At 26.5% G+C, this 62852-nt stretch overlaps 1 protein-coding gene across 1 annotated transcript; it reads left to right on the top strand.

The window, feature by feature from the left end:
- The first annotated feature begins 20264 nt into the window (after positions 1-20264).
- Positions 20265-44473, top strand: LOC119668384 (chitin deacetylase 1). The gene is made up of 5 exons (XM_038077867.1): positions 20265-20887; positions 31143-31303; positions 33224-33473; positions 42551-42869; positions 43006-44473. Exons 1-5 carry the CDS (start codon positions 20836-20838, stop codon positions 43832-43834), a joined length of 1611 nt encoding a protein of 536 aa, XP_037933795.1. The 5' UTR covers positions 20265-20835; the 3' UTR covers positions 43835-44473.
- Positions 44474-62852: the final 18379 nt, after the last annotated feature.

Below are 62852 nucleotides of genomic sequence, written 5' to 3'. Positions count from 1 at the left end.
TAATTATTTTTTTTTATTTTATTTATTGTTTTTTATTTTATTTATTTTTTTTTATTTTATTTATTTTTTTTTATTTTATTTATTTTTTTTTATTTTATTTATTTTTTTTATTTTATTTATTTTTCTTTATTTTATTTATTTTTTTTTATTTTATTTATTTTTTTTTATTTTATTTATTTTTTTTTATTTTATTTTTTTTTTTTATTTTATTTATTTTTTTTATTTTATTTATTTATATTTTTTTTATTTTATTTTATTTATTTTTTTTTTTATTTTATTTATTTATTTATTTTTTTTATTTTATAATTTTTATTATATTTTTTTTTCTTATTTTATTATTTATTTTTTTTGTTTATTTTTATTTTCTATTTTATTACTTTTTCTTTTTGTTTATTTTTTTAACTAGCACAATTAATTGCTATATTTTGTCTTGAAATGTTATAAGATGATATTCTCTTAATAATATTATGTATATTTTATATGTTTATTTTATTTACTTTAACATATATTAACGATTACAATATAAACGAAGCGATATGCCTTATATCAATGAAATATTTTTTGAATAAATTTATTGAATTAAAAAGAAAGATCACTTAATTAAAAGTTATATAATACAGCACACGATAAATTTACAATTTTTAATAAAAAAAAAGTTTCTTTTGTGTATCAGGATAATTCTCAAATAATTCTCAAAAATCGGCTTAATTATGTATTAGAAAACGTTCAATGAAAAATTATTCTGGGTTAATTGTAGATAATAATTTTGACTTACCATAATTTGGTAGATAAGTAAATATTCGAGCAAATGAGAACTAATAGTAACACATACACCCAACTTATGTTAACGAAGGGACTGTAGAGAGAAATTAGTAATGTAACTAGTAATATTAAAAATGAAAATAACTTGACTAGATGGAATCAAAAACAAATGTTTGAAAAATGTTCCGTAATAATTAATTAATGTAATACTTTCTCTAGGTGTCTTCTTGGAAATTTGCAGTTATAGTAATAATTCCAAAACATGGAAAATATGTTTCTTTGCTTATAAACTGAAGACCTCTAGGATTGCTGCATGCTATAAGTAAAATTGCAGAAAAATTTGTATTTTTCAATAATATATTTAAGAAAATCTTATATTGGAAACGTAAGAAGACACCTGCCAATAAACAGTGTTGCCAAGGCTCAAAATATAAATAATGACCCTAGTATGATATACCAGTTTAAAACAAAATTTTTAGCTTAATTTTTATCAAATATATAGTTCCCGATTACAGTCCAAAATCACTTTTCAATTAAAACGGGTGTTTATACTTCAAGCTCCTCATTGTCTCCTTTATTACAAATTTTCAATCAATAAAAATCCAAATTCTATTGTAAACAATTTACAACTTTATATTTATAAGACGTGGAAATGAAAATCGAAGAAAGATAAGAGTCAAGAATGTGGAAATGGAATGAAAAGATAATATAATATACTTAGGACTAACTATGTACAAAATATACATTGACTAAAGAACTTAAGGGGTAAAAAACTGGTTTATAGTAGATCTTGCTTTAGAACTTGCTTTAGAACTTGCTTTAGAACTTGATTTATAATATGCTCTGAAACCATCAACATAAGGTAAGTTTAGTATGAAAAATAAAATTCTTTTTTATAAACCAGTAATAAGACCTAAAATAACTTAAGATGGTGTTTCTTATGAAAAGGAAAACTTTAAACTTATCAGAACATTGTATTAAAACTTATGCTAAAAGCTTCGTAGTATATTAGGAATGAATATATACACTAAGATCCCCTAGGGATCATCGGTATAACCTAACCTAACCGAAAAGCGGTGCAGACTATCGTTTTTGAGTGTCATTCAAGAGAGAAAATCTAAGAATGGCACTCAAAAATGATAGTCTGCACCTTTGAATAACATGCAGCCAGCATGTTGGCGTGGTTACCAAAATCATTCAGCTTCTTGCCAACATGTTGTAAATGATAGTCTGAAACCCAAAAACCTGCAATCATCATTCAAGAGCATATTTTTGCGTGGTTGCAGTAACAACTTACAGCGTGCGTAAACACCCTCATTCATCAAAATTTTTGCTTGAATAACAACTCTTGAATGTGAGCATGTTTAAGTTCGGTCGCAGAATAAAATTTAAGCAAGAGAGAGCGCAGCTTGAATGACATTCAAAAATGATAGTCTGCACCGTGCTTAAGACTTGAGAGTTGAGAGTGTACTAAAATATATCAAAGACAGTGCGCTGAAATTGTTTGATTCAGTGGATGTTCCCACAATTTCAGTACTACATTTTCTTCATACTACATTATAGTGAAATCTGAATAACTCATTATCATAATTCAATGGAGTACTTATTTGTTACATTGGACCAAAGCAAACTTACATTGGAAATGTGCTTTAAATACTAACTTGCGCTTCATCAAGAAAAAAAGAAGAGAAGCTTTGTTAATATAAAAAGTTTACACTTGACATTAGGTTTACATTATTGTAATTACTTTGAATAAAGTCTCTTAATTGTAAAAGTAAGTATTTTGTGTGTGCCATATCACACATTGTAATATTACAACTATGATTTATAATATATCCACACAAAATTTTACTAATTTTCTTTTATCTATATTATCTGCTTATCTGTGTTTATCTGTTTTAATCATTTTACGTGTGTTGGACACTCCATTAACATAGTAAACTATTCCCGCCTACGTTTTTCCTACTCGTATTCCTTCATATTCAAACGTCGTGTAGTCGTTGTAAGTTGCAAGGAAATCAAATTTGCGGAAGAAAATGAGCTGTGTGTAGGTGTCAGGATCTCTATTTTATTCTTTTTTCTCATTTAAATTTAGATTTGTGGATTACACCTACTGAGAAGTCAGAAGCATTCAAATTATGTTTTAAATTATGTTTACGTTATTTTACTGACACAAATCCGTTTTAACCTTTAAATGCATTTCTTCTTTTAACCGTTTGTGTAGAAATATATGTATTAAACGTATATTAAAGTAAAGACAATTATTTGTGTAAAAAAAGTTAAAATTTTTTTTAAATTTTATTAAAATTTATTGTATATTTTTTTTACTTAAACGAAAGAAAAGAAAGTAAAATACTAGAATTTTATGTCTGACGCTTCATAGTTTCCACTATTAAAAAAGCTGTCAATTCAAATTTTGTACAAATTTCCTAGTTGCGCCACTAATTTATGACTTTCGACCTGGACACGTTAACCGTTGTACTTTATTATCGTCGACGTCGTCGTCGTCGTTTAAGTTGTCGTTACTGTCAACAATATATCCTTCAAATGTTGGCTAGCAAAGAACTTGACTTCATTCGCCTTGAACTAAGATATTGATTAACAATTTAAAGAACACACACAGACAGACACACGAAAGCTATATAAAATCTACAATGAACGAAAGAAAATAAGTATAAGCTTAGGTTAGGACTGTGGTTATGGAAAATGAAAGAAGAAAAACTATTTTATTCGTATTCTGTCGAAATGTGCCTGTGAATTCAAACTGAGAATAGAGCCAACAAGCAATGCTGACGGAGCAAAAACAGAAGCATAGTTTTAGGTGGCGCCTTTCAAACGCAAAATGGAAAGAATAAAACAATAATTGTAATATTATTAAAGATATATAAAAAATTCTTTAATTCTTATTAAATTCTTAAATAAAAATTACTTTTTATGTTGTAGATTATTAATTGTTAATTTATTTTAAACTTTTAATTAATTGTATATATTCTTTTAATATATTTCAATTTAAATTTAAATTTTTATTTTATTTTATTTAAATTTTTATTTTATTTTATTTAAATTTAGTTAGTTTTATTTTTTAATTTAATTTATAATTAATTAATTAAAATTTTATTTAAATTTTTATTTAAATTTATAATTTATTTATGAATTTCAATTATTTTATTTGATTTTTTAATTTATATTATTTAAATTTATTTTAATTCGAAATTTGTTATATTTTAATTATATTAAATTTATTATTTAAATTTTTATTTACCTAATACATATTTTAAATTGTTTTTGAATAATATAAAAGCATCCAGCAAATAATGTCTCTACAAACAAAATAGTATTGAAATTTAACAATTAATAATAAAAAATAATTAATTAATTCAATTATTCTACAGCTGGTTTATGATTTCGTTCTAATACAGCACAGCAAGTAAATTTGTAAGTGAACTTTCACAGCAAATTAACAACTTCAAATTGACAACCCATAGTCAAGTACGGGCTTTAAATTTAGCAGGGCATGAGTTCAGTTCCTGGTACTTGCAGTCTCAAAAAATTATTTACAAATAATTAAATACAAGAAATCATTTCAAGACCACTGATGATAGGTATTTGGTAATACTCCAAAACAGCTGTATGGTTAGCCAAAAATTCACTTAATTTAAATAAAATAAAAAGAATTTTTGTAGTTGTAGTTCACAAACCCCTCTATTTTTATTTCAGTAAATTTTTAACTTATTCCACCTAAATTATTGATTTATTTAATATATATTTTTTATTTAGTTAGTTTAACTTTTTAATGCGTTTTATACAATTTTTTGATATATTTTATTTAAACTTCCAGCTTATTTTATTATTTATATCTTATTTTATTTCAATATTCTATTCAATTTATTTCATTTTTGTTAGTCATTTTATATGTAATTTTAATTTATTTTACTTTATATTAATTTATTTTATTTAAATTTTTTGTTTAGTTACTTTAACTACTTAATTTATTTGACATAATTGTATAATTTATTGTATTTACATTTTTAACTTATATAATCAAAACCGTTATTTTTTTATAAAGTTTTATTTTATTTAATTAAACTTTTTATTAATCTTATTTCTATTTATATTATATTTTATCCGATTTTTCAATTTTTTTTTGTTTTATTTTGTCGTTTTTTTTGTTTATTCTAGTTAAATTTTAATTTTATTATGTTCATATTTTTAATTTGCTTTAATAATATTTTTAAAATGTTATTAAAATTTTTAATTTCTTAAAGAGGTAAATTAGTGAACTACAACAACAAAAATTCATTTTATATTATATTAATTAATTATTGCCAAATACCCATCATCAGTGGTCTTGGAAATAGTTCTTGTATTAAATTATTCGTAAATAATTTCTTGAAAGTGTAAGTACCAGGAATATAACTTGTGCCCTGCCAAATTTAAAGTTCAAAGTCAGCGTTCATTAGCCAACTGACCCAAAATCGTACTTGACTTTTATGTTGGCACATAAAACAAAACGTCTGGAGTTTTGTTAATTTGCTGTGAAAGTTTTATTAACAAATTCACTTGCTGTATTTATATTAAAACGAAATCATAAACGAGCCGTATAATAATTGAATTAATTAAATATAATTTTATTTTTAATTGTTAAATATCAATACTATTCTGTTTGTTGAGGCATTATTTGTTGCATGATTTATATAATCCTTCTTAGGTATAGAACATAATCTAGGAACGTAATACTGAGAAAGTCATGCTAATGTTACTCCACGAGTCGCACGGGCGAGACTAATAACTTATTTTTAATTCCTTTTATATAATTATTTAATTTATTTTATATATTTTATATAAATTATTATATATATTATTATATATTATATATATTATATAAATATTTTTTATGATTTTAATTTATTTTTTTTTTAAATTTGTTGAAGTCTAAGTTATTAAAATTTTAAGTTTATTCTATTTTATTGATTTTTGTATTTGTTTTTTTTTGAAATTTTTAATTTAAATTAAAATTATTGAATTAATTCATATTTTTAATTTATTTATTTTAAATTTTTAATTTAATTAATTCAATTTTTTAACTTTTTTTTATTTATATATATGAATATATTATATATTCTTATTTAAATTTTTATCTTATTTTCTTAAAGGTGGTAATTTTTTGATATTAAAAGTTTTTTTTATTATTAAAACTAAAACTTTTTTAGTGCAGAACTTTTATTTCTCTTAATCATTGGTAAATTATTTAACGTGCAAGGACATTTCACTATTTCAATGACATAAGCGAGCATATGTTGCATGGCTGAACCTAACGCTTAGGTTTAATGTCGACAATAGTCAAACAGTAAAAGCTATGAAAACGCAATGAAGCGCACAAATGGAGGACGCCGCAACCTGTTACAAGGCGATGGACATTTATCACGGTAACAGGTAGTTTGCTTTTGTACTTCTTTTCATGTCTTTTTCTTTTGCTTCTCTTTTTATTCTACCGAACATGTGCAACAGAGGAGCTTTTCTTCACACAGAGGGGAAATAGTGACTAAAGTTTAAACAAATTAAAATTAATTTTTATATATGAAATAAAAAAACAATAAATTATAAATATTTTAATTAAAAAAGGAATGAAGTATAAAAAACGAAAATTACTAAAATTAAAAATAAAAAATTGTTAATATTTTTAAAAATGTATTAAGAATATAAGTTGCTACATTTAAATTATTTAAATGTTTGGAATTTAAAATAATTTTCTTTTTCTCTCTTAAATGCTTTCGCTTTCTCTCTCTCTCTCTCTCTCTCTCTAGCTCTCTTTTTAACGTGGGAGAACGAAAGCGACTAAAAAATTTCCCTGTATTTTTTAACGGTTTACTAACATTTATTTCTTCTTGGTAATTTTTTATTGAACGATTTTATTTTTATAAATAAAAAAATAAATATTAAAAATTAATAAAAATAAATACAAATAACATATATATATAAATAAATTAATGATAACAAAATATATAAAAAAATAACGATTTTTATACTTTCTTTATAAATATAATTTATTTTTCCCTTATATATTTTCTTTTCATTTAATATTAATAAAATAAAATACTAATAAAATTTTTTTATAAAAACTAAGTTAATAATAATTAAATTCGCAAACATTATATTGTGTGATTGGTTAGTAAAACTATACTCAAATAAATCATATATAAGAGATAAATAAAATTAAAAATAAAAATATTTTATATATAGACCATGTGCGAGTTCGTGCAAATTGAAGTAAAGTAAATTAAAATTTCCTAGGGATTTTTTACACTGCACTTATGTAAATATTTATTTATTTATTTATTGCATTTATTTATTATTTCTGGTTAAAAGTTTTGAAATTAATTTATTTATTTTTTTATTTATAAATTTTCACAATGGTAACATCTAATATACCTAATTTTTATCTAATGTAACCTTCTTGAAATTCTGGTACCAACATCGCTGCCATACCGACACAATTTACTATTTTCCTCAATTTACCATCAATTTACTCGAACACACACACTCGAACTTGAATTTTTTGACTATTTACTATAAGTGTTTGAAAATATTCGTCGATTTTAATAGTTCACTTAGTCCGGATTTAATTTAATGTTAGAAACGTAGTTCCAACGCTTACAATGGCGACTTAAGCAAGAGAGTTGTTAAATTACGAATACTAATGAAATGCAGGTGAAGGGTTTAAAGACAATGTATCTATTAACATCATATTTAATATACGTAGTTCAAGTTTGGAATTATTTTTGGATAAACTTTGTTCTGATTTTTTTTTTTCAATAAAAAGTTGTGCTTGCGTGTGTTATAATTAGAACGAACGGATAAATTACAGTTATATCAATACAAAAGACATTTACATGGGTCACCTATTTCTATTAAAAGATGACTTTTTTGTCATGTTTAACTTTAATAAATACAACTGACTATTATTCTATCAATAAACAGCATCTTACGTCTTGGACTCATGTCCGAATAGCGTTTATAAATTATTTAAGTATAGGTACAAAATAAATGTTCGATGAAAAAGTTTAAAGAGTGCTACATCTTTTTTCTTAGTAGGTTTGGTAATAAAAAGAGTTGCATTTAAAGTAAACAAGACTCATAGGCGGTCCATTAGCTATCGTTAAAAATTTGTCACACAGCTTGATTGGGTAGTTGTTGTTGTTCAGAAATGATTAAAATTGAATTTTCGTAATTAGAACAAACCAACGAACAGAATATGTTAATCTAGAAATGAAACGAGATACGCTAACATTAGTTTAGAAAGATATATCATTAAAATTCCTATTCGTTTCGAAACGTAATGTTTTTAAGGAATCAATTAGGCAGTACTGTATAAAACCACGTTTGAGTTAAAATATAGTACCATTTTTATTTGGAATTTACTATATATAAATCTTTTAACAAATAAACTATCCTCAAATTCCAGCGTAGAGGTTCTGCCCCCTGGAAGCAAGGATTAACGGAAGATTTTATTATATATTCGCCTCGATCTTTAACTAATACACTCGTAATATATATGATTTTTGTAAATATAGTATATCTATAGTATATATGCTACAAAATATTTATTTTTAATTAATTAAATAAAGCTATTTCGAATATCGCTACAAATTTATACCTAATGGTCTATAGAAATATTTGTTAGCTTGAAAGTCTATGTATTGTTTATAGAATGTAAGTGCCACGCTTAGGACTTTAAACCTATTAAACTTAAAGCATCGACTCATGGGTTAAGTGCACAAGCCAATGGTGCACTGATTTAATGAATAATGGTGGCAATATTAAAATGAACCCGTAAATTACAGCTATATATAAATACATCTAACTATTATAAGTGTTGTTATCGAATTTCTGTACTTATTTTGTAGAAATATTATTTTCTGAATATTTTTACTTGTGTGTATTGCTCATTTATTAAGAACTGATTGCAAAAAGTAATGTTGATATTTCAATTTTATAAACGTTATTAGATAAGTCGGTAACAGATTAGGATCTTAATTAGAATAATTATTAACTTCTCATCTAGGTCTAGAAAATAATTATATTTAGGTTATCAAACAACAAACCATTACCGTAAGATCATAATATTCGTATCATATAATCACTAGCATGATTTTGCTTTAAGTAACTAAGCATAGTTTTTCTAAAAGACAGTAAACTTAATCTAGCCCAGCTATCTTAGTAGAGAATCGAAAAATAATTATACAAACTGTTAACAATAAAAGAGTGATAATTAAAGATCACTCGATATATGTATATATATCCGTGAAAGTACAATTTTTATTATTTAAAAATACATATATATTTTAAATACAATTACTTATATAGTATATATGAAAGAAAAAATAAGAAACTTAAGTAGTAAGTAATAATAATAAATTCGAATAAATTTAAAGTTTTTTTTCGAAACGTAATCTTCAGCTGACGATATCATTTCCAGTTGGGTGTAGCATCACGAAAATAAAAGTAAATCACTACAAAAACGTATATTTATATTGTATATAAAAAAATTGTGTAACTTTTATAAATCGAAATTCAGATAATTTATTTAAAATTTGCGGTTTTACTTTTGTTTGATTATGTTTTTTCCTTTTAAAATTGACAGACATAAAATTAGAAGAAAAAAATTTACATTTCAATTTACCACAAAATCATATCAGCGAATTACTTTTTCAGTATATTATTTGCATATATAATACATCTATTTTTATATGTGTTTGTCTACACATGTATATACAGATATAAATATTTATTATATTGTTAAAGTATGTATGAAGTTACTGATCTACGTCAGCATATAAACTTTTTAAGCAGATCTTGACATCCAAATTTATGAAGAAATCAATTAAAGATATTTATTTTAAAATGTAACAACGTATTTGTTACATATCCACAGAAGCGGATCTGGAAAGTCCTAATGAAGGGAGGCATTAAGAGATAACTTTAGTGTGAAAGTGAACGAAGTTGACTTTCTTCTTTTATTTATATAAAATAATTTCTCAATTGTGTGACTTTCTTCTGAAAAATATTCTGAAGATAACCACCTTGGATTCGCTTTTATAAAGCTATACATTCACTATTGTAATTATCGAAAACTGATACTAATATCATTTATAATATTTAGGCCTGTTAATCATTTTTATTTTCAGTACAGCAAATATCCATTCAGATATAGGAATAGAATATACATACGAGCAATTAAAAAATTATTATGATGGGATGAACCCGGGTCTCATTTGCGCCATGATCCGCCACTTTATATCTACATATTAAAACATATGAAATGAAACTATTTATTATTCTGGTTATGTTAACGAATTTTTCAATTTTTATTCTGATTCATATAGAAATAACACAATGATTACGAACTTTTAAATAATAAACATTCATTCACATATAACAGTTAAATATATATAAGATATATAATATAAATTTGATGCAGAACCCATAAAAAATGTAATTAAAAACCAATGCAGTTTCTGGGTCCCACATTTTTCATAGACAATCGTCCGGAAACATAAACTATAGCAATTGCGAGTTTTGCTGGTGCCCAAGTTTAATTGTAAATCACTCAAATTCAGCAAGAGCCACATTTTAAAGATGAAATAATCAAAGTTAGTTAAAAATTGGCTTAAGGCTTAAAAAAGATAAGTAGATGATATGTAAAGCTTAAAGTTAGGTGAAACCAAGAAAATAAAAATGGCAGAATACATTTGAAAGAGTAATCGGATCAAAATGTAGATAGAGGCTGGGCAAAGCAAATGGACAAAAGTAATTCTTATATGAAAGCAAAGGATAAGATTTATAAGAAAACTCAATAAATTTAGGTCAGCATAGAGCACAACAGAATAATTAAGTGGAGGTCTATATTCAGCAGTAGATATAATTGTAAAAGCCAACTGCACTGCTAAAACCAAAGTAACTACACTGAGATGACAGCGCTAAATATTTTTGGCATATTAATGTGTGTATAATTATTCTGTAAAAAAACGTATCGTTATCAAAAAAAAAAAAATTAAGGTGATCTCCAGATTACAAAAATCGCTGTCTTATAGGCATATATTCCAAACTCTGACTATACAACAAAATCTTTGTATATAAATCAATATTGACACGTTTCCCGTATATACCCATTTCAGAATAGATTTAAGTGTCAACTATGAATTGAATATCGATTTCCACTATGAGATACATCAATATAGCTTATTTTAAGTAGACAGTATTTTTCTACTTTTTTGCATACAGTATTTTTACATAGTATTGTAGTTTCATCTAAACTGTCGAAGCTTTCTGCAAATCTCAAAACTTTTGATACGACTATGTGAAGTTATTTGATCAAACATCTTCATATTGTAGTAAACGGACGTAGTACAACACTGGTAGTAAACGTACGTTGTACAACACGGGACAAGAGAAGAGCAGCTGGCAGAAAAAGGCCCGGAAGATAAGCGTTTGGTGTGTATTTATGTGTAACTAGCGAAGTTACTACACATATGGTGTTGCATATAGTCATGACAAATGTATCTGTGTATCTACCCTTACAATGTTATACAAAATATCAAAAAATGTTGATATTGATACCTAACTATAAAGGGGGTCTTTTCCTAATTGTAATCAACATAAAATTTGCACATAGTAATTATCGCTAAATAGTTCAAAGTTTACAGCTTAAGATGTCTATATCTCGAGAAATATGCTATACTGTTTGGAGTATCACTGGTACTAAGTGAATTTCACTTGCAACACCCGACCAGTGGTGTGAATCTTTTACCACGGGTGTGAGAATCCACAGCATTGGCTGTTCTGACCAATAAAGATTGGTTCCATAAAAGTGCAGGTATAATGACTGTTTTCATTTACTGTCATTTGATGTGGAGTTGCATTTTAAAAACAAGTTGCTATGACCCAAAGCACAATAAAGGTGTTAGGTAGGTCTAATTTCACATCAAGGAAAAAGTTATATCTAAATATATAACTTCAGTTGATATCGGCATTATTTGGGATTTATAGGCTCATTACCTTAGTACAGGTATGAGAACTCCGTAGTGTTGAGCGTTCACGGTAAGTAACCATATAAAACAATTTTGGATTTCTATATTCACTACGCTATATGCCAGTGGAACAAAGTGCTCAAAACATTGAAATTTATTAAAATTTGTTCTGAAAACAAGGTTTACCATAAGACATTTTGATTTTAACTCACCTTATTAGCAGTGGACCAATCAATCGTTCACCTGAACTTATCTTAAGTGGCCTTTAGACATCAACGCGCGTTGACAAACACACGAAGTCTTCTCTCTCCATTACACATTAAATTTACCAACAATTTTTTAAACACGCCTCCAGCAAACAATGCAAAATTTGTGCACTCATCAGTATTAAAGCAATCGCTGAAGTGTCGACAGCGGCTGCTATGCGTAATTTCCTTACGAAAAATGATGACATTTAATTTATAATTTTAATTTATATATTTATATTTATTTTTATGATTTCAATTTATATATTTATTTTTATATATATTATATTTTATATAATTTAATTTTTTTTTTTGGTATTTTTTAATAACAAATTTTTCGTAGGTGTACAATGCAATTAATATTTAAAACAAAATTTTTATTGTAATTTAATGTTTGGTTATTTTTTTTTAGCCCAAGGTTATTAATATTTTAATTCTTCTTAATAAAATGTTTTGGAAATTAAAAAATTTTACCTAGGTAGAAAATACAAATATTTAAAATTAAATTCATTCATATTTGCAAAGCATCGCATGCTAACGACAAATCATTGCGTGCATTTAAACGATGTTACGCTTCCATTTCTCAAAATAAATAAATTTTGCATGCCGACCAATCCGACTGTATATGCAAAAACACGAGCATGTTTGAAGAAATATCAAAATTTTTTGATTTTCGTCAACACATTTCTTAAAATTTCAAATGTTACTATTACACAAACAAATTTCGCATTTCACAAAGTAGGAGAAAAGTAGGAGAAAAAAATTCTCATGTGAGAGCGATTTTTTAGTATATTTGTTGTTTTATCTGAGGCGTGTTTAAAAAATTTTTAAAAAATTGTTTGTGTAATGGCAAGCGCGCGTTGACAACGAAAGTTGCTGTCTAATGGGCCCTTTAATATTAACAAAACTACAAATGTGGCATTTTGCTCCTCATAGGATCTATGGGAACTAATATTTATTAACACAAAAGAAGTGGAAGAATTTACTATATCATCTGCAACCTTTAATGCATTTAGTGGAAATTTTAATCTTAGATCAGATTTCAATCAAAGAATTTTACGGCTTTTATATATGTTAATCTTATTCTAATAAAATTGAATACAGCAAAAGACAACTAAGCTGTCTAATTTCCTCACAATGACCATGGTTATTTAGTATTGCCTAATATCCTATTATCCTAAATGCAAAAAAACTATTGAAATTAAAAAAATCTGTGTCCGTTTTTCATAAATTCTAGGAGACAGTTTTGACTGAACTACAATTTCATATTTGTTTCATTGATGACATCATTGATGTCCTTTCATTACACGCGAAACCTTTTTAAGCCTTTGCTGTGCATTGAATGACGTCAGCGGTTGCAGTATTTTGATATTATATACTATTATTCAATGGTTCTATAGATATATAAATATATTACATATTTATATATTTGCTTTGATTTTGCTTATAATTATTCTGCACCAAGTGTAGCCTTATTTTTTAGCCTCATTTTGATTGTCGAAGTCCTTCGCTCGTTTAATTATGTCCAAAAGCTTTAGCGATTTCACATGCAAAGTAAAAATAATAGTCCTGTTTTATGTGAACGTGTTCTTCCTTTGTCGTATTTATTTAATTTTACAGTTTCGTACTATTTTTAGCCGGGCACGTTTTTAAGTACATTTTTGCACGCGAATTATCATAAATTTCCATGAAAACTCGTAAAAATTATGAAATAAAAAAGTACAAGCAAATGGAGTGGAACATTTTCGCGTGTCAATAATAATGATGCCGATTAAATGTTGTTTTAGTGTCAATATTTGTGCTGGCAAGGATTTCTCAACTCCTCGTAAATCAATAGACCCGCAGTTTCCTACGCCTGGTTTGCAAGTGCACATTTGAATGCAATTAAAAATGGTATGACAATGCAAAAATATGCTGCGTAATTGACATGTGATAACTTCTGTAATTATATATTTTTAATATTAAACTAGACAAATTATACTCCTACACTTCAACAATTTTACTTTTTAAATATACACAATATAAATAAATCATATAATGTTATATACTACAGATAAGTAGGTGGCAACAATGTGGATTTCGTGGGCAAGACGGCTATTTATAAACCTTGGTTTTCTTGTGATACAAGATGAAAGTTATCTAATTATTATTGGGTTGTTAGAAAAGTAATTTCTGGTTCCAGGATCATAAACTTTTTTACTTTTCTGGGTAAAACCTCATTCACCCTTGATGACCTTATTCGAAGTAAAAATTCAAAAAATGTCATTAAAAGATTTTATGGAAACTGGAATGAATCCGTAAGAGCCCGATCTGAAGAATATTGTAGGTATGGTAATATATTCCATTCAAACTGTAGAAGCTTTTTGCCAACTACCAAACAACACCTTCCTTATTCCTTCCTTGACCTTATTGATCAATTCGAGTAAATAGCATCACATCTTAGAGTTGAGCAACTAAAAATTTATTCTATTGGACCCTCAGGAAAAAAACAATTCTCTTAAAATCCCTCCATTTAGGCGGTATCGTTTATTTTTTAGTATACAGCGGCTTTCTCAGCACTTTAAATCGCTACTATCATTTTAAGTCCATATCTCTCGCATTAAACATTGTTGTGGCCAACCCAATTTTTGTTTCTAGAAATGTTTCGTCTTAAAAATTCACTATCTTTCTGACTTTTAAAAAGAAGGCTACATACACTAATAAAATTTTTAATTTGAATATATGGATTGAATATGTCGAGTATGAAAATGTGTTGTGATTATTTGTATATGAGCTCTCGCACTATCCACTTGGAACAGAATACGTTTTTCATAATCGATTTCTCGTTTATTGTTTGACTGAATAAATTAATTTTTCAAGATAATGACATTTCAATATAAAGTTAAGCTACCAAACGAGAGATCTTCAATAAAAAAAAACGATTATGTTAAAATCTCTTCAATCAGGCAGTATCGCTTATTTTTTTGTATATATCGCCTTTCGAATTAATTTTAACCACTCCATCCTTTCACTCCATTATCGCTTGCATCCAACACTGACAATAAACAATGGCAATATTATAAAAAAAATTTGAAATCTTATATGAATCACAATATAACCCATTTCATTATAGACCTACTATCAAATATAAATTTAGAAAATTAATAATTTGATTTAGGACTACATAACGGTTATCGTACCTCGTATGGTATTAAACCGTATAACGTACCGTACTGCATCTATTTGGGTGTATTTTTATTCTCCCCTAGAGAGAATAGAAGATATTCTCTACACTCTGATCTTCTCGGTCAATGGTTGAAATTTTCATTATTTATTTTTAAAATCAATTTTAATGTATAAAATCATATTGTTGCTGAGTGGTAATGTAGATGGATTATACATTATCTGTTTATAAGAATTAGCTTGTCTGTAAAAAATTATATTCAATGTGAAACACTAGTTTACTGATATTCAGATAGATAGATAAACAGATTCTACAAATTCTATTCATATTTTCCTGCTGAGTGGTAATGTAGATGAATTATACATTATCTGTATTATATGAATTAGCTTGTCTGTAAAAATTATATTCAAACTGAAATAGTAATTCACTGATATTCAGACAGACAGGTAGATAGATAGACAGATTCTACAAATTTCATTAATATTTTCATGCTGAGATGTAATGTAAACGGATTATACATTATCTGTATTATATAAATTAACTTGTCTGTAAAAAATTATATTCAATCTGAAACAACAGTTTACTGATATTCAGACAGACAGGTAGATAGATAGACAGATTTTACGAACTCCATTCGTATCTTCATGCTGAGTGGCAATGCAAATGGATTACCTATTTATTATCTTATGTACCTTTCACTAAACAAACTTCATAACAAACTTAGTATACTAATTCTTTACAATAGTATGAAGGGTACAGAAACAATTAGTTTAATTAATTATGTTTGCAGTGTTGAATTTATGTTTCCTCAATCTGTTTTCAAATGGAATTATTAATTACCCAAAGCTGTTAAGAATCCATTGACAATATTAAAAATCGATTCGAAACAATAATACAATGCAGAAAATATTAATTTTTGAATTTTGTTTGTTTGTGTTTTTTTATTTGATATTCAAAATCATTTAAACTACACAAAATTTGTTGTGTCTTTCAAATAGGCACAATTAAAAAATTATGAAAACAAAACAAATATATGCATATGAAGTTAGCTTAATATAACAGATTGATTTGTCAAGGTTGACAACAAAACTAACTAATTTTTTTTATATTACAAAAATAATAAAAAAAAAAATAAAATTAAAATTTAAAAATCCAAAATCCAAATCCCAATAACCTCAATGAAATTTAAAACTTGCCAAATGTGGCGTCAAAACTAAGAAAAAACTAAGAAATTATCAAAGAAAAAAATCATATCAAAATCAAAAATACTTGAAAATTAATGACAACAAATTTAATCAAATCAAATTTAAATCAAAATAAAATTAAAATCAACCAAAGTGCAACAACAACAACAACGAAGTGTCAAACACTATGGCACACTTAAGTTACCAGCGAATTGGCTTAAATGCAAGATTTATTACCAAGGTTAGTTGGCAAAGTTTTCGAAATGGGCCGAAGTGTCGAAGATGACACTTCAGAGATGGTAGGTGGTAGATGGGGGATGAGAGATGGGAGAACGGAGAAGTAATAAAATCTGCTTTGGTGTTTCAATTTTTGGAATTTAAATTAAATAACAACAAAACCCCGCAATTAAAGCAAATTAAAAAATTTAAGAAAAAAATTTTTTTTATTACTTAAATAAATCTGTGGGCGATTCCAATAAATCATTTTGCATCAAAATTTGACAGCTGGCGCACCTCAAGTGTTAAAACTAAGGCAATCCGAAAACATATGAATCATGCAGATTTTTGGCAGCTTTTGCTTGCAGATGAGATACCAGTTATGCGATCTATAATGAAATTTTCGACCTTTGCTTATGTAAGAAATTCATATAATATTTGTAATTAAATTAACTTAATTACTAATTTTTATAATTATTATTTTAACACCTTTTTTTTCGAATTTGATTATAGTATCATATTCGGTGAAAATTGTACGAGGTACGCATTACTAATTCGAAATCAAAGAAAAACAATGAATAATAAATAATCTTGCGGTTTTGTTTATAAAAAATTCTTTTGACTACAATAAGGAATTAAAATTGAAAAGAATTCCTTATTAATTAGTAGAAATATAATTAATTAGTATACAAAGCAACAATATAATGATGGGTTATTTGCTGCCTATAATCTATACTCAAAAATTTATTTAGTTTAAAAATACTCGAATACCATAATATAATTGTTTCAAATATAATGAGATATTGAGATACATTGGAGTTTCGGAAAGATGCTTAAATAAGCATTTAGCAATTATAAATGGGGTTTGTATTTAATTTAAATAAAATTTTAACTTTAATTTTAATTTTTTGAAATATAATTATTTCAAAATAATATTTCAAATATTTATTAATATTTTTCCCACCTTTTCCCAAATATGTAGAAATACCAGATTAATTTTTCAATCAAGTCATATAACTACTCATAGCATCATAAATGGTAGTCTTTGATAAATATTAATTGAATTAAATGATCTCTATTGGGGTTTTCGATTGGTAAATATGGACTCAATCTAGATTTACTCTCGATCTGTTAAATATTGTAGCCCAATCGAACATTTTTAGAGTAATTTAACATTTTTGTAGTATTGTTAGTAGGCATTTATATTTTTTATACATATATATATCGATTCAAATCACTCTTAATTTGTCTTCATATAAAACAGCTGTTTATATCAGGTTAATTTTGCTACTTTGGCAAAATATCTAGAGTGTTATAAATAAATGTTGAGTGTTATACATTAATCTCGAGTATTATGAATTAATCTCGAGTGTTATACATTAATCTCGAGTGTTATACAGATTGAAAATTGAAAATTTTGTTTACTAATTGAAAATGAAAATTTCATTAAAAGTGAGTCTCGATTAAAAATATTACACCAGATTTATTAATCGAAAATGACATATAATGAGATAAGAGTATTATAATATTTAGACTGCAAAGTGTTGAACCTGAATTCAAAATTAAGTGCTACACCACAGATCTAACGTCATTTAGAGTCAAATGTGTCGAAGACATATCATTTGTTCACTTCTACTTAAAAATTAATAATTTAATATTTTTTGTATATCATATGAAACAGAATCCATATAAGAATACACATAAAGAAAGAGGCTAAATAAAATGAAAAATAATGTAAATTTGGCAAAGTGACAATGCAATTATAATTTTTCACAAATAAATTAAATAAATTGTTTGTCATATGATACATAAAAAAAATTATTTCATTATGTTGATGATAACAATAAGTCAAAGTTTCAATTTTCAATTTAAAGTGCCCTTAACGTAATTTATAGGTTTAAATAGGTCGGAAAGCAAGTTATACTATACTATGCAAAAATTTTAAGCTGTGATAAATTTATACCTATTTTCAATATTAGTATTGGTCATATACATGTATTTCTCAAAGAATTCGGCTGGTTTTAATATACCCAACCTTTTACTCACAATTACGAAGAGTGTAGAATGAAAACTAAAAATGTGGACCTTCACCACATTTCCACTTCCACTTCACCCACCTACCTACCTTAATACATTCAGGACAAACAGCTCTGTTTAATATATCAACGCATTGATTCTGTTCTCTTAGTGCTCATCGTAATTTGCGAAATGCAATATGTTAAGTGCGTTGGGAAGAGGGACGTGGTGATCATTGTACAAACGATGTGAAGTCTTGAACGTTGTCTCTCTAAATTTACAGATTGGTGCGCATTTTGTATTATGACGTGAAGACTTTTCTCTAATATTCCGCAGAATATAATCAAAATTTGTCTTTAGTATAGAACGTCATTCGAAAACATTAACGAAAATTATCTATCGGAAAAGGAACTATCGCCTGTTATGATTTTTTGTGGCTTTATGAATATCAAAACTTTATTGCGATCTTTTTGTTGTTTATTTACAAGTTGTTGTTTTCAATTGAAAGAGAACTTTTTGTTATTAATAAAGATGATATTCAGCAGTTATTTGTATTTGTATGTGCACTTGAGCAATAAGAACTTTATTCTATTGAACCTTTGCTTTTTTCTGGTTCTCTGTTTTTTTGACAGTATAGTTGTTGTATAGTTGAATCATTGTTTTCGTTATACATATTCAGTAGATCAGTCGTTTGTTTTACATTACGATTCGATTTTTATTTAATTCGATGCTTAAGTTTTTGAACCAATTTTAAAAGTCAAGTCTTAAGGTCGAAAGTTAAAGTTCATTCATCCCATATATGGAGTATGTAATACTCCTCTCACAGAAAACTTTATAAATGTTTCTAAAAACTCTATTTACACTATGTCTCAAGCTAGTCAGCGTTGACTGGTGCATTTACAAAATATAATCAATACAACTAAATTTATTATTTGGTTGTATAGAATTTTCGCGTTAACATTCTAGTAAAATCTAGAGTGTTATTGGAGCGATAGCATTTTCAAGAATTAGTAAATATATTTACCAACCAGAGTTGTTTATTAATTTTACATAAGTAGAAATACAAGTACAATACATATATTATTTGTAATATGTACGTATATATACCCACACCCTATGAATTTATATTTTTAAATTTAATATTAAAAAAAATGAAGCCTAACATTAAAATAAAGAAAAAGCTCTGCAAAAACAGCAACAATGGTTGCCATTTCACTTTTATATTTATGCATCTTTAAACCTTTACCTTTACGACTACTCCATAAACAATTTCTTATTTATTTAACTAATCAATAATTAATTTATTTATTTATTTCCAACCTTTCATTACATACACATAAATTGATATTTGCGTTTTTTTCGCATAGCAACCTTTAAATTGGCTTCAACTTCAACTCTGTCATAAAGGCAATTTGCATAAAAATCCAACTGTGGGTGCAGTTGATGAGCAACTAATTAAAAAGTGTAAGTTAAATTCACCACACCAATTCTCCTCGAAATTACGTTCCAATATGCTTACCCCTACTATTTAAAGTTATTGCTCGAACTCAACATGAAAGCATTTTTTAAGTCGCACTTGCAAAAGCAGTGCAATATAAAAGCGGGTCGCTTTAGGCCACTCTCTCTCTTACGTGCACTGAAGAACCGCGGTGGCATGAATTTTGTAAATACAACGTGCGGTTAGCAAAACGTCAGCAATTTTAGACGGTTTCCTTTTTTTTCTTTGTTATAAAAGTACACTTAAAAAATTATATAAAACAATTTTAAAGAAAATAACAACTAATTCACCACAGTTGCAATACGCGTGCGCAAAAGCATTAATTTCCCCACTCAGTTGCTCGTTGGATTTCAACACTTTTAAGTAACGATCTTGCGTTTACGAGTCTCTCATGCTCGAAAAGCTCTACTACTTTACCACAACTCACCACACGTATAAATACACAACGGTGTGTGCATACATTTTTTGTAATAAAAGAAGAAAATTTTAAAACTTTGTCGAGAAGTTCGAGAAATTTTTGTAGTGCGCAGAAACAGTGTAAATGAAACTTTTAAACTGATCGGAAGGACAATTTTGCTGGGTTGCACTGTTGCCCGATCTCAGACTTTGTTTCATTTAAAAAATAAATAGTTTTATTTCAACAGTTTTGTGTATACATTTTAAAATAGTTACATTTTGTGATTTTTTCTTAAATTAGTAAAAATTTATATAATAAAAAAATAATATGGCAAAACTATTTGTAGTTTTTGCCGTTTTAGCTGTTGCAGTTACAACAGGTAAGCAGTGATATATCTTTTAAAAATATTATAAACATATCTTATAAAAAGTTTAAGTAAAATAACTGAAATTATTTTTATTCTTATATTAGATATTTTAAAAAAATATGACTTTATAAAAATACATATTAAAGTAATTAAAAACATATATTATAAATTATATGTATATATAGAGAGATTATTTACTATTGCTTAAAAGAAAAAATTAAGCTTATGTATATATATATATATAATAATTAAAATAAAGCTTAAATATACATATAGAATTTCATAATTATTAAAATAAAAAATAATCAAGAGATTTAATATATTTATATTTATATTTTTTTATTTTTTATTTCGTCAGCAAAAATTCAATTAATTAAAATAATATAAAAAATAAAATTTTTGTTGTTGTATTTCACTACTGTTCGAAAAAACCTCTTTATGTTTTTTCCATATAAATAAGTTTTTCAAAAATTCATTAAAAAAATAGACGAAAATAACAAAATTATACATTTACTGACTTTGATTTTAAAATAAAAGCAAGGTCATCCATCTAACATTTTTTAATTTAAATATTTAAATGAAAATTGCATTCAAATGAAATAATAATTGCATTAATTACTCCATATCTGGTTATTAATTTACTAATTGTTAATAACGTCAAGTTTGTAGAGTGTATGTTACTACTAATAATTATTAATTTTCAATAGATACGCTCTTTTCTTAAAGGCAACGACTTCAACTTAATTTTTTAAAGTCCTTGAAAACACCTTCTAGTAAATCATTACTTAATTTGAAATCTTTTATTCAAATATGCATTCAATAACCATTAAAGTTATTTAAAATTTATTAACTGCCTACATCAACTTCCATATAAGCTCTATTAGCTTTTACCACCTTTCAACTTAAAAAAATTTAAATTACAAATATAAGTTTTATAGAAAGATAAATAAAAAGTTTAGTAATTTATGTACATAATTCTAAAAATATATTGTTGTATATTATTTTATAAAATTAGTATTAGAAAATTCAAAGGTTTATAAAAAAAAAAATTGCAAAGATAAGTATTTAATTAGTATCTTATAGATACTAATATTTAAGTTTTAATTAATTATTAAATCATTTTAATTTTAATACAATTTTTATATTCATGAAACCAGTATAAAATGAATAATGATATAACAATGAATAATGTATAATAATAATTCTTTTGTTTTATTATATATAATTAATATAAAAAAGACAAAAGTTGCTGAAAAAGGAACGTGATCATATTAATAATACTGTCGAATAATTATTATAATAATAATAAAACTAATAATAAAAAAAAATTAATAATGAAAATAGTAACGTTAAAAATTTAAAAAAAAAATTAAATATATATAATAAAATAGAATAAAAAGAGGAGAACGAAAAAAAGATTGAAAAGAAAAATTTTTAAATCTTGATTATATTGATATTTGTAGGTTTCGTTAAGTTGAGTTCTTTTTTTTAATTTATATATTCGAATAGACTTTAGACTGAACAAGTTTATTAAATTAAAACCCAAATTTTATTTTTAATATTTTTTTTTTTTGAAATAATTCAATTCAAATTTATAAATAAAAAAAAAAAATTTAGGAAACTAATTGTTATTTAATAAAATTTTAAAAATATGGTAAAATAACGATATACAGCTTAATTGTCTATAAATTGCATAAAATTGAAAATATGTGCAGTATTGAAAATTTCAAATTGTAGATAATTAAAATTACAACAAAAATAACTTTCTAAAACGCAAAGTTATAAAAACCTAATAAAATATATTACCTTTTCAATCATTTAATAATAAAAAAAAATATTAACAATAAAAAAAAATAAAATAAGAAATTAATAAAAATATTATTGTACCAAGATTAGTACAGTAATATTAATTTTTAATTACCTTACTTATTTTATTATTTAATTGTTAGTTGTTTATCAAAAAAAAAAAAACTAAACAATTAATGGTATAATGATATAATAAAACTCATATAATATTGTGAATAAAATAATAAGGTATAATATTAATATTAATAATAATAATATAAACCAATAAACCAATATAAAAAAAGAACAATAAAAATATTTTTAATATCTTTATATATAATAGATACATAATAGTATTTTAAGTACTTTGAAAAAATATCAAATTAAAATAAATTTAATTCTTCGATTAAAGTTTATCGAATAAATTTAGTTCCCAATCAATACACATATGTAAAAGAAGTTCCATTTGAAATATCGACGTTTTTAAGATTTTCTTAAAAAGGTCTTAATAGCTAATCTAATCCATAACTTTTTAAATAATTTTACAATACCACCAGATTTATCATATTCGACCGACCCCATGTAACTTTTTCTATTCCCGAAACTAAAATTACCTCTCCGTTGAAAACGCTTTAAATCGATCGAAGCATAAAACCAAATTCGTTGAGGAAAATGTTATGTTATATTTCACATTGTTATAATACATATTTTTATTACAGTTTATTATTAAAAAAAATGAATTTAAAACGTATTATCCATCCAAAAAAATTTTATGTAAGAATAAGAATTTAAATCGCCACTTTGATTCGAGACTATTCGAAAATATGCAAAGGTTTTTAAGACTATGTCACAAAAACAATTTTCACTAAATATACATAGTTATTAACATTTAAGAAAACTCTGCTTTACTTTGATATTAACTTGTTAAAGAATCTACGAGTATATTCTATTCTATATATATATATAAATAGAAACATAACCAAAAACTAAATAAAAAACATGTATAATATAATAAACATATATACATATATAATATAATAAACATATATATATATATATATATATATATTATATATATATATGCTATATATATATATATATATATATATAATATATATATATATATATATATATATATATATATATAACTGTAAGTTATGGTGAACTGTATACAAAAAGTAAATAAACAAATACAAATGATAACATAAATAAATTATAAATTAAAAAAATTAAATAAGTATATGAAAATATACAGCAATAACGCAAAACAAGTAATAATAAGTGATTATAAAATTGTTAATAAATAAAAATTAATTGCAAGAATAAATAAATAAAAAATTGTTAATAATTAATAAAAAATTATTGAACTATATTAAATTCAATTATTTAATTTTAATAAATAAATAACAATAACATTTAAGTGTGGAAGTAAATAAATGCACTCTTTGAGAAAAATATATAAATAAACAAATACAAAATGAAACTAGTGAACAAAATACATGTATAATATAAATAAATTAAGAAAAAAAATTATGTTTACATAAATTCAAAACTAGTATAGTATATAAACAAAAATTAATTAATTAATTTCTTAAATATTAAAATAATACATTGAAATATATAAAACAGTTTATCAATAATAAATTAGTGTATAAATTAATAATAAAACAAAAATTAATATATAGTGAATTTATTAATAAATTTAAATTTTATTTAAATAAAAAAAATAAAAACATAAAATATATATATGAAATATATATATAAATAAAAACATTTTAATAAATGGATTACGATATAAAGGTTAATAAAATCAAAAAAATAAAAAATAGTACAAAAAAATATATATAAAAGATCATAAAATTAAAAGAATCAAAAAAATATTACAAATTTTATCTTTACAAAATAGCTAAATAAAAATTATGAATTTAAAAAAAAAAAGTTTAAATAAATTAATAGCTGATATGTAATTCTTTATAACAAAAAAATTTAATTAAAAAAAAAAAATTAAATTTGCGGTTTATTAAAATTAATAATAACTAAATACATTCATGTAATTAAAAATTTTTATATAGATTACTATAACTTAAAACAAAATATAACATATAAACAAATAAATAAATATGTAATATATAATAATGCATATAATAACAAATACAACATTTACATAAGAAATATATAAATAAATATTTCGTATCAATTAGAAGTTTTAAAAAATATTCTAATAAAATAACAATTAATAAGAAAAATAATTAACAACTTTTGAAGTTTTTACTTTTAAGTGAATAAAAAATCAAGATTCAGATAAATAAAAAATAAATAATAATAATTTTTTAATATGCAAGTTAAAAAAAATAAAATACATATATTTTTATATATATATATATATATATATATATAAATATTCCCTTATATGTTTAAAAATACACTAATATATCAATAAAGCGATGAATTAATAAATTCAAATAATAAATTTCCTGATAAATTAATAAATAATTCCTGGTAAATTAATAAAAAATTTCTGAAGATAACTATCAAATAATTATTATGAAATACCATATAAATACATAAAAGATTATAAATAAAAATATATAAATATATAATTTCAATAAATTAACTAAATTTATGTGTTTATCCTTTCTTTCTTTGCCATTCGAAACCCTCTAAATTTTAAAGAATAGCTTCTTTGTCATTATATGAAAGCGTAGCTTCTTCGGCGAAATTAATTAAACTTTAAATATATATAAATTAATAAATAACTCAAAACGCAGTTTACACTTTAAAATAAAATAATTTTGTTGGTGATTAAAATAAACGAATTACAACCAAAAAAAAAGCTTTAAATTTAACTTAAAATAGGTAACGTTATATATAATTGAAATACAAACAGTGTTGCATTTCCGTAGTATGTTTCCGGAAGTTAGCAAAAAGTGCAGTAAATCGATGTTGGCGAAACTGCAAAAGATACGAAAAAGTACTACACTATCTCAAACCATTCTCTCAGTAAAGTAGCACTATTGCACAGTACTTGAATAGAAAACTTTTTAAGAGTCAAGAGGCATCGTAATTTCGTGTAGTGATTGAGTGAACATTAAAAAATAACACAAAATTAAAATTTTATAAAAATAACAACAAGAATTGTCGATAATAAGTGGAAAAGCTTGTTGTCATTATTTACAGTAATTATTTTATTTTAGTGCACTTTACATTAGTTGTCCGTTCTGCACTGTTTTCAATTTATTTTTCGTGGAATTAATTGCGTCAGTAATGTAGGTTGCCATTGTCTAAAATTACTATTAATAAATTTACACAAAAAATTCAACAAAACAAAAAAAAAAAGGAAAATTATTAGCAACACACAATTTTATTAGTAAAAGATACTTTTCTAGTGAAATCAAACTTCACGAATATAAAAGCCAAACATTCATTTACCATACACTGACAATACAACATTACAACATTACCATATTACATATATTAACAACATGCAACAATTGTAGACCTTGAGAATTTGCACTGGAATTGTGTGGCAAGTTTTTCTTTACCATTTTTTTTTTTGGACAGTGTAAAGAGTAAAATTCATCTACTTTTCGTAAATAAATTTGTTTTTTATGTGAAAATTTGAGGCATTTTGTTCAACTGAAATGCAACTAAAAATCAGACCCATGCCTTTCAACTGTGACTTCGTTTTATTAGTTCCTTTGTAACCTTGATTACAAAAGGATAACAATATCTCAACCAAAGAGCGGCAATTCCAGTAAAACAACTTTCATATCCGCAGCAGGTTTAAAAATTTTATTTATGTAATTTTACGTAAGTAACGTTGTAGCCCTGATTTTGAGCAACAAACCATCCATAATGTACGAATATTACAAATGGGCTTAGTCTTGTGCCAAAAAAAGATACAGAAAAATTTAATGAAATATTTTTTTATCAATATATTGCATATTGTATCCGGGACGATGATTGATGACAAACACTAAAATATTACCACAAAAATTATTCGATTTTTTTCCTTCAACATTTTTTTTTTTCAATATCAAAGAAGTGAGAATTAATTAAGTTTAAGTTCAATTTAAATTTATTTTATAGGTATATATTTATTATTATTAAAATTTACAGTTTATTAAATGGCAATAATGTATTTTAATTTCATTTATATTAAAAATGAAATTTAAATAATAATAATAAAAAATATTACGAAAAAAAAAATCCATGGCTGACGATAAGTGTTAGATTAAGAAAGTTTTCTTCACAACTCTCTCGAAGAAAGAAAACTTGACTGACCATAAGTGTCAGCGTAAGAGAGTTTTTCTTGTTTAGTCCGTTACCTCTCTTGAACAAAGAAAACTTCCCTGACCATAAGTGTCAGGATAAGTGTAAGGATATTTATTTACTTCGAATATGAAAAAGTACGGCAATATTACAAATTCCTAGTAAAACCTGTACTGTGATCGTAGTACAACTTTTAGTCTTACAACGTATCCTAATAGAACAAAATACTTTCAAAACCAACTTCACAGCTGTAACTTAAGTCTCAATACTGATTTAAGTCATGATTGTTATATTCATTATGAGTTATGATGTTGTCATTATTTTTTTATTCGTACATAATCCAGTTTTAAGTTACGATTGTCAAATCAGTCCTCAGTTTTTCGATTGCATGCTAGAAGGTAAGCAGTGATATATCTTTTAAAAATATTATAAACATATCTTATAAAAAGTTTAAGTAAAATAACTGAAATTATTTTTATTCTTATATTAGATATTTTAAAAAAATATGACTTTATAAAAATACATATTAAAGTAATTAAAAACATATATTATAAATTATATGTATATATAGAGAGATTATTTACTATTGCTTAAAAGAAAAAATTAAGCTTATGTATATATATATATATAATAATTAAAATAAAGCTTAAATATACATATAGAATTTCATAATTATTAAAATAAAAAATAATCAAGAGATTTAATATATTTATATTTATATTTTTTTATTTTTTATTTCGTCAGCAAAAATTCAATTAATTAAAATAATATAAAAAATAAAATTTTTGTTGTTGTATTTCACTACTGTTCGAAAAAACCTCTTTATGTTTTTTCCATATAAATAAGTTTTTCAAAAATTCATTAAAAAAATAGACGAAAATAACAAAATTATACATTTACTGACTTTGATTTTAAAATAAAAGCAAGGTCATCCATCTAACATTTTTTAATTTAAATATTTAAATGAAAATTGCATTCAAATGAAATAATAATTGCATTAATTACTCCATATCTGGTTATTAATTTACTAATTGTTAATAACGTCAAGTTTGTAGAGTGTATGTTACTACTAATAATTATTAATTTTCAATAGATACGCTCTTTTCTTAAAGGCAACGACTTCAACTTAATTTTTTAAAGTCCTTGAAAACACCTTCTAGTAAATCATTACTTAATTTGAAATCTTTTATTCAAATATGCATTCAATAACCATTAAAGTTATTTAAAATTTATTAACTGCCTACATCAACTTCCATATAAGCTCTATTAGCTTTTACCACCTTTCAACTTAAAAAAATTTAAATTACAAATATAAGTTTTATAGAAAGATAAATAAAAAGTTTAGTAATTTATGTACATAATTCTAAAAATATATTGTTGTATATTATTTTATAAAATTAGTATTAGAAAATTCAAAGGTTTTTCAGTTTTTTCGATTGCATGCTAGAAGAATGTTCTCGTTGAGAATTTTTCATTCACAACGCACACATAAGCTTTCCATCCAGTCTTCTTATTTTGACCTATATTAAAACCAGAAACTAACAAAAAATGTGAATTTAAATCTCATCCCAGAAGGTTTTATGACGATATTCTATCACTTAGGACAGTTCCATTGAAAGTGTAGTCTCGATTAAGATAAGGAATCAGCTACTCTATTAGTAGCTTAATCTCAATGAAAAGTATCCTTCCTTTAAAGTTGAACATACGAATTATTTAACCTGCCGGTTTGTTGGAGTACCACTATCCGTGATTTTTGATTTGGAACTTACATGTTTTATAATAACATGTTTTATAATAAGGTCCAGCTTTATAGTATTAAATGTTATCGGTTTCAGCTTGATTATGCAGCATATAAGTAGCTGAAACTTTTGGTTTTTATTAATAATTAGGGACTAATTAATTTCATAAAAAATATCTGGTTCACAGAAATATTAATTTAACTATGACTAAGCACCCAATAAGTAACTCTAACTTTTGGTTTTTATTTAAATCATAATCAGGGAGTAACTACTTTAATAAAAAGTATCAGGTTCACACAAATATATGGCTGACCTATTTTATATAGAATTATTGCCATAAATTTTACCATAGCTAAACTCTCCATAAGTAGCCGTAAGTTTTGGCTTTTACTTAGTTAATAATAAGGGACTTTAGACTAACACAAAATCATTGCTATCAAATTTACTATGAATAGTCACAGCAATTTAGTTCCTCATCAGGGAGTACTTATTTTATAATATTTATCTGGTATACATAAATGTACGAATGAAGCATTCGATATTGATGGCCATCGTTTCCCCTTAATTTTCTACGCCACTACGCCATTGTATTATATAATATTATATTTGCAAAAAGAAAAATCCTGTTTATTTTACCTTTATATTGCTTAAGGTAACTTGTAAGGTGACTTGTTAATTTTCTCTTTTCCTCACAAGTTTATCTTTTACTTCAAAGATAAATCTATACAATGGCTGAAGTAATTATTTATGCATATAAACTTATGCTAATTGAAGAAAATATTATAAAATATTTAAATTTAAATGAATTTGCACATATTTTTCTTTTGTCACTTGGCACATTCTCGATACCGTCGTCAGTTTCCGGCCAAGATTGTGTGCATATTTTCATGACATATGCAAATCTGCTTGAAAAATACAAATTACAACACTTGACATTTTGTAACGCCCCCGAGGTGGTGACTACAAGTCACTGAGGCAATGATTAACATTTGCCATTTGCATTTGAAGACATGCAACTTTAGCTCGACTTCCAATACAGGCTGAAAGCCTCGCAACAACAGCTGTCGTCGACTGGTGCCGTGTGGCTTGTTGTTGTGATCTTAATCTCGATCAGCTCACATAATAAAATCAAACAAGTCTTCGGAGGATAGAATGCACGCTTGATGGTGGCCTTAGATTAGTATAATCGAATAAAATATAAAATTCATAAATAAAAAGTGACAAATTGAAATTTCATCAATAAATTAACATTAACATTCAAACACGTTACTCGTTCATTCCGACTTCTTCGACTTAGTCAATATATTGCATATTTACTTAGCAACAACAACAACAACAACTACAATAAAAACAGTTCTTAAATAACTGTTATGCTAATTTGTACACTTTCGTAAATGTCAAAGTAATAAAATATCTTTTCTACAGCAGATATATCAACTATATCTTCACACTGTCATAAATTGTAGACTAAGTAATTCACAATTTTTATGGAGTTTTTCGAAAAAATCCGAAACAAGTTTAAGAATTTCAGCAGAACTGCAAACAAGTTGGGAAGAATTGTTTGCTGATGTGTATGAGCTGATATGTATGTGCATAAATTTGTTTCAGCCAAAGTTGGTCAAAATTAAAATTCAAAAATTTCGTATTATTAAAAATGTTTATAATTAAGTTCAGATAAATAAATAAGATTTTAAACTATGTTAGCAAGCAAGCAGTTCGTGACTTTGCCAAATGACAACATTTTTTTCTTTGTCTTAATTGTTGACAGCAAAGTTGCTCGCTCGGTACAAACTCGTACCAGGTTCTGCCATGAAATGTGGTCCACATTACATATACGAAAAAGTGCATTAAAGTGTGCCTCGAGGTGCGTGCAGTTTTCGCATGTACGAATGTTTAAGCAGGAAGTAATTTTCAGAGCTTTTATAACGCAGAAACCTACTTTTATTTATTTTTACGCTTTGAAAACAGCAGCAAAATAGTAATTAACGTACATAAATTTTAAAATAGTAAACCCAAAATATCTTCCGGTTTTTGTTTAGTAAATAATCCATTTTTTTTTTGTTTAATTATATACGAAACCAGGCAGAATTTAAGAAAAACACTCATTAACTTAAGCATAATATGTGATTATAACCATCATAAGACTTATTTACTTATAAATACTTAGATATACTCTGTAATTTATTACCAGTTAAACGTCTAAATATATATATATATACAATATATATATATATAAATATCACTTATAATTAAAATCTTTATAGTTAAGTTTACATATCATTTTTTATATATTATTTCGCATATAAGCAATTTAATTTTATTTTAATAATTAATTAAAATCTGATAATCTAACTAAGCAATTTTATAAATACTATAACTTTATTAATTAATTTAAGCAGAATAGATTTCAAAAATCACATTGTACCACTGCCTTTTCCTGTATTAATTTTCCATTTCTTAATTTTTTACAGTCGCCGCTACAGATCGTTTTAAACGTCAAGCCACAGAAGAACCAAAACGGGAAGAATCCTTCGAAAAGGAGCTTTGCAAAGATAAAGATGCTGGTGAATGGTTCCGTTTGGTAGCTGGTGAAGGTGACAATTGCCGTGATGTTATTCAATGTACATCATCTGTAAGTACTTTTCTTCTCAGTTTTTTAAGAAACACATTACGGTACATACTTAGTTTTTTACCATAACTTTAACACCATCTGAACTTGTATTAAGTGAGCAATTAGATCATCCAGTTTAAAATCGAATTTAATGTTAGGGCTTCTTCTATATAAATTTGATAAACAATAGACGCAGTTTTATAGACAATTAATATTTGAATTCGTATAACTATGATCGGTTTTTGTTAGATGTTCAGTTATGTACTCATAAAATCCCAAAATGCTCACAGATGCATTAATTGACCTTCTTTTCATCCAAATATTAAATAATTTTGACAATACATTAATAATTGTCCAAATACATTAATGATTGTAAACATTTCTTAACATTGGAACGCAATTGCAGTGATGTTTGAATAATATTTGAATTACTTTGGTAGTGAAGGAGAGATCATTTGAATGATCATTCTTTTAAACGAATACCTACTTTTTAAAAAATCTTGTTTACTCTGTACCTTTTCTTATAGATTGTCCCTACATCCAACTAATCAATTTATTACACAAGTATTTAAAACCCATATATTCGTAGAGAAAAGTTCTGTGTTATCACAGAACAACATACAACTAATTAATATCAATATTGATAATGCAAAATACATCAAAATCATTATTATTAAATCAAACACTCAACTTTTTCATATTACTAAGTAGTCTTACTTTGTTGTTGATATCCCATTCACACAAACAGTTATTAATTATTAGCTAACAAAATTTTATTTTTCAATAATTAACTTGTGGCAATTAGTTTATTATTCACTATCCATTTAAAGAATTTAGAATATAATCGAAGTCTTATACAGCACAAGATAACAACGTTTTTATTGCAAATTTATTGTTTTTTTTTTTTGTATATTAGTCTTGTGCTTTTAGTGCTGGTAGGCGTTATATCCATAGAAAGACTTTCTATCAAATATAAAATACAAAAAAAAACATTTATTTATATAACTGCAATGAGATGAAGGAAGACTCGTTTGTAAGACATCATCTTTTGTCACAAAATCAGACATGATTTTAGCTTCATCTTATAGTCTTGACCAACTGATTAAGAATTCAGTATAAGTAGGTTCTAAATTTTATTATTAATGAAATGTGGTTGGTTGGTTGCAGTGGCAAGCCATTGTATAACTTCCATGTACCTCAATTAACACATTTCTCGCAAGAGTCCATAGTATACAAGAGTGGAAACTAAATCCATCCCATCGAATTTATATAATTTAATAGGTCCCTTGTCTTCACCGATAAACAGTCTGATAGACTATAAAAGAAGTATCTTCCTAAAAACATATTTCTTCTGGATGCCAACGCTGGGCATAGCGAAATATAATATATAATATATGTATCATACTGCATGTATACTTGATATTTAATAAGCTTGAAATTAACTTGTCTATGCAATTTCTATATGTCTATATTTTTAATTAAACGTATTTTATCTTGAATAAAACTTTTTATTGAACTAAAAAAAATTTATTTTAAGTGATTCACAATATATCCGATCGTTTATTTTTTTCATTGTTATAGTACTTTCAAAATAATGTCAGTCATATTGAAATCTGATAACTATATATAGCTTCCTGAATTATTAATTTTATTTAAATTTTAATTAAAAGTTTGCCAACTTTTCATCTGCCTATTTTATTAAATGGGATTTAAATTTTAATTCAAATGCGTTTTATAGATAGATGTTTAAAAGAAAAGATCGCATTTTTAGAACAGGAAGATATTGCAAAAGAAAATCATTTTTCTCCTAGAGAATTCATAAAGGTTATGTATAAAGTATATAAATTAATTAAATTGCTTTGATATGTTTTTTTGTTTTGAATTTTTAAATTTCAATCCCAAGTAATTCAAAATAATTTATTTTTTATTGAAATATTTTAGGGTCTTCAAGCTATTCGTTGCCCAGCTGGTTTATATTTCGATATTGAGAAGCAAACCTGTGATTGGAAAGAATCAGTAAAGAACTGTAAATCAAAGAACAAAGAACGTCGCGTTAAGCCTCTCCTACATACCGATGAGCCACTCTGTCAAGATGGTTTCTTAGCTTGCGGTGATGGTAACTGCATTGAACGTGGACTTTTCTGTAACGGCGAAAAGGATTGTTCTGATGGTTCAGACGAAAATACTTGTGGTAAGTTTCTTTGCCAAATTTTTTTTTAATGTTATTTATAAATTCAGTAACTAAAAATAGCATTAACATAACTAAAAATAAATAATGGAATTTATAAAAAATAAAATATAGTAAATAAAAAACAAAAAGCACCTGTATTTACTTTGAACGAAACTAGCACACCAAATACGAATAATGTCATTTGTTACTGAAAATGCCACTGCAGTTAACATGGATGTGTCACACAAGTAAACACATTTATTTATGTCAAATATATACATAAAGACATGTAATGTAAAAGTATATATATTTTTATGGATATATAAATATATGTCTTCAAAAGTTTTGCTTTTGGATATTGTACGTCATGCACTCAATACGTAAGAAAAACCGGAATTCAATTTCCCAACGTAACTCGAGTCACATTGCCAACCTATTGATTACAAGCACTTAAGTGGCCCAAAATGTAAGCATACATACTCGTGTAGTATATATAAATAAATGGTAAATGTGAAGACATACATAGATATATATGCAATACAGATAAACTTAAAATAGACTGTTGTAAAAGATTCGATGTATCGTAAAGGAGACCCAAATAAAAGACTCGAAACCATCATTGGACGCGCATAAATATATTTGCTTTACGAGAGCTTAATACATGGCATGTGGCTGATGGAAAAGTTGTTTTGCATATCGATACTGACATTGTTGTTGTGGAGCCATAATAACATATTACCTTAATGCCACGAAAAGAGGGAACCAAATCTGCTTGTGGATATGTATTTTCGTACAATACCAGTTTGAAGATTGCAACAAATATTTAAGCTCTTTTTGCCGCTGACGTCGTCTGTCTGCATATTTCGTTATAACCTGCAAAGTAACTCATACTTCTTTCCAAAATTTGCACAAATCTAAACAAAATAAAAACAAAATTTGAAAATTTGAAAAAAACCGCAAAAAAGATACATTTGCAACAATAAATCATTAGCAGAAGTGAAATTTCATTGCAAATTTGCATGATTATAGATATTATTTGGTTACTAAATTGCGATATTTGCACAGAGACTTGCAGAAATCTATTAGGCAAATTTTAAATACCGCATGCAGTAGAGAAGGAAAATACTGCAGTTGCTTTAAAATGCACAGAAAACGAGTCATACAAGAATTTTACTTGAGTATTTCACAGATTGTTTATTTAAACAGATACTTCGACTTAATTTGATTTATCTGTAAAGACGTGCATTGGACTGCTCAATGCAATACATTGTACTTACGAAATCACTTTCAGACAGAATCTTAGCTGAGCATGCTTGATTTATCTAATCGTCATTGACATAACATTCAAGACACAAGAAAACCTTGACTCAAGTTGATTTGAGATGCCAGTTTTGTATCTAAAGCAACAGTTTTACTAATTGCTATGCACTCAGTCAAATGAATATAAGCAAGACTTATAGATTGGGTTGAATTAAAATTAAAAAAATTAAAAAATTTATTAATCAATAAAACTTAAGAACAAGAGATACAAGTACAACAATATTTGCACGACTACTGTCGTGCATATATAGTTTGCGAGTACGACTAAAATGTTATATGTAAATTATTTAAATATTTTTAATTTACCTAAATAGCATTTATCTGCAGACTTTGAAAATTTTATAAGTATGTAAATATAAAAAAAGAGTTATGTTAAGGACCAGTTAAGTACACTTAAAGCAACCGGAAACAAAAGACGCACTTAAAGTTTTAAAGCCACATAAACTATATCTTAAAATAAACTTCAAATTAACGCATATCAATGCCTTCAAGTCAGCCAAATGTAAATTTTATTGTATTTAAATAAAAATTCACGTAATCGTCTTAAAAAATTTTTTTTTACTAATTATAATTATAAATTTATTACACAAAGAAACAGTTGGGAAAAAAACTTAATGTTATATCGACATTTGTTAACCTTGGACTCTAATTTAACCAAATAAACTTTTAACAACAAAAATATTGCAATAAAAAAATGTGCAAAATAGCTTACATAATCAGCTTAAATTATTTATTATTAATACTTAACAAAAACTAAAAACATCACAAATAAAAAAAAGAAAACAAAACACCAAATATCTTTTATAAAATAAACAATCATAAAAATCGAACGAAAACCACAAACGTAATTTACAAAGAAAAGATACCGAGATACCGACGCGACGTCTTAAAACGTGAAAGATCCACAAATTATGAAGTAATCTTTTCTTTTCTCTTTCAATTTAATTTTGTTTACAAGTCGTGAAATATTAACCAGAAAAAATAAATAAATATATATATGTATATATAATAAAACCAAAAAATCAACACTCTCGTGATGGCTCACATAAAATTATTAATTAAATCGAACAAAGAAATCTAATATTTTAAATTATTATATACAATTTTTACGATTATTTAAACATATTATTCAATCTGTCTTAATTTAATATTTTTTCTTTATAAAAATAATTAAAATTTCTTAATAAAAAAATCTTAAGATCCATTTTGCTAAAGATTCAAGTATGAGTCTATCTCGAATGAAAAACGAGACGTATTTAGAATCTGAAAGTGAGACCTTCATACTGAGCCTTGTTTTAGAATTCACAATTTGTTATAGATAATTATATTACCTTACTCTAAATTTATGATATTATATATCATAAATCAGGCTCTATAAATAGACGTCTAATACTTTTTGCCATTCATAGTTGCTAAAAAAATTAAATGCAAATTACGTTTATTACTCTATTTTTGTATAGAGTAACTTATTAAAATGGGCTCATGAAAATAAATGAACTTTCAGATATTACTACTACTATTTTTAGATTTGTTATTAGAAATAGTAATATCAGACCATAAAATATAGAATCAGTCTGTATAAATACTCATGTTAAACTTATTGTAATGCAGTGGTCCTCTAAAAACTACATTAGTCACTCTATTTCTGTCCTAGTTAATTCTAGTAAAATTGTGAAAAATGTTTCTAATAGTTTAAGTTCAAACTTAAAAAACTATATACAGTAAAACATTCATAAGTCGAAATTCTTTAACTCTAATTTTCTATAACCTGAACTAAATAAAGTGCAATAGGGTTTAGAGAGCAAATTACATACAATTACAAAAAAATTCTTTAACTCGAAGTCTCCATAAATCGAACCTTTTGCAAAATGGTACTTCAAATTATAAAAGTTTGACTATATATATATATATATATATATATATACATTTGAAGAATTACTTTCAAACTATTACAGTCAAATGTGTACCAAAGTTTTCTTTATCGTGTGAGAGATACCTCCAAGCATTGCATCTCTATACGCCACTTTAGTGAAATTTCTATTATTCGTCATTAAATCTTTCTCTGTAATATCAAATCACTTTTTTCTGGTGATCCAGATAACGTAACGTCAAGATACATTTCTCATTGTTATGGTAAAGTTCGGTAAAGCGTAGTGACGAAACAACAAAACATATTGTAAAATGGCTTTCAGCTATATTTTAGCAAATTGTTTGTTGCTGTTCAGTGACGTTTCTTAATGTGATTGGACTATATTTCTATAATCAATATAAGTATAAAAATATTGTCTTAATAATGCAGATAACAAACTTTTCACTTTATTCCTTAATTTTCTTTTTCTATTTGCTACTCTCTCTCTTATTCCTTACTTACTTATTCCTTATACCGGCGATCTCTGGGAGATCTACTTAGGCTTATTGGTCCTTGGTATAAGTTATTCTTTACTTAACCGGCATAATAAATATATTGCTAGATATATAACATATAAATGCTTATTTATTATACTATATGTGAAGAAAAAAATCGTCAGTAAACCGGACAATTCGTGGAAAACAATTAACTCACAACACCTACTTTAGACACACTTCTAGGAAGCCACCTATATTTGTTAAAAAAACTGGATAACCCTAGGTACATAAATAGCTCACAAGACCTTGTTGTATTACTTCAGACACGCTTATAGGAGACGCACTGTCCCATATTTGCTACCTATTCTTTGTACACTGATTGTATATAGGGGTAAACAGCATTGCACTTTGATCGTGAAATTCTATTATTCACGATGTCATTACTCTATGGACCTTCCTCTCATTATAAATTATTACTTTAGACGTATTCTTAGGGTGTAGGCACTGTCGCATGTACTCAACCTTAGCTACGCCCATGAGGATTTGTCATTTGGTCGAAAAGAAGGTTAACAAAGACTGTTATGGTTACTGAAAACACTATAAATATATAGAAGCTTATTAAAATACTTTATATAAATTTTTAAGAGATATAATTTAATAATTGTATAAAAATTATTTTAAACTTAAAACCAAAAAAAAAAATTTATATTTTCATTAAAAAAATTAATTTAACAACAATCAAAGTTGGATACTTTGTGACGCATTGCCGACAAAGCGTTGCTTTAGCTCCGCAAGAAAAAAAACTGAAAATTCTCAGCAAAAAATGTTCGTACATGCAAAATATTTAATTGAATTGCCATCAAAAAAGTTAAGAGATAAATTCCAAAAAAATCAAAACTATTTTAAAAATTTATAAAAAGTGAAAATTTTAATTGAAATCGAACGAGAAGGTGAATAAAGTTTACACTTTTTTTTTTGATTTTATTTTTCCATTAACTTTCAATTGTGCTAAAGTAGGTTATCAAGCAACAGTGCGCAGCTTTAGCAGCGCAATGCACTGTAGCACAAGAGTTAACAGCATTAAGTGGCACAGCGAATAAAGTTACTAAAGCTTAACAGAGTTTGGTCTGCAAAAAACAATAACAACACTACTAATAACAACAAAATAGTAGCAACAGCAACACCAACAATTACAGCACCAATAACAAAACGAAAAATGTAAAAGAAATAAAAAAAAGCATCATTACAATAAGAAAAAAAGGAAAAAAAAGAATTGGTAAAAATCACAGTTGAGAAAAAAAGCTACACAGCAACAGGCACGAGTCAAAAGCCTGTTACCCGGGATTTGCGTTTTGTTTTTATTGCTTTTTTATTATTTGTTAACATTTGTTCCACTCCCCATGCAACACTGCTTTTAATGTTATTTTTATTATAAACATTTATTTATTTCTCCTCAACTGAATTTCAATGAAATGTGCACAAGTTGTTATGTCATCGAACCGGTCCGCATATACTCGTAGTACACAATGTACGACTAAATATATGTACATGCCGATATATAATATATATTTATGTTTATAATATTAAACCTGTACCTGTTCGGTATTTGGTTTAATTATTTTATTTATTAATAACAGTTTTGGGTAAATTATATACTATAAAATTTGGTTTTTTGGATGATCTTTAAATATCATTGTTGACATTAAATAAATATTGTGTAGAGCGAATGGTTGCAACCATTAATATAACATGATATTATCTATGTATTTAATATAAATTTTAAACAATAAAAATGCAATAATATATTTAAATATATGTAAATCTTCGGTATATCTTCTACTAATTTCATAAAACCATTTTTTTTATATTTTTCTAAAACAAAATATGTATTATTTTTTATTCTTTTCTTCCAAAATTAAACAATAAAGTTGCTATAATAAATTTAAAAATACATATTTCTTCGGTTTTACTAATTTCATAAAACCATTTTTTTTGTTCATATTTTTCTAAAACAAAATATTTATTATTTTTTACTCTTTTCTTCCAAAATTTAACAATAAAATTGCAATAATAAATTTAAATATACATATTTCTTCGGTTTTACTAAATTCATAAAACCATTTTTTCTTATATTTTTCTAAAACAAAATATATTTTATTTTTTATTATTTTTTTCCAAAATTTAAAAAATACTTTTTTTTATATAAAATATTTATTATTATTATTTTTTTCCAAAATTAAAAACTTGGTTTTCGAAACAAAAACAATAAAATAAAAATTATAACTTTTTTATGAAATTTAAAAATAAAAATAATTTTAGTTAACATTTTTTTAACAGTCATATCGGGGCTTACATTTTTTTATAAAGCTGTTAACTTATTTCTGTTACTTAATAAACATTTGATTAGATAAAAATTTGAATTTTTTATATGACTAAATCAATATAAAAACTTGGTGTGATATTCACTTACGTACGCACGTTTGGCAGGATGCAGCGTTTTTAATTTATGCAGTTTAATTTCTAAGTTGGCAAGCGGCGCCAATTCGCTCAATTTTAATAAATATTAATAATATTTATAATTAATCGCGTTTTAAATTATGCAATTTGGATGTCTGTAAAGATATTTCAATAACTTCCTGACAAGGAGAGAAACTCTTTAATACCAAACTTGAACATAATTTATAATAAAAAATTGCATCCATTAAATATTAATTTATTAACTTAATGAACAATTAATATACCAAACACCTCATGAATAATGTGTAAATAGTGATGTGAATTATTTTTGCAATAGGTTATTTTTTAACAAAGATCATAGTCATCCTAGAGTTTCTTAGAACAACATAATAAGTTTAAATGATAGCTAGAATTCCCGCAATAACTTACAATAATTAAATAAACTTTTTTTATATGGAAGACCTTTAAATTGTCAATAATTACATCTTTTTGTATAAAATCTATTACTCACATTTAAAAACGCAAGCTGCTATCTATGTAGACCATCAGATATATTGCACTAAAATTAGTTTATAAATACTTTTATAGTCTGTTGAGCTTAAATTTATTGACTTCGTGATTTTTTAATTGCTAATATGTCTTTATTGTAATATTTTCTGTATTTCTACTGTTTTCTACTAAAGAACAGTATACTACAGTATTACTGCAATAAATAAAGCAACCTCTCAACATTCCAATAACATTCCTTTAATTAAAGGAACAACTGCAACAAATGGCAAAAGACCGAAAACCAAGTTTTTATAATGTATTTCTTGCTTATAACTTCTAAAAAATATTATTCTGAATACCAGTAACCAATATCTATATTTCATCGTATTTCGGTTTTTACAGAATAAATGTTTTACTTCACGAAAGGTTTCTATAAAAAGTTGTCATATAATTACCGTAAAAAATATTGTACTAGGTCCCAGTACTCATTATCTCTTGTTTGTCAAGTTTCGCTACAAGTACCAGAAGTATTTAAAAACGTTCTTTTTTAAACATATTTCCAAGACCTTAATTTAAAACATTAAAGCTTTCTTCTACATCGTTTACACAGAGCGTTATGTTAATATTTTGAAAGTGCAAAGACATGGTGATGAGAACTACCAAGATAATTGACAAATAGATACATAGGTATTCTTAATCAATGTTAAAACCGGATGTTAAAAATCAATTTAATATAATTATTCTGATATTGCAGTTAAATAATATTAAAGAAATTTGGAGAACTGTTTCACTTACATTATATACCATATATAATCGTTTTAATAGTGCTTGTAGCACAGAATTTCCAAGTTAGGAGTCATAAGTATATATCCGATCTTTTAAAAAGTCAAAAGTAATTAGAAAACTTAAATGATAAATATAAATAATAAATAATAGTTTTTATTTTATATTTTAATTGACCAATTAGCCCGCTCAAACAAATTACTAAAAATTTTATAATGACAATTCATTAATTTCATATCTAAAAATTTAAACTATCAGTCGGTTTTTTTATTGATATCCTCAAATGAGAATAGAATAATTAATAATGGAAGAATGCAGATGTGCACGGAAATTTATTTAATGTACCACTAATATATCTGTCGTTCATATCTTGAATAATAAAATTGTTGAAACTAAACAACTTCAGTGTAAGCTTAATTTTTCACTTTCATATTTGACAAAACACAAAGCAATTTTTAAGTGTATCTTAAATGAATTTTTAATTGTTTTGACAAGACTTCTCATGCTTCCAGCAACAGTTAAAATTCATCAAATCCACAAATGCGCAAAGTAAAAGTTTCAAAATTTCGCAAAATAAAATACATAATAAAATATAAATAAAATGTTACAAGTGCAAGATAAACTAAAATAAATAATATAAAAACCGCAAATTTTAAAACACTAAACTTAAATGACAAAATACTTCTCTTCAGCAACATATTGGGCACATCAAGATTTCAATCACGTCAAATTCGAAAATCGAGAAAACACTCACCAGAAGTGAATACAACGTCAAACGGGCTAAATGTGACTCTAACGGCTTTTCTTAATTATAAATCGTACGTTTCAGTGAAAAAGGCGAAACAATTAACAACTATAAATGGACTAAACGCTATTTCGGAAAAGAAAACAGTTAGAAAGAGCTTTTCAAACGTGCATGTCTAATGTAAATGCTTTAAACATTTTACCTACAAAAATCCAACTGAACTGCAGACCGTCAAAAAAAAAAGAAATATCAAAAACAGCAAAAATTTTAAGTGCAAAACACGCACGTCTTTTGTTTACGACCAATCGATGGGGTCTTCAGAAACGTGTACCGCGGAACTCGCTATTACTCATTCATGAGCTACATGGCTCCAAAACTGATTTCGTTGTTGATTCTTCAATTGTGGCTCATAAAAGCGTAATTTCCATTCACTCGGTGTTTCATTTTTCTTTTTAATTTTGTTTGTTTTTTTTTGTTTTTAACAAATTGTTTTAGTTTTTCGATTTTCCATTTGCTTGAAATCTGAATTTTAATTTTTCCGGTAGTTCAATGACATTTACTTGAGCCGCCTGGCATTTACACCGTTACTCGAGCCACAAACATAAAGCTGCATGCAGTTAAATGCAAGAGCCATTAATGAATTTGTAACAAAAGTTCAACAAACTCGACTTTAAGTGTAAAAAACAAATTATGAACGGTTTCAATATGAAAAACCTCAATTGCTCTTAGCCAGCAGTAATTATGCAAATACATCACAGCAAATACATCACAGTAAAGGCATTTACGAGTGCTGCAATTGCAATTGGGAAACTGCATGCAACTGTGAAGTGAAGGGATTGTGCTCGTCTGCATTAACCGTGAAAGGAGAAATTAGCTTTAAACGTTTTTATTTACTATATAAACATTAACTTGCATAAAATAAATTTCATGAATTAAACATTTCTTCTTTCATTTACAGACATTGACAATGATCCAAACCGTGCTCCACCTTGCGATCCTGCTGTTTGTGTGTTGCCTGATTGTTTCTGCTCAGAAGACGGTACCGCCATACCCGGTGATTTGCCTGCCAAGGATGTGCCTATGATGATTACAATCACTTTCGATGATGCCATCAACAACAACAACATTGAATTGTACAAGGAAATGTTCAAAGGACGCAAAAACCCCAACGGTTGTGACATCAAGGCCACATATTTCATTTCACACAAATACACAAATTACTCTGCCGTGCAAGAGACCGCACGTAAAGGTCATGAAATCGCCGTACATTCCATAACGTAAGTATATAATTTTCTTGAATTTTTCGTTACATACCAAAAATATTTTTTGTTTTCTTTTATTTATTATAAATTTTAAATTTCTGGTTTGAATATTTTTCTTATTTTTTTTCTTATTATTTGATTCCACTTTCAGCCACAATGATGAAGAACGTTTCTGGTCAAATGCCACCGTTGACGATTGGGCCAAGGAAATGGCTGGTATGCGTATTATTATTGAAAAATTCGCTAACATCACCGACAATTCCGTTGTTGGTGTACGTGCTCCCTACTTGCGTGTTGGTGGCAACAATCAATTCACTATGATGGAAGAACAGGCTTTCTTGTATGATTCCACAATTACTGCTCCACTTTCGAATCCACCACTATGGCCTTACACTATGTACTTCCGCATGCCACATCGTTGCCACGGTAATTTGCAAAGCTGTCCAACTCGCTCACATGCTGTTTGGGAAATGGTCATGAATGAATTAGATCGTCGTGAGGATCCAAATAATGATGAATATTTGCCTGGTTGCGCTATGGTTGACTCTTGCTCAAACATCTTAACTGGTGATCAATTCTACAATTTCCTCAACCACAACTTCGATCGTCATTATGATCAAAATCGTGCTCCATTAGGTCTATACTTCCACGCCGCTTGGCTCAAAAATAATCCAGAATTTTTGGATGCCTTCCTTTACTGGATCGATGAAATTTTAGCTAATCACAATGATGTCTACTTCGTTACCATGACACAGGTCATACAATGGATGCAAAATCCACGTACAATCAGTGAAGTTAAGAACTTCGAACCATGGAGAGAGAAGTGCGTTGTTGAAGGCAAACCAGCTTGTTGGGTGCCAAGCACCTGCAAATTGACTTCCAAGGAAGTTCCCGGTGAAACTATCAACTTACAAACCTGCGTGCGATGCCCGAATAACTACCCATGGGTGAATGACCCAACGGGCGATGGTTTCTTCTAAGTCAGCGTATAGCAGTTTTTTATTTCAATTTAGCGTACTACTTATATATTTCCATATATTTTCTGTACTACTCTCACAAATCTGCCTACAACTTCTGGTTTTCAAGCTCATTTTTGTAAATATAAATTTACTCTCAAAATCTACAAAAACAAAACTTATGTATAATCTACTGTGCTGCCAATCACTCAAGTGCCCCTTCATAGTATTTGAGTACTCAATTTATTAATTTTATTTTTTTAATTTTTTAATTATTTTTTTATGTCTCCAAATTCTAATGTTCTAAAACAAAAACAACAAAAAATTAATTTTATTAGTTTTCCCTCAATTATTGAAGACTTTTTGACTGACTTTTGGGTCGAAATATTGGCCAAACATTCGATGTCCATATTTGCCACTCGAAGTCGTTACTGTGTTAATATTTTTTTTATATAATTGAACAAAAAACAAAAAACAAAAAACAAAAATCTTTAAAAAAAATTCTTTTCAAAAAGAAATTGTTTTAATTTGTAGTAATATTATTGTGCGTATATTTAAATATTTTTTATTACATAATTTTAAATGTAAAAGTACTTTAATCGATTATCAATTTATATGATATTATAAAAAATAGAATATATAAATTGTAAAGAAAATAAAAATTTACTTTAAAAACTATGAAATTTGTTTTAATCAAAAACCCCAACTATGTAGTATAAGTGATTGAAATTGCTTACTACTTACTAAAGATTTTTAGTAAGTAGCTCAGTTTACAAACCACTTTATTTATAAATAGTTTATTTGTAATTATTTCGCTCACATTCTTTAAGTCGCAGTCATTCAACTCATTCAAAAGCTATTCGTTTGCTTGCTATTCATATCTCATTCAATTCGTTTTTATTACATATAACGCAACAACACATGATTATGTGTGGTTGAATTGTTAACACAATATCAACATATTCTAATATATTAGTTGACATATATGGGATATTAGTTTTCGTGAATCTAGTTAGGGTTTCAAGACCAAAAACTTAATATTTTACCAGAGTGGTGATATGTGGAGAGCAACCCTTCGGGTTTCAACATCAAAAACTAAATATTTTACCAGATCAAACGTTCGAAATATGCCGATAGGCTTACCGTCAATAACTAACGTCAAAAGATCGTATTCTGTCATAAGAAGAATACAAACATTATCAGTAAATGAATTGGGCCATCATAACCTGAAAGAGGTCACTGTTCATTGAGATATTATTGTTGAATCGAATTGAAGTGACTGAATGTTAATGGTTAAAAAATATAGAATATTATTTCTATAACTATTCTTTGATGAGTTTCTCAATGCCTTTTATATTTAATTTTACTACGATTACTTTTTTTACAGAAATCGTTTACTATAAGCTTCGAGTGAACTATTCAATAACAGAGAATATAATTGTTTTTGTGCTAACATTCATGATACCCCTATTTAATAAAGTAGTTATCTCTTCAATATTTGGGGGGTATGATTTTTATCCTATTATGCCAATCGAATGCCACTATACCTATATAACTTTTTTGATTAACTAAATTTATTAGATCAATTCTTGATTTAATTGCTTCTGAATAAGCAAGTTTTAAGTATAGCTTATATAGTAACTGGAGATTTTTATATATAGTTTATTTGTTATTGTTTAAAATGAATACAATAAAAAATTACAAATTCAGTTTAAATTTATTTCAAAATTTTATAGATATAATAGATCATATGTATGAAGTAATATGCTTAATGAGGATTCTTTATTTAAAGTCATTCCTTCAGTGAGTGCGTGTATTTATTGACAAAAATCATTTAAAGATCATTTAAGAATTTTACACTCACTCCTTCAGTGAGTGGGTGTACTTATTGACAAAAATCAATTAAAGAATTGTCAAAACTGCCAATATACCCTTATAATATTGCTCAATAGAAAAAGTAGGTGGATAAAATTAAATGAAATTAAGATGAATATTTCCCGGTCTCTCTGCACAAGTCTCTAAAGCAATAGATACAAAATACTTGGATATTCATCTGAATCGCAATTCAAATCCGAGTACTTTCATTTTCACCAACTATTAACCTTTGGACATTAATTTAAGCCATTCATTTTAGTTCGCAAAATAAAGGTTCAAATTATTTTAGGACCAACTTATTAATTAAAAGTGTTTTAGTGCTTTAAAGCCCATCTTGGCAATTGGCGGTTAAAAGAAACTGCTGCAAACTAATCCAGCGATTTTAATTCAGAACATATCTCATGTTTGTATCAATATACTACTAATGATTTGTTATATAGAACCTAACAATTAAAATTAAAATTATCAAATCATCCAAATTCACTAGTAGTAACTTATAAACAACTTGTAGAACTGAACTAAGAAATAATACAATATTATAAATCTGCAATATAATAATAAACCTAATTATAAAAATTAAAGAAGTTTTAATATAATCTTGTTCGTCAAAGTGTTAAAGTAGCACTGTGTTTCAGCCATTCGAGTGTACTTGTACTCCAACATTTGGATCGAATATATCAAATGTTCAAAAATGTTCTAGCTGCCCCATGATATTTAAGCTACTCATCTACAACATATGTCTGTATATATATTAATATATATTTCAATATAACAGCTTATCTACAATATACATATATCACTTTTTACTCTTTTGAATGATCCAAGCTTTAAACAACTATCCCACCTCACTTTTAAACACCAATTTGATCCTAATAGTTCTATACCCAACTTATAGTACAGTTTGTAAGAACAAATCTGGTATATTACCGTTCTAGTGGTTTTAACTCACTGATTGGCTCTTTTCCTGATTAGAGCATCATATTCAGTTAGTAAATGTACAGGTAAATTTGAAGCTAGATCACAGAATGGCGAAACTTTATTTCCAGGCAAGTCATGAATTTAGGTCTATATATGTGTATTTTCTCAGTTCACTATGACAAAACTTCTCCGTATATTATAGTTAATAGAGTCAGTAATCTTCTCTAAAAATAATACAAAGAATATTTATTTTTAATTGCAAAATTTTATCTTAGCCATTTAAAGCGTTCAGTTCTATAACCTTGAATAAAAATTGAAGACTGTTATAGATGTGTTATTCATATAATATAGTTGTATTATTTATAGATGTCTGCCTATATTTAATGAACTCATAGCTTTCTTCTTGTTTAGCTTATTAGGTATTACAGTACAGTCCCATTTGATGCCACTGTGATAATCTCGCCAGACTCAGACTTCGGTATTTATCCACTGCCTATCCACTTATAACAGAATTAGGTGACATCTCTTAATGGCGTTCTTAACTGCTACTCGTCTGTGGAACTACAGTGAGTATGTCACAATAATCCTCAAAGGATGTAGTGACGTGGTGACAAGTTCTCAACCCGTTTTAAAATCTAATCTAATCTAAAGTACCATGAATTTCAATATATCCTGGTTCCCAATTAATGTAAAAAACTACATTATTATTTAATCAGTCTTCTAAAATAATTCTCTTAATGAAAACACCATCTAAATCAAGTTAGAGTAAATCGAATTGGAAAAATTTTAAATATCTTTATGGATTCTCATACTGGTAAATACTCATGCCATAAGCGTAACCAAATTTAACTAATAAATATTTAAATTTGTTCAAAGATTTTATTTTATTTCTTTAAACTGCAATCAGCTTAAAATACATACTAAATACATATTAAAAAATGGTATTAAAATCAAAATGAAACCGAAATGAAGTGTAAAACCTACTGACTTACTAACTAGTTTCTATAGTGAAGTTGCTCTTTTTAATTTTTTTTTTGTTTTTTTAATTTATTTCAATATTTATTGATAACATTAAAAATGTAAATTTTTACGATTATTATTTTTATTTTAAGTTTTGATTCAAGTCGAAAATAAAAACTGGTTCTTCTATTTCATCTTTTTGTATTTTATTAATTGAAGAAAAATGCGGACCCTAACTGGATTCGCCACCCAAATTACGTACGCATCTTGAGCCGCGGTTTCGGCCCGGTCGTCCAACTGCTTTATTGGCTGTTTATTTATCGCTTCTGTAACAGGGGCGATTGTTCGTTTGGCTTATTTTTGGCGATAATGGCAAATAAGTAAAAACTCAAATTAAACAAACAAATGCTCAAATTAAAAAAATTAGCTTATTTTGTATTCAGTTAATGCCAAATTGTTGCTAATTTGTTAACAAATATTTTAGGAAATCAAAAGTAAATGCAGAAAACGTGTTCCTCACCACAAAACACGATTTCGTTTGGCACCATTTTTTCTTTTTTTCTCGTTTCACTGTTAAAAAACTTTTATGTTCACTTTGGACACCTTTTTTCTTGACGCTTCTTACCTGAAGATGACTTATTTATATAATATTAGTTTAAAAGTAATCATATGAATCCATATATAAATGTTTATTTTATAATATTTATTTAAAACAAATTTTTTTAGGTTTAATTTAATCCGGGTTTGAAAATGTTAAATGTTATTATATTTAAGTGAGATTTAAAGTGAGAGAAAGATGAAAAAAGAGAGTAAGACGGATACAGAGCGAGAGAGAGAGAGAGAGAACGAGAGAGGGAGATACAAATGTATTTACTGATAACTAAAAATTAAATATATTGATAATAAAGAAGTTTTTCGAACAGTAGTGAACTACAACAACAAAAATTTTTATTTTTTATATTATTTTAATTAATTGAATTTTTGGCTGACCATACAGCTGTTTCGAATATTGCCAAATACCCATCATCAGTGGTCTTGGGAATAATTCTTGTATTTAATTATTTGTAAATAATTATTTTTTGAGACAGCAAGTACCAGGTATCGAACTCTGGTCCTGCCAAATGTGATATTGAAAATATGTAACCTTCCATTACTGATGACATAATAATCAAACACATAAAAAAGCAACGTTTAAACTGGGTAGGACACGTTCTGCGGATGCCAAAAAAAAGAGCAGTAACGAGAATCTTCGAGAGTGAAGTCAGAACAACAAGAAAAAAAGAAGACCGAAAAAGAGATGGAGTGACAGTGCTCGATAAGATCTGACAAATATTGATGTTATCAATTGCAAGATAAAAGTCAAAAATAGAGAACAATGGAGGTAAACGAAGATTAGGCATGGATGATGATTTGTTAGCTTATTCACACGGCACGTCGAGGTGATATTTGAATTTTTAAAGTCTTATTTGTGTTGTGTCACAAAAAAAGGTTGCAAAACTCTGTCATAAGTGGTCGGTTTGACCTTTTTTATTATATAACCGAGAGACCCGTTCCTTTCATATTACCGATACTGGTAATAATTTAGTTAATTATTATATGATACCAGTGACTTAACTTATTTGAAAATGAATGGCCTAAAGACTAATATTAAACTGAATATTGTAGTTATTGTTCAATAATATACACATTAAGACTACCCGTATTTTAAAAAAATTGATCAGTTCTATATCTAGATCAGTGCTCTTAAATATCGTACCATATAATAATTTAATTATTTTTAGGTAGAAACTAAAATATAACTACATCCCTTTAGTCCCACTGAATTTGCGGCTACCCTAGTATTAATATCTTCAATCCAAATAAAAGACAAACGGAATTTTTTAAAGTATTGCATATACTTCAGTATATCCGGAGTAAGTGAATCGAATTTTTTATACTAGTTTTAAATTTTTTGCCACTTTATATGGAAAGAGAGGGTTATAAAATGAGTATCATTAACTTATAACACTGATAAGAGTAACTGATACGACTGAATAACTGATAAGAGTAACTCTTTTTAGGGTTTAAAAATATAGTAGTGGTCCTTGGTCAAAAACAAATTGGGAACCCCTGATCTATGATCTATAGTATGATTAACTTATAACACTGATAAGAGTAACTAATGCGATTGAATAACTGATAAGAGTAACTCTTTTTAGACTTTAAAAATATCATCGTGGTCCTTGGTTAAAAACAAATTGGGAACCACTGATCTATAGGCTTTAAACTAGTTGGAGATAATATTCTACTAATGTTAAAATTTTAGAATTTAATTTCCTATTTTGTATTTCAGATTTTTAAAATTTCTAAGTTTCAATATAATAGGAACTAAGTTGATTTTTTTATAGGATGTGACCAAACGCTAACTGCTTTAAAAATCAATTTAAATGTAAAGTTAGCATATTTTAGTTCACTGTCAGTGAAAGCCGTAGAAACCATAATACCACATTTGTTAAATATTATTTATTGTATGTTAATTGAACTAATGCTCATAAAAATTCTTTACTTAAGTAGTTTGCACTCTGTTGTCCTAGGTAAGTTACTTCCTCGTCGCAAATTGCTTTGTAGCGAGACTTTTACGATTACCCATGGTTGCGATCAATGCAACTAAGTTGTTTAACTCTACTCTACAAAACATACATATTTTGTATGTTTTTATTGAATTTTTAACATATTTAAAAGTTATTATTTTCTACTCGCATAAATAACTTTTACCATCTCTCAAGGTAAGCTACTTTACTACTCTGACGCAAAACAAGTCCAGTGAGCAACCACAAGTTGCTTCTTCTTACACCGCACTAACCACAACTTAAGGAAACTTTTACTTTTACGACATTTTCGCGTGAGATTGTGTATATAAAATGAGGTAAGTGAACTGATGTAATAATTTCAATACCTCGACGTGTACTGATGGTTATGCTTAACCAATAACCATATAACAAGTTAATTAAAATCACAAAATAACTAAGAATCAACAAACTTTACAAATTCATTCATTTGATAAATACTAAAGGTATATGGAGAAAGCCGTCTAGTATTCCTCTGTTAAAGAATAGATTTGGAGTTGGAAGAACCGACAGTAGTTCTTCTTTCACGCTACTCTACTATGTTTAGACTTGCCTAAATTATGTACTAAACTATAAAATGCTAAAAACGCGCCTATTGAAATGCTTCCTGCTCAAGTCAATTACTTAACAACCGGGTTCCAAGCGTAACCGCAAGACCGGCGTTCTGAAATATACCGGTTAGACTTCCATAACTTCGAAATTATGAATAGATATTCTGTATAGCAACTAAGTTGATTTCTTTCTTTGTTTTCGTTTGTGTTTTTATTAACGAATTTTTTTAAAATATTTGACGTCAATTTGATTTTGAAATTTGTTCCAATATTTCATTCACATAACTCGCATATTCTTTATATGCAAAATAAATCTTATCCGAAATTTTATTATGATTTGATAAAAACTGTCATTCTTATGGAAATTTGAGTTTATAAATATTATAAACTTAATAACTCTTTTTCAGAAAACAAGAATTTAAATTTTTTAAATTTAAAAAAAAAAATTTTTTTCATACTTTGAAGTTTAAATCGCGACAAATGATCAGCGCAACACTTTTGACATTTTGCTGCAATTTTAATTAAATAATTTATAATTTTTTAATTAATACAAATTTCAAGTTTCTTAACATATTTTTTAATTGCAATATCTATTTATAAAAAAATAGTATTTAACACTATTAACGGTTCATTATTTGAATCAACTTTTTTATATGAAGGTTGAAGATTTGTTTTTTTTTTTGCAATTTATAATTCATTAAAGAGAGAAATATTTAAATGAATATTTAGACATATGTCGACTTTATTTTTTTATATATATTAATATTCATATATACCAAGACTTATATACATATCATATTATATGCATTGGATTTTATCAACCACAAATCATCTTTTGAACTTTATCCAAAAGATTACTAGTATATCCAAGAACACAGTATAGGGTATATACTTTTTATGAATAAATTTCGCATAAAAATATTGTTTGCATATTTAAAAATTCACAGTCATGGATTTAAGAAGCATTGAGATTTAAAAAAAAATACTCTTTATGCCAAGATAATCGAGAAGATACAATCATTAGACATTTATGAAGTGAAGAGAACTCACAAATATTGTATTTTAAAGTTAAATACCAAAGGATCCCACTAAAATATGAAACCGTTTTGAATGCAAAACTTCTTCAAAATCTATATGCATCAAAGCAATTGAAAGCCTGTCAACAACTTATTAAGCTAGCAAAGCACCTGGAATAAGTGATGGACGTATGTGATTCAGTAATAGACTCAATCGGCAGGACAGGTGAGTCATAAAAGTACTACAGCATTTTGTTGTTAACAGCATTAGTTTTAATATCAAAAATTAATAAATATCTGGTTTCTTGTTTTAACATGTCCTTTAATCCCTTTAAAAACGGAACACTTACTAGAAAGGATACTAACACCTAAAGATTTTGTAAAATCTTTAGGGATATTTCGCTAATTCTATTTGCTTGTGCCCTGTGATTGCTAGGGAACAAGTTCAATTCCTCCATACGACTTTTATTGAATCAAATGACTTCTGTGATCTAAAAAAAAAATATTACTAGGTTTGTCTAGGCAAACTTAGGAGACACTCTTCAGAGATAGCATTATATATCTTACAGGTAGTAGTGTATTATTATGTACACTTTATTATTGCTATAATTATTACAATAATTAATTATTATAATTAAAATATAATTACATGAAATATAATTATAAAAAGTATGATATTATAATTATATTATATTATAATATATATTAAAACATTATATTCATAATGTTATTATTATTATAATAAAGTATACGCAATAACAATATACACAATTTATTATTATTATTAAATTATAATAATAATAATGTAAACTAAATTTTCAATAATGGAAAAGCCTAGTATTTTCTAAATAGATATAAAAAAAATATGAGTAAGTCGTAAAAAAGAGTCTTAAAATTGACAGTCTTAAAGAATCCTATCTGAGGTTACTTAATTAAGTAAAATTTGTCTATCCGCAAGAGCCATATAATGTTAATGCTCGGTGCTTGGTCGATCATATTTTTTAAGTTCTTTTTAAAAATTTTTGTCACTAATTTATTATTCTTTTCATTATATTCTTGACTATATATTGACAGTCATATTTTCAAAAACTGCATGCAATTAAAAAAGTACTGAGTTATCCTTCGGTCACCCCACATGTTGTGAACCCACATGTTATGAAGATTTGTGAAAAGTTACCAGTTAAATATGACGTGCTGTGAATTCGAATTAAATAACTTGCTATACTCCAATGACACAAAATAAACTAATTAACATCACTATGAATCCATGGACTATATCAAGTAGTCGTATCTATCAGTTCAATCCATCTGTCTACTTTTCAAATTATTTAACTTCTAATTAGGCGTTTATTAAGTTTGTTTTTAGAACAAGTCTTAAATCTCTCATGTATTTTATAGGCATTACAAGGGAAGGAAGCAATTTTGTAGTTGAGAACCTTATGTTCACTACATAATAAAATTCTTAATCTTCTTTTGAGTATCATATATACTACAGAAAACATATTTTTATTCTGTATATAAAATATATTAAATGAAAATACTTCCCAATTCGGTTACTTGAAATATATTTAGGGCTTCTAATTTTGTGTATACGAATATTTTCAACAAATTCCATAATACTCAAAATAATGCTACTTAAGAGCATAATAAAGTTGTTTTATAACATAATTTTTATTTAATGTATTTTTACATATTTGTAATACCTTTCATATTACACTTATTTTGTTTCAAACTATTTATTTTTCATAAAAGGAAAGATTAGGTTTCTTTTGAAAACATCCAGAATGAAATACTTTTCGTATATTTATTCTATTAGTAACTTCCTAACATTCTAAGTATGTTATATATAAATGTCATTAAACTTCATGAATCGATAATTTTAGAAACTAATTTTTACTTCCCATACTAGTAACCGTGGAAAGTATTTGAGGAACTGAAAGCCGTGCTAAAAAACAAAAATTCTTTATGTATCAATCTTAGCATAACGCTATAGGTATGATGGTTTAACTTCTCATTATAATATGTCTTAGGTTTAGCTTTAGAAAGAAGGTTAAAATAGATACTGCGTTAAATTTTTGATTATATTTTCTTGTCTGTGTCCGTCAAGAATGCAATTATTCTTAGTATTAATAAAATTGGAGATAAAGATTTTTTCAGTCATAATATAGGGAAATTACTCTGGATATAAAATATTAAAATAAAAACATTTTTAAATTTTCAGAGTACTATTTAATATTAAGTAAAAAAAGCAATAGATCAGACTTTTAGATATGATTGCATATTGTTTTAATATCACATGATCTAAAGAAAGTAATAACTGCACTAAATAAGTTGCAAAACATTTGTGTAAAATTGTTTTTACTATCTTATAATATTTAAAAACTAAATTCAATGTAATGTAACCGATATGGAAGTATCTATTGTTTTAACAACCATTTAATGTATAACAATTTTCGTGAAAACACACCTATGAATAAAGAAAATAGCATTTGATTAAGCATAACTTAAGACGAAGACAGTTATAATAGCTGGAAAGCTTAGATGATATTACTAAGAAAAAATAAATTAATAAATGTTAAATAATTAATGCTAAATCAATGCTTCTTACTAGGCGATACTTTAACTCGGAAAACTTCCTAATGCAAAAAAAATGTGAGCAGTATCAATTGTGGATTGTATTTGTAAGTATATCCAAATAAATCTCAATATCAACAAAGCGATTATATATGAAACAATAACATATATAATATAACATATATAAGTTCATATTATTTTACCACAAAAAGGTCATCCGACACTGTTTGAATAGGATATATTTTTACTTACGGCAACCGATCGGGAGTGTTTATCTGGTATTACGGGGATCAGTGTTCTAATCAATTGAGATTATCTAATCAATTCATACCACATAAAGGTAATTTTCAAAGAAATAAATGTAAGAATAAGAATTTTACACGACACTCGTTATTCATATTTAGTTTATCGATAAAACAAAAATACAATCCGACAAAATGGTTCTGGGGTCCACACCTATCTATAATATTACCTATATTACCATACCTATGGACAGATATTCAAGTCATTAAAATGTGTGCTATAGAATGCTTCAATAAACAATATAAAAATACTAGCATTATCATAAAAGTGGAAAGTCAGGCAGTTAATAAAGTATATTTCATTTGACACCAACTAATATAAAAGCTTAGTTACCAAAAGTTAGTAAAAATTTCATATCTAAATTGGCTTACATGACATATTGTACACTTGTTTGGATTCCTGCACACGAAAGTAACAGCTAAAACAACGTATAAGGATAGGTGCTTTAACTTCATTAATAAGAAACAAACCTTTCTATCAATTAGAATCAGTAGTTAGAAAGATTGTATACAATTTATTTCTATTAATTAGAATCAGTAGTTAGAAAGATTGTATACAATTTATTTGCGAAGTCATTAGCCGATGTTAAAGACCTAAATGGCCCATTTGGGTTTCTTAAATTTAAACTAAGAAACCCAAATGAGCCATCTGAACTTAAATAAATTACTGGTATTGCAAAATTTCAGAGCTTATATTAAAGGACACTTTAAAATACAGATTCTTTTTTGCTTTACACCTACGAACTCCAATATCTCAATATGGTGAACCGATTAAGGTTTAAAGTATTGAGCAAAAATATATTGTTAAATTTACAAATTAATTTAATTTATATAGGTTAACTTGATTTCGCATAGCTCAATAGCTTTCTCAGCTCGGGATTACTATCTTTTATATCTTTTAAATTTATATCTCATCTTTTAATTATAATACATGGTAAAAAATTTATTTTCTTTAAAATTGTATAACATACATAATAAAAAAAACATCAGAATACTTTTACTTATGCTAAGGCCTAAACTTCCACTACGGAAGTCTACAAAATATTGAACCTCGTAGTATTGAACCATTGAGCTTAGTTCTGAAATTTAAAATTTCGTGTCCGATTTATATGCGCGATTTATACAGAAGAAAAAAGTCTGACACTGCCAAAACCAAACAAGCCAACCATATAATGATAACAAGATCTTCATTTCATAGATGTGTTAAAGATTAATTTTTTGAAAACATAAAAATTTATGAAACAATAAAGAAGAAAAGAAAAGTCGTTAAACTCAAGTTGTAAGTTTGATGGCAAAAAAAACTTCAATTTTTTTATGTGGTTTCATGTTTTCCTAAAACTGCAAATTTAAAAATGCACGAATGCGTGTGCATCCGGTAGCGTTGCAAGTGTTGAACCTGCACACAAGAGAACCCAACAGTGCAGAGGTGCCAAACTACAAAGGTGTGCGAAGACTTGGTACCGAAGAAGTGTGTACGAGTACTTATTTGATCATCGAAGCTAATGACTGATGACTCAGTTTTGTAACATCTTCAATTTTGTTGGGTAATGTAAGCACAACCGAATTTATGTGTACCTAAAACGAAATTAAAATCAAATTATGTGGGTTTCTAGTTGAATGAAGGTGGAACTATGAAAAATAAAGTTCATTTAAGCTGTTTAGGAATGTACATTTCGAAATTTTGAAATGTATCTTTCGATAAAGAAAATATTTCTGAGTACAAGACAAAAATTGTGTACAAGTACAAGACGAATCAGTATTCTCATTTTTCTAATACATTGTATACTCAAACTGAAGCTTCTATCCAATGCTATTCTATCTAATGCCATTTATTGTAGTTTGATAAATTGCATTTATTGTAATAAAAAACATAACGTAATATAAAACATCAATGCAATTGTTGCTAAGACTAAGTAATAATACTAAATTTATTGCAATTTAAACATAATTATATCAGATCTAGTATATTTATCATATATATGATATATATGATTTATAACATTAAGCTAGATTATTAATAGAGTAAAGACGTTTTCGAAAAGTAGTGAACTACAACAACAAAAATCCTTTTTTTATATTATGTTAATAAATTGAATTTTTGGCTGACCATACAGCTATTTCGAGTATTGCCAAATACCCATCATCAGTGGTCTTGGAAATAATTTTTGTATTTAATTATTCGTGAATAATTTTTTTAGTACTAGAAATCGAACTCGTGCCCTGCTAAATTTTAAGCTCAGAGTCAGCGCTCCTTAACCAACTGACCCAAAGCCGCAGCTGACTTTTATGTTTGCACATTTTTCTGAAATTTTGTTAATTTGCTGTGAAAGTTTTCTTAATGTGTTTATATTAAAACGAAATTATAAACCAATTGTAGAATAATTTAATTAATTAATTATATATATATATATATTTAATTGTTAAGTTTCAATACTATTCTGTTGTTAATTATTAATAGAATGAATGGATTAGAATACAAAAAATCAAACAAATCAAGATAATGCGTTTAGTTATTGTAATAAATCGAAATGACCAGCTTGAGCACCTCTTTCATAATAAAATGGTTTTTCTATTTATTACAACAAAAAACAATGCCAATTTAAAATATTATAATACTCAGTTTAAAAGTATCTATGTTTCTTTTATTATGATATAATTACATAGTTTGTAGGGCATTTCGTATGTATCTCACTATCGTAGTAAACTTTCAACGTCTTTATTTAATTTGGTCTCTTATGCAATATTTGACTTTGATTATGCATTTCTTTCTTCGGCGTCTTCAATTTATTTACTTCCTTTATTTTGGATTTCTCCGTTATCAGCTTTTTTTTTTGTTTTGTATTATTACAGATTCAGTCACTGTTTCGCTTTTGTAGCTTTTTGTTGTCTTTATTGATTGCGAGAAATATCATCTTCAAGTTTATTGCAATTTTATTACGAATTTCTTTCAGATTTGTTGCATATTGGTTTTGCAATACATTTTATAGTTTTCGTGAACGTTGTAATAATTACCAAATACTTATGCAATATATAATTCAGAGGAAAAGAGCAGTTACCCAATTAAATTCAAAACACATAAGACTTTAAAGTTCATTTAATATATAACGTTAATGTGAATGTTACACAAATTGTAACTAGCATTGTGATTTACCATAGAACCTAAAGAACAATCTCCAATAACTTAGTTACTACCTGCATTATGTTATCGTAAAATCTGATCTTCATTTAATTTTTCTAATCTCTAAAGTCATAAATCTACGTTTGTAGCTAAATGACGTATGTCAGTAGTCTTAAATCAATAATGACACCATTTGTTTACACAAACAATGTCAAAATTATATGGCAATTATATGAAAGACTATACACAGTCACAGTCACACAGTCAATTTTAATAATACTCTAACATACTCTTGTATACTTTAAACCGTCAGTAAATGGATTGTTAATGCAATAAATACAAACACTAATCAATATTTTCGTATATTTAATAAAATATTCGAGTTGAAGTTTGTATCGGAATAAATAACACTTGCTCTGATAAATTGTATATATTGTAACATAGGCACCATTATTTAAAAGTAGAAGACAACATATAATATTAGATTAGATTACATTTTTATGAACGGGTTGGGAACTTGTGACTGCATTCTTTGAGGATGACCCACTTTAGTTCCATACACGAATAGCAGTTAATAATGCCATTATGTCCTTTGGATATATGTTGCCTAATTTCGTTATAAGTGGATAGACGGTGGATAAGTACCGAAGTCTGAGTCTGGCAAGATTATCATAGTGATACAGAATATGTGCTGCTGTTTCGTCTTCTTCACAACAAAGTCTGCAGCTATCGTCTCTAGTAATACCTATGTTCGATAGATACTTTTTAATTCGGATGCCAGTTCTGTTCAGCATAAGTAGCTCCCTAGTTCAGGCTTTTGATCGATACGGCATGGATTCTTTAGCTTATCTGCAGGCAATTATATTATCCCAATCAGTCTAAACTGCTCTTTCCAACCATTCATTTATTTTATGTTTGAAATATATTTTAATATAATATATGTGTATCTAAAAAATATTTTATCTATATTGATTGAATACGTCTTTAAAACAAAGCACTTCAAATTTTGATAAAAGAGTTTCGATAATATGCAAGCCTTTAGTTTGTAGTTTCTCATAGAATTTTAGTAATTTATTACATCTTTTTTAGTGGTCATGACTCATTAATAATGAATATACATTCACATTAATGAAATCATTTTTTTAATTTTGTGGTGGCTTCAGCCCTTCAAGCACTGTCCCTGGCTATCATCATGATCTTAAAATAGAACCTGTTTAAAAACCAGGTTCTTAAAATAAAAATCTGTTTATTTTAGACATAAACAGGTTTTTTCTAAAATAATTATTGAAAATAACTGATATATAAAAGAAAGAAATACTTAAACGCATATATTCCGTATATATACGAAATAGGATCCTGGGAATGTATATTTTTATGGAAGAGGCAATAAAACTCTGTAAAGTAGATTCTATACTACTTTTAATTGGCGCAACAGGGCTTAGAGATCTACTCTAAACCCAGAAGGGGGCACAATAGACTCGCTGGTCGCAGTGCCACATCCCCTAACAATAATAATAATATTGCAACTCCTCAGCGGCGGTAAGATATAGATTTGACTGCCTTGGAAGCGGGATTTTAGTCCCAAATTAAATATATAAAATTAAGCTCACAGCAATTGTGAGATTTACAAATGTTCTACAATTGTTTTAGTAGTATAATAGCACAATAAATCTACAAAATAGATCTTTTTATTTGGGGTGCATCCATAGTTTATTATTTTATAATAATAATTCTCTTGCTTACGTATATAGCTTATTTTACACCACACTCATTCACAAATATATATAGATTATTCATAATACTATATATAAGAAAAAGAAAATTTGAGAAAGTGAAATATATCAAAAAGAGCTTTTGAAAAGGACCTTTTGGATAAAAAGACATTTCTCTTATATCCAATGCAATTTGGACCAACAGCTTGAATGATTTTAGCTAGTCTATTTACTTATTCGCCTATGCTACCACTAATACTTGAAGAATACTATTTATATTTTTATTTTATTTTATTTATTTTACAATCTAAATAAATTACTATAAAAATTTATAAAAATGTGTAATATTTTAATTACACATGTATAACTTTTTATAATTTTTTATAAAAAATGTTTATATAAAGTTGATCTAATTTTATATGATTTTTTAAGAATTTTCAACTTTAAGCATTGGTTAATGATAATACATGGCAACAACCGCATAAAATTCAAAACTTGCAAAAAACTACATTTAAACTATTTTTTAAAAATTTAACTTGTTTTAATTTACATATATTAATTTATATATACACATATTTTAGAGTTAAATAAAAAACTTCTACACGTCACTGATTTATTTAAGCAGATCACAGTGATGCAAGGCGATTAGTTATGACATCATTCGAAAAGTGTGTCAAAAAATTTCCACTGCGTTTCGCAAAAATTACGATGGCGGTACCATGGCGGTACCACGGCAGCTTTGGTGCTTTAACCTTTGCGGCAGAGCAGAGAGAAAAAAGTTTAAATTGTCGAAGGTCAAAAATACAAGCCGTAAAAATTAGTAGGTCTTGTAGCGGTTGGTTAATACTGATTAATCATTAACATATAACTTCAATGTAAGCTCCAACTTTGAAAATTTATGGGAACCACAATTCAAAGTTGAGTATTTTTGAACGAACCAAGTAGAATGAGTTATAAATTCATATATTGGCAGTTTACTTTAAGTGGTTTTTCTTCACAAATATTTCTTTGGAATAATATTTTTATACATTTTTATATAAAAAATAATATTAAATTAAATTTAAATATTACTATAAACCCAAAATATTTTACAATCTTAATCGGATGAAGCTATGTTATTTTAAATTTTATAGAAGTTACTATTTTATGCTATTTTCGATTTTTAAATATGGATTCAATCTGGATTTACACTCGATCTGTGGATGTGTTTTTGTAGATGTATTTGTAGGAATTTATATATTTTTATAACAAATATTACAACAAATCACACTTTACCTATCAAGTCATATAAAACAGATGTTGATGGCAGGATAATCTTACTACTCTGACAAAATGTCTGAAGTGTTATAAATTAATCTCAAATTTTATACATTTCGCTTAAGATTCACCAATCGAAAGTGAAAAAAGCACTAAAAAATATCTTATCTATATCTATCTATGTTTACCAATGGCATGCAGGAGTTTCCAAGATAAAGAGGAAGTAGAATCCATCAACCATTTGCTATCTCTCTGTCCAGAACTGCAGACAAGGCGACGTCAATGTTTTGTGGACCTTTTTTTCACTGACTTGGAAGAGATAACGAAAGCAAACTTATCGGATCTCCTCAATTTCATTTGGAAAACTAAATGGTTGAACAAGAATAACAAAGGTTAGCCATTTACCTCTCCCGACATAATTTTTGAGGGCATCACAATGACAATGTATGCCTCTGAGTGAAAGTGCTGACAACTGTCAGTAGTCGCCTTTTTAGTTATGCCATATATTTCAGCATATTTTAAATATATTTTTAGTATATATAGACTACCAGATAATACAAAATAAATAAATTATTATAAAAATAAAGCATTTTTTGTTCTCCTTCATAGAAAAGTACAATAATTTTTAAGGATTTTGAAAATGTTTATACGGAGCTTTTATTAAAAATTTTGAACCATACTGAACATTCATTTGCTCTTTTTACTTATGGAATTAGTAGTTTAAAAACGTTTGGTAAGATAAGGCCTTTTTAACTTCGCTTACTTACTCTTACGCCATGCTATTTAAAAAGTAATAATATTTATAAAGATTTAAAAATTTAATTCTTTAAAAATGAACTTATCAAAATCAAATGTGCCGATTTGCTAACAAAATGTTAAAAAACACCACAACTTTAATTATATTAAACCAATAACCATCAAGTGGAAACTCTTCCCAGCTATCCCACTCAGACAATATATATATATATGTATATATATATGAGTTCAAATATGTTGAAGGAAATCCATATCAATTAAATAGTGACATTTAATAACGCCTTAAAGCTATTTTATAGCACAATTTTTCATAAACAATTTACTTCGCAAATGGAAGACCTCTTACAATAAAATTAAGATCAAGAGAATTACGTCTTTTCGAAAATCTCTAAAACGAAATGATTGTTTACATATATTGCATACAAGAGGAAAATAAATATTTATTCCAAAATAATTAATAATAATAACTTCAATCTTACTTGATAAACTATAAATATTAGTCTAGGCTTTAATTTATAAAATGTTTTAATTTCTGCTTATAATACATCGTGGGATTAGTTTTAGGCATGGGGTGCAGATCACGTATCGATAATTGGTAAGTTTTGAGTTATATCTTAGTTATATCTTAATAATAATAATTTATTTTGCCAAATGATATTGGAAGCATAGGTTTTTGTAGTCAGAATTTAATAAAAATTCAATATGAGTAATGAATCAATAAGTCTATAGTATTAGCAATTATGAGGAATGAGGAAAGTATTAAAAAAACTGAAAACCATCTGGAATGAATCAAAGCACTTTATCTATACATATTATACGTAAAGACAAAATAAAATTATTCTTAAATAATAATTTCAAACTTACTTCCAAGCACGTCGTATAAACAGTAATTTACATTTTGTGTTATTATAATACATACATCATCTTTTCATCAATAGTAACCTTGCGATTTGAGATGAGATCGTTCATGCATATTTCAGTCTTCAGAAAAACAGCTGATCGATATAAGTGGATCTACATGGATTAATTCAAACACGCGTCTCATCTCAAATAGCAAGCTTACTATTGACGAAAAAAAAATCTACGTCTCTATATTTATATTTATCTATATACATGATTGAGAATTACATTTTTTTAGGAAGCAGAACTGTGATTGCCGATAAGAAATGTGATATCATCTACAATGATATTCTAAAGCCTACCTTAACGATTAATTTGAATCCCCATTATCTACTGCAGTTGAAATAGGAAATTTCAAAAAATGAAACCAGATGTGGTAAAAGGGAAAACTTCATTATGACGTCACTATTACAAATATTACGACAAAAGTTTTGAAGATTCACAGTATAATCCTCACAGTATAATCCCCTCTCTCATTAGGAGATTTTTATTTGCTC

Source organism: Teleopsis dalmanni, chromosome 1 (genome assembly GCF_002237135.1).
Source record: "Teleopsis dalmanni isolate 2A chromosome 1, ASM223713v2, whole genome shotgun sequence".
Taxonomy (NCBI): Eukaryota; Metazoa; Arthropoda; class Insecta; order Diptera; family Diopsidae; genus Teleopsis; species Teleopsis dalmanni.
The sequence above is the reverse complement of the archived record's forward strand: the minus strand, read 5'-3'. Positions and strand labels throughout refer to the sequence as shown.

Bases quoted from the DNA above. Each gene is read 5' to 3' on its own strand.
- LOC119668384 (XM_038077867.1), top strand. From the start codon at position 20,836: ATGGCAAAACTATTTGTAGTTTTTGCCGTTTTAGCTGTTGCAGTTACA. The intron at 31,304-33,223 runs GTAAGTACTTTT...GAAATATTTTAG, and splicing joins TTATTCAATGTACATCATCT to GGTCTTCAAGCTATTCGTTG. The intron at 42,870-43,005 runs GTAAGTATATAA...TTCCACTTTCAG, and splicing joins ATCGCCGTACATTCCATAAC to CCACAATGATGAAGAACGTT.